The following is a 72,089-nucleotide window of genomic DNA, read 5'->3' as shown; positions in this document are numbered from 1 at the left end:
TCTCTGAGGTTGTCCTCATTTCTTTTAATTCTTTTTCCTCTCTGCTTCATTTGTTTCCACCTATCTTCCAACTCACTTATTCTATTCTCTGCCTCAGTTATTCTATTGTTTGTTCCCTCCAGAGTATTTTTTAACTCAGTTATTGCATTATTCATTATTGATTGTCTCTCTCTCTCTCTCTCTCTTTTTTTTTTTTAAATTTCTAAGTCCTTGTTAAGCATTTCTTGCCTCTTCTCAATCATTGTCTCTGGTATATTTGTCTGTAACTCCATTTTGTTTTCAAGATTTTGGATCATTTTTACTATCACTATTCTGAATTCTTTTTCAGGTAGACTCCCTATCTCTTCCTCTTTTGTTTGGTTTATTGGACATCATGTTCCTTTACCTGCTGAATATTTCTGTGCCTTTTTATTTTGTTTAGGTTGCTGTGTTTGGGGCGGTCTTTCTGTAGGCTGGAAGTTTGTAGTTTCTCTTTAATGTGGAGGTTGCTCCCTGTGGGTGTGTTTGGACCAGTGGCTTGTCAAGGTTACCTGGTTAGAGAAGCTTGTGTTGGTGTTCTGATGGGTGGAGCTCGATCTCCTCTCTGGAATGCAATGAAGTGTCCAGTAGTGAGTTTTGAGGTGTCTATGGGTTTGATGTGACTTTGGCCAGCCTGTATTTTAATGCTTAAGGCTATGTTCCTGTGTTGCTGGAGAATTAGCATGATACGTCTTGCTCTGGAACTTGTTGCTCTAGAATGGAGCTTGATTTGAGTGTGGGTATGGAGGCTTTTGGATGAGCTCTTGACAATTAATGTTCCCTGTAGTCAGGAGTTCTCTGATGTTCTTAGGTTTTGCATTTAAGCCACTTGCCTCTGGCTTTCAGTCTTGTTCTTATAGTAGGCTCAAGACCTGCATCCATGTAGCACAGATGATAAAACATCTAGGTTAATGGTGAAAAGATTCTCCACAGTGAGAGACACCCAGAGAGGTTCATAGAGTTACACGGAGAAGAGAAGAGGGAGGAGGGAGATAGAGGCGACCAGGAGGAAAAGAGGGGAAATCAAAAGGGAAGAGAGCAATCTAGCCAGTAATCAGTTCCCAATGTGCGCTCCACTGTCCGGAACACCCAGAGACGTTCATGGAGTTACATAGAAAAGAGATGAGGGAGAAAGAGATAGAGGTGACCATGAGGAGAAGAGAGACAGACAAAAGAGGATAGACCAATCTAGCCAGTAATCAGTTCCCTAAGTGTTCTCCACAGTCTGGAAAACCCAGAGAGATTCACAGACTTAAGTAGAAAAGAGAAGAGGGAGTGAGGAGATACAGGTAACCTGGGGGAGAAAAGAGAGAGTCAAAAAGGGAGAGAGCAATCAAGCCAGTAATCACACCCCTAAGTAAACATGGGTACTGAAGATTTGATTCTTAAAGGTACAAAATTGATAACAAATACCAAAAAGCAAAGATTAAAAATCTAGAGTAGATGTTAGACTCTCAAAAATACAATGTTAAAAATACAAAACAAAATCAATCACAAAATTATATATATATATATCTACATATATATATATATATATTTGCTTTAAAAATAGGGTCTTTTTTGCAATGTAATAATAGGTTATAAAATTGAAAATTATAAGTTTAATAAAGAACTTAAAAAACCACAAAATGATAATAGTAAAAATATATCTAAGAATTTATTTGGCGCTGTTGAGGGTAATGTGGGGTCAGTTCAGTTTCAGACAGTTCCTTGTTCCAGCTTATACTTTTTCTCAAGATCTATATGCTCCTTCCAATGCTTGCTAAGTCGCTTCAGTCATGTCCGACTCTGCGACCCCATAGATGGCAGCCTACCAGGCTCCCCCGTCCCTGGGATCCTCCAGGCAAGAATACTGGAGTGGGTTGCCATTTCCTTCTCCAATGCATGAAACTGAAAAGTGAAAGTGAAGTTGCTCAGTCGTGTCCGACTCCTAGTGACCTCATGGACTGCAGCCAACCAGACTCTTCCATCCATGGGATTTTCTAGGCAAGAGTACTGGAGTTGGCTGCCATTGCCTTCTCCACTTCCAATGCTTAGTCAGTGCAAACTACAAGGTTTTAATCTCCTGCATCTGCTACCTCCAGAGTGGTTCCCTGTTTGTTTATTTTGGCTTCCTCTGTTTGCAAGTCTCTTCATTGTCTAATTTCTACCCTGACACAAGGGAGCAAAGGTGGTCACTTATATAGGCTCACTTGTTCAGCTGTGCTGTGTGGAGGGAGGAACACTGCAAACAAATATTATAGGCATGTTTGGGGAGTGCTCGCAGTGTATGCACCACACTGAGTTTGCCCCAGCTCATAGCACATGTTGCCAGTCTACACTGCTCAGTCTCCAGGTAGCTCTGAAAGGCAACTGTCCAAAACAGGCCCTGTGTTGCATAGATTTTCCAGGTCTAAGCTGCTCAGGTTCAGGTTCTCGGGGACGCTCCAAAGGCACAGACTTGGATGGGCCTGTGCTTTCTGTCCTTCCCAGGTCCGAACAGCTCAGGCAACCAGGTGCTTGGTGAACACACTGTCTCAGGTATATTTAATCACCTCCCTAGTCCCAGCCGCTCGGTTTCCTGTGTGCACAGCAAGAGCACTCTCTCTGGTGTGCTGTGTGTCTACTCTGGGAGCTGTTTTCAGGCTGTGACCATCCGTGCAGATGTTAACTCTCCAGGATCCCAGGAAGACTTCATTAGCAACTGAAAGTCTGCTCAAAGTTTGGTGGAGGATGCTGTCTCTGGGGCCAAGATTGCCCTTTGCCTTTCAGCTCTGGCTGTTGCCTGCCTGCCTCTCTGCCTTCAGCGGGAGGATAGGGTGGTCTGCAGCCAGCTAGCTCTCCTTTGATGTACGCTCAATCCTATTCCTGGGAGACGGCCAGGATGTGCCTTCAGTTCAGTTCAGTTCCATTCAGTTCAGTCGCTCAGTCGTGTCCGACTCTTTGCAACCCCATGAATTGCAGCACGCCAGGCACCAACTCCTGTAGTTCACTCAGACTCGCGTCCATTGAGTCAGTGATGCCATCCAGCTATCTCATCCTCTGTCATCCCCTTCTCCTACTGCCCCCAATTCCTCCCAGCATCAAAGTCTTTTCCAATGAGTCAGCTCTTCACATGAGGTGGCCAAAGTACTGGAATTTCAGCTTCAGCATCAATCTTTCCAAAGAAATCCCAGGGTTGATCTCCTTCAGAATGTACTGGTTGGATCTCCTTGCAGTCCAAGGGAGTCTCAAGAGTCTTCTCCAACACCACAGTTCAAAAGCATCAATTCTTTGGTGCTCAGCTTTCTTCACAGTCCAACTCTCACATCCATACATGACTACTGGAAAAACCATAGCCTTGACTAGATGGACCTTAGTTGGCAAAGTAATGTCTCTGCTTTTGAATATGTTATCTAGGTTGGTCATAACTTTTCTTCCAAGGAGTAAGTGTGTTTTAATTTCATGGCTGCAGTCACAATCTGCAGTGATTTTGGAGCCCCTCAAAATAAAGTCTGACATGGTTTCCACTGTTTCTCCATATATTTCCCATGAAGTGATGGAACCGGGTGCCATGATCTTCGTTTTCTGAATGTTGAGGTTTAAGCCAACTTTTTCACTCTCCTCTTTCACTTTCATCAAGAGGCTTTTGAGTTCCTCTTCACTTTCTGCCATAAGGGTGGTGTCATCTGCATATCTGAGGTTATTGATATTTCTCGTGGCAATTTTGATTCCAGCTTGTGTTTCCTCCAGTCCAGCGTTTCTCATGATGTACTATGCATGGAAGTTAAAGAAGCAGGATGACAATATACAGCCTTGAAGTACTCTTTTTCCTATTTGGAATCAGTCTGTTGTTCCCTGACCAGTTCTATCTGTTGGTTCCTGGCCTGCACAGATTTCTCAAGAGGCAGGTCAGGTGGTCTGGTATTCCCATCTCTTTCAGAATTTTCCACAGTTTATTGTGATCCACACAGCCAAAGGCTTTGGCATAGTCAATAAAACAGAAATAGATGTTTTTCTGGACCTCTCTTGCTTTTTCCATGATCCAGCAGATGTTGACAATTTGAACTCTGGTTCCTGTGTCTTTTCTAAAAGCAGCTTGAACATCAGGAATTTCACGGTTAACATATTGCTGAAGCCTGGCTTGGAGAATTTTGAGCATTACTTTACTAGCGTTTGAAATGAGTGCAATTGTGCAGTAGTTTGAGCATTCCGTGGCATTGCCTTTCTTTGGGATTGGAATGAAAACTGACTTTTTCCAGTCTTGTGGCCAGTGCTGAGTTTTCCAAATTTGCTGGCCTATTGAGTGCAGCACTTTCACAGCATCTTCTTCCAGGATTTGAAACAGCTCAACTGGAATTCCATCACCTCCACTAGCTTTGTTCATAGTGATTCTTTCTAAGGCCCACTTGACTTCACATTCCAGGATGTCTGGCTCTAGATGAATGATCACACCATTGTGATTATTTGTGTTGTGAAGATCTTTTTGTACAGTTCTTCTGTGTATTCTTGCCATCTCTTCTTCTTAGATTAGAGCTTTTTGCAGGAAAGTTCTCTCTCTCTCTCTCTCTCTCTCTCTATCTATCTATCTTTTTTTTTTTTTTTGGTCTTCTCTCTCTAGTTATCCCACAGTTTGGGTTTCTATCTTACGTTAGCTCCTTCCAAATGTCCTCAGGGCATTCATGCCCAGTTCTTACCGTAAGAATGCAACCCTTGCCTCCCTGGTCAACCACTGCTCACTGCTGGCGGAAGCGAGGGTCTGGGGTATTTCTCCGCTGGGAGTTATGGTTAAGGCCAGTGTTCTGTGTGTGTGTGTGTGTGTGTGTGTGTGTGTGTGTGTGTGTGTGTGTGTGTTTTCCCCTCTTCTGGTTATGCTGCCCTCTGATATTCCAAAACTCCTAACAAACCCGCTGGTGAGAGGGTTTCCTGCTGTTTGGAAACTTCTCCTCTTTCAGGAATCCCTCCCCGGAATGGGTCTGAGGCCCTAACTCTTTCGTCTCTCTTTTTCTCTATTATATTTTTTCCTACCTCCTTTTGAAGAAAATGGGCTGCCTTTCTGGGTGCCTGGTGTCCTCTGCTAGCATTCAGAAATTGTTCTGTGGAAGTTGCTCATCATTCAAATGATCTTTTGATGAATTTGTGGGGAATAAAGTGGTCTCCCTGTCCCATTCCTCCACCATCTTCTGCATTTGACATTTTTAATCTGCTTTTGAAACCTGTCTCATGGAATATGTTTTATTTAATTCATTTCTCCTCTGTGATTTCAATAAACCATGAAGGTTCCTCATGATTAGATTTTTGAGCATTCTTCTTCCCTTTGATTTCAATCATTACCTACTACTGTTAGTACTTCTAACTACAGTTAGAACTGTACTTGGGACAACAGATGTGTTCTAAATCATAAAAGGAGTATGTCAAGGTTGTATATTGTCACCCTGCTTATTTAACTTCTATGCAGAGTACATCATGAGAAATGCTAGCGTGGATGAAAAGCACAATCTGGAATCAAGATTGCTGGGGTAAATATCAAACACCACAGATGACACTAGCCTTATGGCAGAAAGTGAAGAAGAACTAAAGAGCCTCTTGATGAAAGTGAAAGAGGAGAGTGAAAAAGTTGGCTTAATACTCAACATTCAGAAAACTAAGATCATGGCATATGGTTCCATCACTTCAAGGCAAATAGATGGGGAAACAGTGGAAACAGTGAAAAACTTTATTTTCTTGGGTTCCAAAATCACTGCAGATTGTGACTGCAGCCATGAAATTAAAAGATATTTGCTCCTTGGTAAAAAACCTATGGCTAACTTAGACAGCATATTAAAAAGGAGAAACATTGCTTTGCCAATAAAGATCTGCTTAGTCAAAGCTACGGTTTCCCCTGTAGTCATGTATGGATGTGAGACTTAGACTATAATGAAAACTGAGTACCAAAGAATTGATGCTTTTGAACTACGGTGTTGGAGAAGACTTTTGAGAGTCCCTTGGACTGCAGGAGACCCAAACAGTCCATCCTAAAGAAAATATGTCCTGAGCATTCATTGAAACGACTGATGCTGAAACTGAAACTCCAATACTTTGGCCACCTAATGCAAAGAACTGACTACTTGGAAAGGACTCTTATGCTGGTAAAGACTGAAGGTGGGAGGAGAAAGGGACGACAGAGGATGAGATGTTTGAATGGCATCACTAAGTCGATGGACATGAGTTTGAGTAAGCTCTAGGAGTTGGTGATGGATAGGGAGGCCTGATGCACTGCAGTCCATGGTGTTGCAAAGTGTCAGACAAGACTGTACAACTGAACTGATTACCTACTACTGATTATTTACAAATGTCCAGTTCTTGTTCAGATTGCCCTCCTGAATTCAGGGCAGAATTTCCACATACATTTGAGAATATTCTCTATTACACTGCATGGAAGCTTCCAAACTAACATGTCCAGAGTGAATTGGTTATTTTCCCAGGTAACTTACTTTTCTTTCCAATTCCCCTGTGATTGATTGTTATCATTTACTCAGGATCTATCAACCTAATAACCTCAGAAACATCAATGATTAGTTTTTTTGTTTTCATATTTTTATAAAAAATCAAGTCCTCTAGTCAGCAAGTGTTGTTGAATATTTTTAAGAATTCTTGATTCTCTACCACTCAACCTCCACTTCCTTTGTCGTAGATCTTTTTTATCTGAAATTTCATGTTTTCATTCCAAAATCTGTTTTCTTTCTGTTTTCAATTCTTCATCCTTTCCATTGGCATTAATTTCTGTTCAAAACATACATGATTTGAGTCCATGACAATCTTACATTCTCTGTATCTCTCTAGGATTCAAAAATTCTAGACTCTCCACTTGTCTCAAATTCTTACTATTAATAAGAAGCAGCAAGTCATGCTTCTAACTTTTATTCATAAGCTTTCTATTTATACCCTACATACCTTGTATAAACCCTTTTGCTTGACTGATATATTTTTTTATTGTTTTCTCCACTGTTAAACTCCCATATAGGCTGTTAAAGTTTAATTGAAATATGAGTTTTTGTCCTTTCTCAGGGATCACCCTATATAAACTTCACTGACCTAACATTAATAATAGTACTCCTCAATTATACATTTATAGGTCTGCTTCATTTATTAGATTGTAAACTACTCAAAGGCTGCACTGTTTCATTCATTTTTGTGTCCTTATATTTTTCTGACAGTTAAAAGAAGATGATGCATGATTTTACATAAAGGAATATTCATTTCAAAATACTTATGATTATTAGGGCACTAATATAGTCTGAAAAATAAATATTTAAGTAAAAAGTCCATTGTAATAAATGCTGCATTTTATTGTTATATTTAAAATCATTTATTTAACTATACATGTTTATCTGTATAAAGTACTGCATGATACACATTATACTTTCAACTTTTTTCCTGTCTTGTAGAAAAACTAAAATTTAAGACATATGTTTCATTGCTGAATTAAGATAAATACCAAGAAAAGTTCACTATTTCTCTAGAAAAAAAATATGTTTAAAAATTAATTTACTACATGAAATCATTTAACATACCAGATTTATTTTCCCCAATGTATTTTTTGAATGTCCAAAGACACATGAAGAACAATGATTCATGTTTTGTAAGCATAGCATACACTATTTGTCTTCACATTCAAATATAAACTATTTTAAAAGCTAGACTAATGTATTGCAAATATAATTTAATGGTAGACATAAAACTTTTAATGTAACAAAGTACCATTGCATGTCAATGAATATTAAAATATTTTTTTCTTAAAACAGCAATAACACACTATTAACACAAGTAAACAAAGTTAGCACTTTAAACTCTAAAGTTTAAACTTTAGATCATTTAATCAGATTTTTCCTCACGGCTTAAAATTATGCAACTAAATTTTTAGTAGTCAAATTAACGTATAATATAAAATTTCCAGAATAAATATAGTCTTTAAAATGTAATAAAATGGCTCATTAAAAATAATACTTTCAGTAAATCACCATTTCTAATCATTTAACTCCCATGATTTAGAGTACGTAAGATATATGTTCAGAATCTATTGAGAATTACTAACTTTTTGAAGGTTAATTTTAGTTGACTTAATTCAACCATGTTTGAATAGTGGAAAGTACACCTTACTTTAAGTGTGATTACATGAATCCACGATCAGGGCCTACCATTGACTAATGATTTCAGCTACTAAGAAATATTTAACTTCCTTACCATGACTCCTGTGAATCAAATATATATAGTCTTGTTGGGACTTCCCTGGTGTTTCAGACTGTAAAGAATCTGCCTGCAGTGTAGGAGACCCAGATTTGATCCCTGGGAAAGACAGATCCCCTGGATAAATGAATGCTATGCAATCCAGGGTTCTTGCCTGGAGAATTCTGTGAAAAGAGGAGCCTGTCAGGCTACAGTCCATGAGCTTGCAGAGTAAGACATGAACTGATCAATGCACACTTTCATTTCACTTCAATTCACAACTGTACTAACTATTTGAATATGCTATATGCAAAAGACATAAAATATGTGAAAATTAGCATTTTAAGTGATGATAATGAAGATGAAGAACTTCCTGAGTATCTATGGAAAGAGGTTTGTGACATTGTACAGGAGGCAGGAATCAAGACCATCCCCAAGGGAAAGAAATGCACAAAAGTCAAAATGGTTGTCTGAGTAAGCTTTACAAATAGTTGTGAAAAGACGAGAAGTGAAAGGCAAAGATGAAAAGGAAAGATAAAGCCATTTGAATGCAGAGTTCCAGAGAAGAATAAGGAGAGATAAGAAAGTCTTCCTCAGTGATCAATGCAAATGAATAGAGGAAAACAATAGAATGGGAAATACTAAGATCACTTCAAGAAAATTAGAAAAAACAAAGGGAACTTTCCATTCAAAGGTGAGCACAATAAAGGAAAGAAACGGTATGGGCCTAACAGAAGCAGCAGATATTATGAGAAGGTGGCAAGAATATACAGAATAACTGTACAAAAAAGATCTTCACGACCCAGGTAATCACGATGATGTGATCACTCACCTAGATCCAGATATCCTGGAATGCAAAGTCAAATGGACTTAGGAAGTATCCATTTGAACAAAGCTAATGGAGGTGATGGAATTCCAGTTGAGCTATCTCAAATCCTAAAAGATGATGCTGTGAAAATGTTGCACTCTATATGGAAACATCAGCAGTGGCCACGGGACTGGAAAAGTTCAGTTTTCATTGCAATCACAAAGAAAGTCAGTGCCAAAGAATGTTCAAACTACCACATAATTGCATTCATCTCACACACTAGCAAAATAGTGCACAAAATTCTCCAAGTCAGGCTTCAAGAGTACATTAACTGTGAAATTTCAGATGTTTAAGTTGGATTTAGGAAAGGCGGAGGAACCAGAGATCAAATTGCCAACATCTGTTGGATCATGGAAAAAGCAAGAAAGTTTTGGAAAAACATTTACTTCTGCTTTATTGGCTATGCCAAAGCCATTGACTGTGTGGATCACAACAAACTACGGAAAATTGTGAACGAGATGGGGATAACAGACCACCTCACCTGCCTCTTGAAAAATCTGTATGCAGGTCAGGAAGCAACTGTATTAGAACTGGATATGGAAAGAGAGACTGGTTCCAAATAGGGAAAGGAGTAGGTCAAGGCTGTATATTGTCACCCTGCTTATTTAACTTCTATGAAGAGTACTTCAGGAGAAATGCTGGGCTGGATGAACCACAAGCTGGGATCAAGATTGCTGGGAGAAAAATCAATTACCTCAGATATGCAGGTGACACCACGCTTATAAAAGAAAGCAAAGAAAAACCAAAGAGGCTCTTGATGAAAATGAAAGAGGAGAGTGCAAAAGCTCGCTTAGAACTCAACATTCAGAAAACTAACATCATGGCTTCTGGTCCCATCACTTCAAGTCAAATAGATGGGGAAAAGTGACAGACTTTATTTTAGGGGGGCTTCAAAATCGCTGCAGATGGTGACTGAAGCCATGAAATTAAAAAAAAAAAAAAACCCTTGCTCCTTGGTAGAAAAGTTATGACAACCTAGACAGCATATTAAAAAGCAGTGACATTACTTTGCCAACAAAGATCCATCTAATCAAGGCTATGGCTTTTCTGGTAGTCATTTATGGATGTGAGAGTTGGATTATAAAGAAAACTGAGTGCTGTAGAATTGATGCTTTTGAACTGCTGTGTCAGAGAAGACTTTTGAGAGTCCCTTGGACTGCAAGGAGATTCAACCAGTTCATCCTAAAGAAAATTAGTCCTAAATATTCATGGGAAGAACTGATGTTGAAGCTGAAACTCTAGTACTTTGGCCACCTGATGTGAAGAACTGACTCCTTGGAAAAAACCTTGATGCTGGAAAAGATTGAATGTGGGAGGAGATTGGGACGACAGAGGATGAAATCGTTGGATGGCATCACCAACTCAATGCATATGAGTTTGAGTAAACTCCAGAAGTTGGTGATGGACAGGGAAGCCTGCTGTGCTGCAGTCTGTGGGGTCACAAATAGTTGGACATGACTGAGTGACTGAACTGAACTGAATGAAGATAAAGATATATGAAAGCAAGGATAATATATAAGAATCATTTTGTTTGAAAACACATAATCAAAGCAACTGTATAGGAAAGTAAGTTGGATTGCAGGGAGTCCTTGTCACCTCCCACTCATCAAAAATATGCTAGCTAAATAAAAGGATAAATAAATAATTTAATTGACAACTGAATCAGTGGGTCTGATTGTACATTACCTTTTTCGAGCTGGAAATTTGAATTAAATTCTAGTGCTAAGCAGCTTTTTCAATCCTCAATCTAATGCAATGTTTGGGTAAGATTTTTTATCATTTCTGTGCCTTCATTTCTGTTAAAGAAAATACAATAGTGTAGGGATTTTCTTAGGAACTAATTAGGTGATATGCCAGGATATGATGATAACTCAAAAATTTTAGAGATGATATTTTTGTTAACATTATCATTAATATTTTTTCATTGTCTTCATTGTTATTATCATTAACATATACCAGTAAAGGAAAGGAAACTTTTAATGCATAATTCTTTCAAGAAGGATTCTGCTGTTTCATTTGAATATGTCATTTCACTTTTATTCTAACTGAATCTAATGAAAATGTTTAAAAACATTATAATTTTTTCACTGATGAGAAAGATCAATGAATTTCAGAAAAGGTAAATAAGCATATCTGAGATACCAGGTAGGTAGCAGATAACACCTATATTCAAATCCTTGACTGTTTTTAATTACTATGCTCTTTTTTTAGCACACCACCCTGTAATAATGTTAGAAGGAAATAGAGACTTTGGAAATTAATATTGCCGATAAGCATATAAAACTGAAAACTTATTGTTCTACTATCATTTATACAGTTTAATAAAACATGAATTGTTTTTTTTTTTGTTTTTCCTTATGTATTATATAACTTTAAATCATTTTGTTGTAGGCAATATTTTAAAATATTTAAAATAATAAATACCTCCACTGTACAACAACTGATTTTAACTGAAAGTTACTATTATTGAACTTAGGTCATCTTTTTAAATACAATTTTACAAGATGTGTACCCCATCACCCAGTGGAAAATCCTTCTTCTGTTCATCTTTCTGACTTGGCAGGTTTTGCTCTGCAACTAGCTGGTTTCATGGGAATTTTTCATGGATGTGTTTGTTTGTTTGTTTGTTTGTTTGTTTTAATAGAGTGTTAACTAAACCTCTCTGAATTATATCATGTCTTTTTAGAACTCTTGGTAAAGTTCTGACATGACCCACATCTTCAGGGCTACCAAGACTTACCCAGAAGCACAAGACTTACTCCAGGCCATTAATGCTGGTTTATATCAGTCTCGCTCTTTGTAAACTTACCGCTATGCCTAATGGTAATACACTCTTTTGTTCGCCCTTTGAAGGAATATCTTGTGAAAGTTCAAAAGAGGAACAATTATTTCCAAGAGAAAAGAATGTGATTTAAACTTGGAATCAAAATAGTTTGAAGTATTTTAGGCAAATTTTCATAAAATATTAATTTAGAGTCAAAATGGCTTGAAATAAGTTTAAGCTATTTTCATAAAATATTGTTTTAGAAAATATAAATAAATGGAAAAATCATCTGTCTAGGGAGAGGAAAATGCACAAATTATTTCAACAATGTAATCTCTGTCCTATATGATCTCTTTAGAGGATATATACTTTAATAACTATAGCTGTTTTCTCTTTCTATTTCATAGTGCTGTTAAGCACTAGTCAAATATGACATGGGGAATGACTTCTTTTAACCGATCTCATTCTTAAACCAATTTTCATTTTCAGACTATATTTTATGGAAATTCTTCTCATTGTTTTCTTCATCTTCATCAGTTCCAGAATGAGCTAACAGCTTACCTCACAATCCAAATGCATGCATATTCTTTTCTGTCATAGAAGATCATACCATAAAAGATTTTCTCTACTTTTTAATGAGGGTTGGAAAATATCTATTTTATATTCACGAACAAAATAAACAACATGAATAAAACCATTCATTTCTCAAATTTTTGTCCCTACTATACATATGTATAAATTTACCAAACAATTCATCAGAAGTCTTGGGTCAGGTGATATTTTCACATGTGCAAATTGCCCTTATAATTTAAGACCTAGAACTAAATGATTTTGCTGATTTCTTTTACCAATTTTAGATTAAAACTATTACTTCAATTTAGGTCCATACCATTTCTGTCCTTTATTGAACCCATCTTTGCACAAAATGTTCCCTTGGTATCCCTAATTTTCTTGAAGAGATCTCTAGTGTTTCCCATTCTGTTGTAGCCTTCATAGACAATCTAGGGACTCTGTTTCCCAGTTAATAACTCCTAGGCTGAGGAGTCTGAAACAAGGCTCAGATCCTTATTTCCTTTAGGGAGAAACATTGCAATAGTTATTTTACAGTATCTTCCTATATCTGGGTAATATACCTAAGAGTGTGGGTATTTACTATACTGCCTCTCCTATTACTTTTTTTCTATATTTATGTTATTGTAAGTAGTTGGAATTTTGGTGTGTCCATGGGAGAAGGTGTGTCCAGTATCTTCTTATTTTGCCATCTTGACCACATCTACCACAAGACATTGTTTTCATTTCCTTGAGAATCTTCTTTTGACCCATAGATTATTCATAATTGTTTTTTTTTTACAAGTGTTTGATGTTTTCCCTTTTATAGGTTTCTAATTTGATTCTATTGTGAACACAGAAAATATTTCTCACCGTTTCAATTATTTTCAATTTGTTCAGAATTGCTTTATCATTTGGGATTTAGTTTACTTAATATATGCTCTATGGACACTTGAAAATAATGTATTTGCTATTGTTGAGTAGAGTATTCTATAGATGCTGAAAAGATACTATTGCTTTTTGTTGTGTTTTATATTCTTTTTTTATTTTTCATCAAGTTCAGTTAATTGAATTATTTCTTTATCATTTTTTTTTCTTTACAGTCATTTATTCTGCCCTAGGTTTTTCCAGTGGTCATGTACAGATGTGAGAGCTGGACTGTGAAGAAAGCTAAGCACCAAAGAATTGATGCTTTGGGACTGTGGTGTTGAAGAAGACTCTTGAGAGTCCCTTGGATTGCAAGGAGATCCAACCAGTCCATCCTAAAGGAGATCAGTCCTGGGTGTTCATCGGAAGGACTGATGCTGAGGCTGAAACTCCAACACTTTGGCCACCTCATGTGAAGAGTTGACTCATTGGAAAAGACCCTAACGCTGGGAGGGATTGGGGGCAGGAGGAGAAGTGGACGACAGAGGATGAGATGGCTGGATGGCATCACTGACTCGATGGACATGAGTTTGAGTGAACTCTGGGAGTTGGTGATTGACAGGGAGGCCTGGCATGCTGCGATTCATGGGGTCTCAAAGAGTCAGACACGACTGAGTGAACTGAACAGAACTGAACTGAACTGAACTGTACTGATTCAGCCCTACACTTTTTCCTCTCCTTCAGAAGTAAATGGCATAAATTTTAGATCTTTTGGTAAACTCCTACAGGGCACTCAACTTTTTATTTTTGGAAAGTAGATTATTTTCTATTTTTCTCTTTTTCAATATTTTCCATTCTATCATTCAACACTTCCACTGAGTTTTTTCCTACACTAAAATAACCATTTAGAATCGTATTTTTTTAATCCCTTTGCCAAGACTTCTTGTTTCTTTGTGGAACTATTTTATTCTTGTAACTGTTTTAAGCATTTCTATAAATATTATTTAAAGCAGTTTTATGATGGATGATTGATTGCCATTTTTCATTCACTTTAAAACCTTTTTTCCCTCAGGATATTGTATGATTTTTATTGAAATTTGCATATTATATGTATTGTTTTACAATATTTTGAATCTTACATTAGTTGGCTTTGATTAGCTTCTTCCAAGGCTGTTTTGACAGAGAAAGGGATGGCACCATCTCCTCCATGAGGTAGAGGGCATATGTAAATGTTCTTCATTTGGCCTCTGTTGACAACTGGAAGAGATGTCGATGTATGACTTTTATGTGGAAGTTGGAGTTTCAGCTCTCTACTCAGCTTTCATTTGTACCTCCCTGTCTGGCATGCTTAGGAGACTCTTTTAATAATTCCCAGAGAGATGAGGTAGAAATGTTGACCCCCTTCTAGGCTTCTTTGAGATTTCCTTTCATTAATATTACTTGAGGATGGAAGTCCATGTTCCCTACATGATTTCCACTGGCAGTTTTTTGGGGTAAGGGTACATGCTATTGCCCAGTAGACATGGAAATCTGGGCTTCTTCCTTACCTTTTCTGACATAACCCAACTTATAGACTGAGGTACCTCATTACTCTTTGGTGAGTGTGTAGATTTATGTTTCTCAATTGGCCTTTGCTGACACAGATGTGTCTGAAATCACAGGTTTTCTGTGTTATTGGCTGGAGTAGAACCATGATTGTCTAAAGATGAATTGTCTTGTTAATCTACCTTTTCCCTGGTTTTTGGTCTAGAGACAGAAGGCTTTTGCTGGAGTTTTATTTGTCTACACCCATTAGAGTATATAATGTTAAGGTTTCTCCCATACCCAAAGAGGGATATATAAGAAGAAAACCCAGGAAACTCATCACCATGTCAATTTTCAGGTCACAAAGTCTCTAGCTATTCTATTATTTCTCTAACTTTCAGAGTATGTTTTATGTTGTTACAGTCTTCATCTGTATAATACCACAAAAATTTTCTGTATGTTTTCTTGAATAAATAGGAAGGTAGGTTCACTATGTCTTGACAGAAGCAGAATTTGTTTCATCTTGTAGTTTTCACTCCAATTTAGAACATTTCAGTTTTTGTATCAAGATGTATTTTAAATCTTGCTATCATGTTTTTAATGCCCAAGTATTATTTCTTCTTACTATGAACATGAAAAATTTATAATATACTAATTCTAAATTTTATAGATATAAGTTTTCTAGGCCAGAACACTGGAGTGGGTAGCTTTCCCTTCTCCAGCAGGTCTTCCAAGCCCAGGAATTAAACCACAGTCTTCTGCATTGCAGGCAGATTTGTTACCAACTGAACTATCAGAGAAAGCCAAAATAGAAATATGCTAATATTTATTATGCCAATTTTATATTTTATAGTAAATCTACTCTTGAACAACAAACTTTGAACCATGCAGGTACACATTTATGCAGATTTTTAAAGAATAAGTATACTGTTAGCCCACTATTTCTGTGTGTTCTGCTTCCACAATCAACCAACTGCATATTACAAATTTATTACACAATCTGTGGTTGATTCAATCTGAGGATATTGAACCAGTAGGTGTAGAATCTATGAAGACTACATTGGACTTGAGCCAGTCAACATTGAATCCTTGAACCAATTTCCTGAAGATAATGAAGGCTGACTATATCATTTTTTTTTTTTTAAATATCCCTGAGGACAACTTTATTTTAAATATCTTACCTATGACATATTTTCTACAAATTGGATTTTGGCTTTAATCTTTTAAGATAAAGACATGTTTTGGATATCTTGTGGTCCCAAACTTTCTCTTCATATTTAAGTTGAGATAATTAAATTAAACAGGAGTCCTTTGCCCACAGATAGAACTTATTTACAAAGAGATCTGTTTTCTAAAGTCTGAATACATATCTTTCTCACTTGAAATAATCAGATTTCAGAGAGGTAAACAATCTTAATATTCTGCTTATGGTATAAATTATTTCTTTGACTGCTATCATTCGGTGAAACAAGTTGTATACAAATCTCTTAATCTTGGAATGCTGCTGCTAAGTCACTTCAGTCATGTCCAACTCTGCGCGACCCCATAGATGGCAGCCTACCAGGCTCCCCCATCCCTGGGATTCTCCAGGCAAGAACACTGGAGTGGGTTGCCATTTCCTTCTCCAATGCATAAAAGTGAAAAGTGAAAGTGAAATCGCTCAGTCATGTCCGACTCTTCGCGACCCCATGGACTACAGCCTACCAGGCTCCTCTGCCCATGGGATTTTGCAGGCCTGAGTACTGGAGTGGGCTGCCATTGCCTTCTCCTATATTATGAAATATGTAAATGAGTGTATCTGTGTGTCTTTTTTCTTTTTTTTCCTAAGTCTCCTGTAAAATATTCACATTGAACTAAACCTAGAATTGTAACCAAACTGGAAGCTCTGATTTGATTTTCTTTTGCAGGGAGTAAAATCACATTTTGCTTTATCAATGTTTTACTCTAACAACAGAAGACTTGGACAGAAAATCAACACCCTTTGCTAGTAGTCCCTGAGCACACTAATTTCTTCCCATTCTAGAGTATCTATATTGAAAGCTGGCACACTTTTTTTTTAAATATAAATTTATTTATTTTAATTGGAGGTTAATTACTTTGCAATATTAGCTGGCACACTTTTTACTTTCCACATTTCCTGGTTTCAATTCAGCTTTCTAGGGCATGCTAGGGTAGCCAGCACCCATCTCTTCCCACATCCAATGTCCAAATATTGTACTTTAATTTCTTTTATCTTCATAATTTACCATGGGGTTGTTCCGTGTGAAATTATATACAATGGTATTGTGAGAATGGCATTTCAAAGTGAACTGGATGTTTAAACAAACAAACAAAAAAATTGCTCCTTCATTTCACTTTCTCATCTCAGTTGTTTAATTGTAGGATTATTGAGTATTTTGAAGAACTGTACATTAAAAAAAAATAGCAAGTGCATTGTTTTGTTTTTTATAAAATAACAAACATGTTAAGACCAGAAGTACAACTTTTGTCTCATTCAGCTTTTACTTGGCTTCTTCTGCTGTTTCTCTAAGACCATGAAATATCAGTATTCCTATATCGTCTCTTGCTTGAATTTCTTATTTTTGTATTTATCACTGAAATTTTTATCTCAACTGTCAGCAGATTGTTTTATTCCAACTCTGCCTTCTGATAGACACATAAATAGCAATTCCAAGCAATTCCAATCTTTTGGCTTTCTTAGAATTCATAATCAGAACTTATCAAGCTCCAGATACTAGGAGGTTCTGTGTTCAACATTCGTATGGAAGTCTCTGCTTTGAAATGTTTCAAGTATTGAAGCGAGTAGTGCTGATCTCTATTACTATTGCATCGTTTACATAAACTTTGTTTCAACCAAATGAAAGAATACACCTGTGTTGTATAAATAAAGAATACACCTGTGTTTGAGTAGTTTTGAAAATGGCTTTTTAAAAAGAAAAAGTGTACAGGCATCAAGATTTCTGTGTGTGATATAAATAATCCCCCTTGTCATAATTCCTTCTCCCCTAATGAGAACACACATGCAGTCATCTCTTTTTAGATAGAATTATATTGTATTAATATTCTCTAATTATTAGCTATCTCTCAAATCATCAAAGTTTGTATTTCTGGCTTGTTTTTTAATAGTTACATTTCGGTGTTTTTTTTTTTTTTTTTTTAATTTATAAGGGCCCCAGTATACTCAAAAGACCATAATATACATCGGGGAAAATCTGGAAAGCTACTTTATTTTACCATTCTGTATGTTATTCCATTCTTCAGTTTCTAATCCTTAATTGTGACCTAATAAACTTAAAGGAGTTTCATTCTCAACCAAAATACCAGTTTATTCATACCCTAAATCTTCTCCCACTTTTACTTTGCTTCTCTTCCTGACTAATAATATAGTATGTAATATTATCCAATTTATTAGACTTTTAACTTTTCCTTACGTGATAGGTTGTAGCTTTTAGTGTGCATCTTGCATTTTGCTAATTTTAGAAAAATCTTAGTATTTATTGTTTTGATATTCATAGGCTGAGTTGTTTTCTTTTGTTTTTCGCATGTTCACTGTAAATGAACTTTTATACAAGTTTCTATGCTTTCATTTATTTGTTTTACTTCTCATTATTATTTTATTTGATTGATAATAATAATCATTATTCCAAACAATCTCCTTGTTTTAGATTCATAAATAGAAATATTAGGTCATTAATTTTGGGATCCTTTTTCTGTTTTAATGCAGGCATTTACATGTATATCAAAACATTTCCCTCCAAGTATTATTCCGTCTCCATCCCACAAGTTTGTATATTTGTGATTTGTTTTTCATTCAATTTAAATCATTTTCTGCTTCCATTTGTTATTTTACTTGGACACATTTCTTACTTAGAAGTGTTTTGGCAGTTTGTACAATTTTTGTTTGTGCATAATCCACTTTATCCTTATTGATTATTAATCTCATTACATTATAGTTAAAGAACATATTCTTATATTCCCTTAAAGAACATAAATTCACTAAATTTATGAATTACTGTCTGGCTTGGAACACAATCTGACTTGAAGAATGTTTTAAGTGTTCTTGAAAACAATTTATATTCTGTTGGTGTGGAGTGTTTGATAAGGTATTTATTAGGCCTGTTTTTTTCAAGTTTTCTATTTTATATATATTTATGTGTGTGTGTGTCTGTGTGATAAAAAATTACCATTTACAAATTTTGTCCATTACTGAAGGTCAGGTATTGATGTCACTAATGATTTTTGTTGACTTATGTATTTCTTTATTCAGTTCTGTCATTTTTTTATCTTCATATATATTTAATACTCTGTTGTTAGCTTCATATGTGTTTATAGTTTAAGTTCACATTGCACTGATAATTTTACAATTATAGACATAAATATTATTACCTGTACTTAAAATTATTGTCTTAAAATTTAATTTATCTGATAGTTACTCCTGTTTTAAGTACCATTTATATTGCACATCTTTCCCAATTTGTATCAGACTTATTGTACCATTGAATCTAAACTGTGTCTCTAGCATATAATATACAACTTGTTTCCTTAATTACTCTTTCTATTTTCTCATTATTAGTATAGGAATGCAAAGGATTTCTGTGTCTTGATTTTACACCCTACCACTTTACTCTAGTCATTGATTAGCTCTAGTAATTTTCTGGTGGAGTCTTTAAGGTTTTCTATGTAGAGGATCATGTCATCTGCAAATAGTGAGAGTTTTACTTTTTCTTTTCCAAATAGGATTCCTTTTATTTCTTTTTCTGCTTTGATTGCTGTGGCCAAAACTTCCAAAATTATGTGGAATAGTAATGATGAAAGTGGGCACCCTTGTCTTGTGCCTGACTTTAGGGGAAATGCTTTCAATTTTTCACCATTGAGGATAATGTTTGCTGTGGGTTTGTCATATACAGCTTTTATTATGTTGAAGTATGTTCCTTCTATTCCTGCTATCTGGAGAGTTTTTCTCATAAATGGATGTTGAATTTTGTCTAATGCTTTTACTGCTTCTATTGATATAATTACATGGCTTTTATTTTTCAATTTGTTAATGTGGTGTATTATGTTGATTGATTTGCAGATATTGAAGAATCCTTGCTTCCCAGGGATAAAGCCCACTTGGTCATGGCGTATGATATTTTTAATGTGTTGTTGGGTTCTGATTGCTAGAATTTTGTTAAGGAATTTTGCATTTATGTTCATCAGTGATATTGGCCTGTAGTTTCCTTTTTTAGTGGCATCTTTGTTAGGTTTTGGTGTTAGGATGATGGTGGCCCCATAGAATGAGTTTGGAAGTTTACCTTCCTCTGTAATTTTCTGGAAAAGTTTGAGTAGAATAAGTGTTAGCTCTTCTCTAAATTTTTGGTAGAATTCAGCTGTGAAGCCGTCTGGACCTGGGCTTTTGTTTGCTGGAAGATTTTTGATTACAGTTTCAATTTCTGTGCTTGTGATGGGTCTGTTAAGATTTTTATTTCTTCCTGGTTCAGTTTTGGGAAGTTGTGCTTTTCTAACAATTTGTCCATTTCTTCCACGTTGTCCATTTTATTGGCATATAATTGCTGAGAGTAGTCTTTTATGATCCTTTGCACTTCTGCTTTGTCTGTTGTGATCTCTCCATTTTCATTTCTAATTTTATTGATTTGATTTTTCTCCTTTTGTTTCTTGATGAGTCTGGCTAATGGTTTGTCAATTTAATTTATCCTTTCAAAAAACCAGCTTTTGGCTTTGTTGATTTTTGCTATGGTCTCTTTTGTTTCTTTTGCATTCATTTCTGCCCTAATTTTTAGATTCCTTTCCTTCTACTAACACTAGGATTCTTCATTCCTTCCTTTCCTATTGCTTTAGATGTAGAGTTAGGTTATTTATTTGATTTTTTTCTTGTTTCTTGAGGTATGCCTGTATTGCTGTGAACTTTCCCCTCAGCACTGCTTTTACAGTGTCCCACAGGTTTTGGGTTGTTGTGTTTTCATTTTCATTTGTTTCTATGCATATTTTGATTTCTTTTTTTTTATTTCTTCTGTGATTTGTTGGTTATTCAGCACCATGATGTTCAGCCTCCATGCGTTGGAATTTTTAATAGTTTTTCTCCTGTAATTGAGATCTAATCTTATGGCATTGTGATCAGAAAAGATGCTTGGAGTCATTTCAATTTTTTTTTAAATTTACCAAGGACAGATTTATGGCCCAGGATGTCATCTACCCTGGAGAAGGTTTCATGTATGCTTGAGAAAAAGGTGAAATTCATTGCTTTGGTGTGAAATGTCCTATAGATATCAATTAGGTGTAACTGGTCTATTGTATCATTTAAAGTTTGTGTTTCCTTGTTAATTTTCTGTTAAGTTGATCTATCCATAAGGGAGAGTAGGGTATTAAAGTCTCCCACTATTATTATGTTATTGTTAATTTCCCCTTTCATACTTGTTAGCATTTGTCTTACATATTGTGGTGCTCCTATGTTGGTTGCATATATGTTTATAATTGCAATATCTTCTTCTGGGATTGATCCTTTGATCATTATGTAGTGTCCTTCTTTGTCCCTTTTTACAGCTTTTGTTTTAAAGTCTATTTTATCGGATATGAGTATTGCTACTCCTGCTTTCTTTTGGTCTCTATTTGCATGGAAAATCTTTTTCCAGCCCTTCACTTTCAGTCTGTATGTGTCCCCTGTTTCAAAGTAGGTCTCTTGAAGACAACATATATAGGGGTCTTGTTTTTGCGTCCATTCAGCCAGTCTTTGTCTTTTGATTGGGGCATTCAACCCATTTATGTTTAAGGTAATTATTGATAAGTATGATCCCATTGCCATTTATTTATTGTTTTGTGTTTGAGTTTATACATCCATTTTGTGTTTCCTGTCTAGAGAATATCCTTTAGCATTTGTTGAAGAGCTGGTTTGGTGGTGCTGAATTCTCTCAGCTTTTGCTTGTCTGTAAAACTTTTTATTTCTCCTTCATATTTGAATGAGATCTTTTCTGGGTACAATAATCTAGGCTGTAGGTTATTTTCTTTCATCACTTTAAGTATGTCTTGCCATTCCCTCCTAGCCTGAAGAGTTTCTATTGGAAGATCAGCTGTTATCCTTATGGTAATCCCGTTATGTGTTATTTGTTGCTTTCCCCTTCTACTTTTAATATTTGTTTTCTGTGTTTGATTTGTTAAGGAAATAATTCCATTCACCATTGCAATGAAAATAATAAAATACTTAGGAATATATCTTCCTAAAGAAACTAAAGACCTATATATAGAAATCTATAAAGCACTGGTGAAAGAAATCAAAGAGGACACTTATAGATGGAGAAATATACCATGTTCATGGATCAGAAGAATCCATATAGTGAAAATGAGTATACTACCCAAAGCAATTTGTAGATTCAATGCAATTGCTATCAAGCTACCAGTGGTATTTTTCACAGAGCTAGAAAAAATAATTTCACAGTTTGTATGGAAATACAAAAAAAAAAAAAAACAACCTCGAATAGCCAAAGCAATCTTGAGAAAGAAGAATTGAACTGGAGGAATCAACCTGCCTGACTTCAGGCTCTACTACAAAGCCACAGTCATCAAGACAGTATGGTACTGGCACAAAGACAGAAATATAGATCAATGGAACAAAATAGAAAGCCCGGAGATAAATCCACACATCTATAGACACCTAATCTTTGACAAAGGAGCCAAGAATATACAATGGATAAAAGACAATCTTTTTAACAAGTGGTGCTGGGAAAACTGGTCAACCACTTGTAAAAGAATGAAACTAGATCACTTTCTAACACCATACACAAAAATAAACTCAAAATGGATTAAAGCTCTAAACGTAAGACCAGAAACTATAAAACTAGAGGAGAACATAGGCGAAACACTCTCCGACATACATCACAGCAGGATCCTCTATGATCCACCTTCCAGAATATTGGAAATAATAGCAAAAATAAACAAATGGGACCTAACTAAACTTAAAAGCTTCTGAACAACAAAGGAAAATATAAACAAGGTGAAAAGACAGCCTTCAGAATGTGAGAAAGTAATAGCAAATGAAGCAACTGACAAACAACTAATCCCAAAAATATACAAGCAACTCCTGCAGCTCAATTCCAGAAAGATAAATGACCCAATCAAAAAATGGGTCTAAGAACTAAATAGATATTTCTCCAAAGAAGACATCCAGATGGCTAACAAACACATGAAAAGATGCTCAACATCACTCATTATCAGAGAAATGCAAATCAAGACCGCAATGAGGTACCATTTCATGCCAGTCAGAATGGCTGCGTTCCAAAACTCTACAAGCAACAAATGCTGAAGGGGGTGTGGAGAAAAGGGAACCTTCTTACACTGTTGGTGGGAACACAAACTAGTACAGCCACTGAAGGGTAAATAGGGTAGCAGAGGTGTGCCTGCAAACGGGTCTCTCTGCTCAGGCTGAGCGTCCTTGCATACGAGGCGTTCTGCCAAAGAGTCTGGATACAGCCTTGAGTTTAATGGTCCCTTGCAAACGAGGGAGCATTCCCTTCTTGAGATAAGAGGGAGATGAGGGCTTTGTGCAGACTCTGCAGTAGACAGAGATTTCACTCCCCTTTGCTGTACGATAACATGTATGCACCTGCACTGTACTGAAAAGGCTTATTCTTACAGTCTGGAATTCTGCCTAAGGAGGGCTTTATAATAATAAATGGCAATTAGTTTGCCCAGTTCTGTTCCTCTGGCCAGAGTGGTGTCCTGTCTGTCTCTTGTGTGTCTTGTATGTTCTGTGTCATTTCACTCGTAATAACCAACAGCCACTATGAAGAACAGTGTGGAGATTCCTTAAAAATAACTGGAAATAGAACTGCCTTATGACCCAGCAATCCCACTGCTGGGCTTACACACCGAGGAAATCAGAATTGAAAGAGACAGGTGTACCCTAATGTTCATGGCAACACTGTCTATAAGAGCCAGGACATGGAAGCAACCTAGATGTCCATCAGCAGTTGAATGGATAAGAAAGCTGTGGTACATATACACAATGAAATATTACTCAGCCATTAAAAAGAAATTTTTTGAATCAGTTCTAATGAGGTGGATTAAACTGGAGCCAATTATACAGAGTGAAGTAAGCCAGAAAGAAAAACACCAGTACAGTATACTCATGAATATATATGGAATTTAGAAAGATGGTAACGATAACCCTGTATGTCAGAAAGCAAAAGAAACACATAACTGTAGAACAGTCTTTTGGACTCTGTGGGAGATGGTGGGGGGGGATGATTTGGGAGAATGGCCTTGAAACATGTATAATATCATATATGAAATGAATCACCAGTCCAGGTTCAATGCATGATACTGATGTTTGGGGCTGGTGCACTGAGACGACCCAGAGGGATGGTACGGGGAGGGAAAAGGGAGGAGGGTTCAGGATGGGGAACACATGTATACCTCTGGTGGATCCATGTTAATGTATGACAAAACCAATGCAATATTGTAAAGTAATTAACCTTCAATTCAAATAAATTATATATATACAATTTGACTACTTTCAAGAAAAAAATTCTATGGTACCAATCTGTGTTTAATTGGAATGCTTACTCAGTTTAGAAGACATGCAAGTACACATAGGTTAAAGTTTACATCTCATCTTTAGCTATATGTTTCCTGTGTCTTATTTTTCTTATTTTTGTTTCTCTATTTTTTCATCTGTTTCCACTTTTTCTTAAATATATGTAACATATATGTAACATTGTTAAATATATGTATTTCTTAAATACAAATACAAATATATATATAACTTTCTTTTAAAAAATTTATTTTCTGTTATTTTCTTATTGGCTTCTGTTTTAGGTACAATGAAGAGATTAATTTAAAATAATATATTTGGATTCATATTACCTTAATTTGAAAACTTTTTCTCTCCTTTACACACTAATATCATAAAAATTAAGTGCACATTAAATATACATTTAGAAGAGGAGTGAAGAATACACAAAACTATGCAAAAAATACCTTAATGTACCAAATAACCACTCACCTAGAGCCAGACATCTTGGAGTGTGAAGCAAGTGAACCTTAGGAAGCATTATCATGTACTAAATTGGTGGAAATTATGGAATTCCAGCTGAGCTATTTCAAATTCTTAAAGATGATGCTGTGAAAGTGTGGCACTAAACATGCCAGCAAATTTGGAAAAGTCAGTATTGGCCACAGGACTGGAAAAAGGTCAGTTTTCATTCCAATCCCAAAGAAGGGCAATGTCAAATATTGTTCAAACTACTGCAAAATTGCATTCATTTCACATTCTAGCAAAAAAAAGTTCAAAACCCTCCAAGCTAGTCTTCAACATTATGTGAGCTGAGAACGTCTAGTTGTACAAGCTAGATTTAGAAAAAGCACAGGAACCAGAGTTCAAATTTCCAACATCCACTGGATCATAGAAAGAGCAAGGAAATTACAGAAAAATATCTACGTATACTTCATTGACTATGCTAAAGCCTTTGAATATGTGGATTAACAGAAAACTGTAGGAAATTCTTCAAGAGATGGGAATACCAGATCACTCAACCTGCCTCCTATGAAACCTGTATGAAGGTAAGAAGCAAAACTTAGAACTGGTCATGGAACAACAGACTGGTTCCAAAGCAGGAAAGGAGTATATCAAGGTTTAATATTGTCACCTTGTTATTTAACCTACATACAGAATGCTGCTACTGCTGCTAAGTTGCTTCTGTCATGTCCGACTCTATGCAATCCCATAGACGGCAGCCCACCAGGCTCCCCTGTCCCTGGGATTCTCCAGGCAAGAACACTGGAGTGGGTTGCCATTTCCTTCTCCAATGCATGAAAGTGAAAAGAGAAAAGTGAAAGTGAAGTCGCTCAGTCTTGTCTGACTCTTAGACACCCCATGGACTGAAGCCTACCAGGCTCCTCCGTCCATGGAATTTTCCAGGCAAGAGTACTGGAGTGGGGTGCCATTGCCTTCTCCACTCAGAACTCTTAGTGCGGTTTATTTATCTATCTATATTCTACCTAATTAGTTTACCTTCTATTATCGTAATGTGACCTTGAAAATGTCTAACACTTGGAACACAGTAGTTCCAGTAAGTATTTATCAGATAAATAAGAGGAACAGAAAGTATATTAGTTTTACCTTTTAAGTAAAACAATTTTTCCAGTGAGATTACTATAAGTAGTTCAGGTTCTAAAAAAGGAATACAAGAGCTAGAGAAAGAGTGCAAACACTCTTCACTCTTATAGGGGAATCAGAAAAGTTTAGAATTTTGATATACAGTATACTAATAGTTGAAAAAGTACATAATTCAAGTCTATAAAATCCATAGTTATGTTTAGAAAATGCACCTATTTGAGTAGGAAAGGGTAAAATTGCTATAAAAAAAAAAAAGACCAAACAAATATCCTAATACAAACATGTTAACTTACAGAGAAGATTTCTGAAGGAACTAAAGTATTTTCATAGATAGTTCTAAATTATCTTCAAAACTAGTTGCGATATACTAATTAAAGAGATAATAAAATTAAATAAAAGTTACTAGGGACAAAGAACAAAACTTTAATGCTTCATGATCATGTAAATTACTAGAAATAAAAATACTTTCTTGTCTTGGATCAATTATTTGTGAAATGCTAAGCCAACAACCTAAAATGAAGGAGAATCTTGCTCCTCTAGTTTATGGATAAACTAGTAGAGTAAGGTCACAGCTGTTTAATTTTTTTTTTTTAATTTTTTAGCTAGGTTGCAATAATCAATTTACAAAAATAGCTCTCATACTTTAAATTATATTAAGAATTCATAATACAGCTCTTTGTTTTATCAAAATAATTGTAATCTTTGAAGAAAATTGTGTAGATTATAAAAATGTACTTTTACACTTAAATAATTTACTTTTTGTTTGAGATGATAATTTTTTTTAATACCAACACTGAATGAGGCAATAATATTCTTAAAATAACTATGCCTCACTGAATGATACATGACTTATCTCCTAATACTTTCATATACTTGGGCTTTGATTACACTTTAATAAAACTGCAAAATTAAATTGGGCAAAGTATAAATAAACATCTATTATGATGGTTTAGGAAATATTTTAAGGTATTTAACAATATAAAGAGTAAATGTTATTCCTTAATGACTTAAAACCAATCCTGTACTCAATAAAGACTTCATATAATAAAGTGCAACACAGTGAAGACATTTCTCTCGCTGTGAATAGGGATAATAACATGCTTGAAATTCCATTTCAAGGAACTGTTAGAGCAGTAAAAGAGTCAAACAACACTTTGACCTACTGTCCACTGTGTCCATTGTGAGGACAAACACGTTTTCTTAGCAGCCCTGCCCTGTTCTGGGGTTGGCAGTGTAAGATCCAGCACTTTTAATCTTCATAAGAACATTACACAGGCCATATTCACCCCGTTTCACAGATGAAGAAAAGCAACTTTCCCACAGTACAATCAGCAATCAACTGAGTTGGATTTAGTCTTGTGTACAGTCCATCTGACTCCACGGCCCATGCTTCTGAGACCAAATTACAGCTGAAAAAAGAGATCTATTTAAATTTGTCTTCTATATGGAAATCTTTAAGTTTCTACCTATCTACCTATCATATTAATCTCCAGAAAGCAAGAATGAGTATTAGGCAGTTGACAATCTAGCAGCAAGAATCTTTATACACATTGGGAAGTAAAAGTTCTAAAATATGTACCCCCCCAGACATATTATAAATTCTAATGTATGGAATATTTTATTATAAAAGGAATAATGGGTTAAAAAATTAGATGACTGATGATTAGCTCAAAATTAATAAAGAGAAACATAACTGGCACACCTTTACCATCAACAAGATAGATTTATGTTATGTCAGCAATAAAGAAAACCAATACCAATTATCTCAACAGGAAAAACTTTCAAACCTGAAAACTATCATTCCTTTAAGTATTTATGTTACTAAATGGACTGAAAAATGAGCTGTGCGTGTATGAGTGTTAAGTCGCTTTAGTCATGTCTGGCTCTTTGCAACCCCATGGACTGTAGAAGGCCAGGCTCTGTCCATGGGATTCTCCAGGCAAGAATACTGGAGTGGGTTGCCATGGCCTTCTCCAGGGGATCTTCCCAACCCAGGGATCGAACCTGCAGAGACACCAGTGAAGCCCAAGAGATGAGCTGTAAGTGTCAGCAAATGGAAGAACAAAATGACTGACAGAGGAAGAGGTTTGTATTTAAACAGGGGATTGACACTGGCTGCTAATTTCACACTTTCCTCTATTGTCTCTTTATATAATACACATATTTGATGAACATGCATCTCTAACAATACTGAAAACATAGCAGATATTCACAAACTATATTAAGCTCATGATTCAGAGAATCAGTTAAGGCCATCTGGGTGGTGCCTGAGGGCTTACCTTTCTCTGCACATGGATATATCTCATGTTTTGTGGGTTTCATTCTAATTTAGTAATTAGTACGGCATAACTGAAAATGCTTGGGACATTGTTCAACAGTTAAATGATATCTTATTATTTAAGCCTTGTTCAGAAGCCATTTCCTCCCCATCTAATTGACCTTCCCAGAAACCTGTACACTGTTTATACCTATGGTAACTTAACAGCTTAAAACACTACATTCCTGAAAAGGAATACTTTTGCCTCAAAGAGACACTTGATAATAAATAGCCTTACAATAAATGTTAAGGAAACACTGAAATAACTACATAACTCATCTGCTTTTTAAGAACAGCAATATAACCACGTCAGAGGCAGAACAACTGAAAACCAAGCAGATTACAAGTTTATAAAATCAAAACACACACACACATACACACACAAACCAAAACACAATGTTCTTCTCTAACATCTTTATAAATTTGAATATAGAAACATTCTAAAAATAGTACCCTCCCTAGAATAAAATATCTAAATGTGGACTTAAGTCAAACTTTCTATTATGTATTAACTAAATGCAAGTACCATATAGCATCTCTTGTGACCCAGCCTGAACCAATTTGCCTTCCTTGTATCTCAGAACCTTCACATGCACTCCACTCTAAAGGTCACTGGTAAAGTGTTAGGGAAGTACTAGGCAGAAGGCTTACAAGTCTTAATAAACTCTTGCTGACTCAATGTACCCTATGAAAAATACAACAGGTACCCAGAAATTATTTTGCTGCTCATTTTAAGTTCTTAAGCTCACTAACACTTATTGATTATAGGACTAACTGCAACTTAAAGACGTATTTATGAGAAACATTCCTCCCCCTGAACTAAGTCTTGGAAGAATAACTATCTCCAAGTAGACCTGGGGATGCTTATTAATATCAATATCAATGGAATGTACAATTAATAAAATGTGAACACTTGCATTACTAACTCACCAAATATTCACTAAGCAAGTTCTATGTGCTGGACACCATTCCTAGGTTTGGGGGATACAGCCCAAAACAAAACAGACCCTCTAATGTAAACTTAAGGCTATAGGTTTCTTGAAGAGGTTACCTGAAAGAATTACATGTATTCACTCATATATATTTACACTTATCTGTGTATGCACAGACTACCCAGTAAATATAGTATGTATTTCACATTAATATGCATGGAAATTCTGAGAACAATGTTATGAGAAATTTCACCCCATTAGATCAATTTAGATCCAGAAAAACATGACTGCACTAAAACTTTTTGACAGTGTGGATTACAACAAACTAGAAAATTCTTAAAAGAAACAAGAATACCAGACTACCTGACTTGCTGTCTGATAAACCTGTATTCAGGTCAAGAAGCAACAGTTAGAACTGGACATGGAAAAACAGACTGGTTCAAAATTCGGAAAGGAGTATGTCCTGCTTACTTAACATATGCAGAGTACATCATGAAAAATTACATCATACTAAATGCTGAGCTGGAAGAGTCAGAAGCTGGAATCAAGATTACCAGGAAAAATATCAATAACCTAAGATATGCAGATGACAACACCCTCATGGCAGAAAGCAAAGAGGAACTAAAGAACCCCTTGATAAAAGTCAAAGAGGAGAGTGAAAACCTGGCTTAAACTCAACATTCAAAAAACTAAGATAATGGCATCTGGTCCCATCACTTCATGGGAAACAGATGGGGAAACAATGGAAACAGTGGCAGACTTTATCTTTTTTTGGGGGGTGGGGTGGGGAGGCTCCAAAGTCACTGCAGATGGTGACTGCATCCATGGAATTGAAAGACACTTGCTCCTTGGAAGGACAGTTATGACTAACCTAGACAGTGTATTAAAAAGCAGAGATATCACTTTGCTGACAAAGGTCTGTACCAGTTAAATCCATGATTTTTCCAGTAGTCTTTTATGGATGGACCATACAATCATCTCTTTTAAGAGTTGGACTATAAAGAAGGCTGAAAGCTGAAGAACTGATGCTTTTGAAATGTGATGTTGGGGAAGCCTCTTGAGAGACCCTTGGACTGCAAGAAGATCCAACCAGTCCATCCTGAAGGAAATCAGTCCTGAATGTTCATTGGAAGGACTGATGCTGAAGCTGAAACTCCAATACTTTGGCCACTTGATGGGAACAGGTGACTAATTAGAAATGGCCCTGATGCTGGGAAACATAGAAAGCTGGAGGAGAAGGGGGAAGGCAGAGGGTGAGATGGTTGAATGGCATCACCAACTCAATGGGCATGATTTTGAGCAAGCTCTAGGAGATTGTGAAGGGCAGTGTAGCCTGACATGTTGCACTCCATGGGGTGGCAAAGAGTCAAACATGACTGGACGACTGAATAGCGGAAAAATGTCCATTGGAATAGTTTTAAACTTTATGCTTCACAAAGTGTTAGCTTTGGAAAGGTATGCATAAAAAGAAGCTTCAGAATTATAGTGTCTGTTAAATCCACTCATTTAATTCTCTTTCTATACATATTGATTTTTTTTTTTTTTGCTTCCTCTGTGAATTCAAGGTTGTCTTTAGCCTAAAGAATCTCAGTATTTCTTGGAGGGCAAGTCTAATAGCAACATATTCCCATGTTTTTAAACTTGCAAATGTATTAAATCCGAAATATATTTTTGAAAATTAAGTTTTAGTGAATTCTATGGCTATATATATATATATATATATACACACATACATACGTATGTGTGTGCTCAATTCCTTCAGTAGTGTCCAACTCTGTGAACCTATGGACTAGAGTCTTCCAAGCTCCTCTATCCATGTGATTCTCCAGGCGAGAATACTGGAGTCGATTGTCATGCCCTCCTCCAGAGGATCTTGCTGATCCTGGGATCAAACCTGCATCTCTTATATCTCCTGCATTGGCAATGGGTATCTTTACATATATATATATATTCTATATATTCTAGGTCTTTTTTGATTTTCCCTATTTGGTGAGACATTATATTAATACTTTCTGTTCATTCATTATACATGATGAAATAAACACATCAAACCAAAAAACTTTACACTTATTTATAATAGTTGTTGAAAAATCTATTTAATAAATCAAATATCTCAGCTACTTCAGTGACAGTATTTATTGAGTTCTGTTTTTCCTATATATGAGCAACACTTTAATGTTCCTTTGCATGCATCATAATTTTTAATTAAAATAATTATTTTTACATATAATGTGAAAGCTTTGAAAATCTTATTTTCCTTTTCTCTCTGGGATTTTTGCTAGAGTTTACTTATTTCTGACATTGTTATTGTCTGCTTAGTTATTCTCCTGCAGTAATTCTGTTTACTCTATATTTTTAGTTGTATGTGGACACTGAGGTCTGTTTAGTTAACTTGGTGAACAGTAAACAATTGGAAAGAGATTTATTTGAGGGCTTGGGATCAATAAGTCTTCTAACCTTCATCAAGGGGTTGTGTATATATTTTGAAGCACATCTATAATTATATCATAGTAGGACTCTGATTTAAATTTAACTCCCTGCCTTCACAGAAACTCATGGTTACATGTGGTTGAAAGGACAAATCTTTTTCAGATCTTTCTCAGCAACACACACAACCCACATGTAAGTTACTTTTGAGATTACCAGGAATATATTAAAGTATTTTTAAAGCTCCCTGTAGGTTCCTCATACCTCATATTTTCCCTATAAGTTTTTTTTTTAAATTATTATTCTGTTACTTGTCCCAAATTCCATTACTATTTCAGCAGCTGTGATATTTAATAATTGAAACCAATTGTTTCCAATAAACATCCTGGAGATAAGGCAGTCACACTGGGTGAGCTCTGAGGTTGACCAATTAAAGGGAGGCTCTGAGAAATGTAGGTTGCTGCTGATCAAGTAAAATGGTGAAAATTGACTAAGCATGGAACTTTTTGGGTAGCTACAAACATGTTATATCTGCTGCAGTGGCTGCTAGCTGCCAGTATCATAAATTCCATAGCTATAAGAGTACTAGTTTTCAAGTACTGTAGAGATCAGAAAAGGTCGATAGTAAGATAACAAGTTAGATACACCAAAAATACATATATATTTTTTTACCAATGTCCCATTATTTTTCTTGAATAAGTGGATATTCAGTTTTTGCAAGACATTGCTAATTTGGTTGTTTCCACAGTTTTAATGGTGTTCTTATAGTTCTTACAAAACATTGAAAAATTGGGGAGTACTTATCCTGCAATTCCGGAAACTGACATCCCAACAAAAATCTTTTGTATATCATCATGTGTTTCCTAAAATTTATTTTAGAAAAAATATACTAAAAAGGACCTTGATCTTTTTTACCACACTTAAAATTTTGGATCTTGTCCCAGGCTCTCTTACTCTAGCACTGCTCCCAGAAGAGGCCATCATGCCATAGAAAAGTGGAGCTAGCTCAAAAATAAGGCTTTAGCCCTTCAGAGCCCAGTCTCACTCTTAACTAAAGTGGAAACTACTGTTGTCCTTGAAAGAAAGCTAGCTGATTTAGGGCTTTGCTCCAGGACTTTGATCCCCAAGCTTGCTATCAGGGCAGTCACTGCCATTGAGTCTGAGAGAAACCCAAGCTCACAATGAGCCTCTTTGACTCCAATCATATGCCCCTGAAAGGCAATTGCCACCAGAGCTCGCCAGCAGAGAAGGCAGTAGTGATCATTACATGTTCAGTTTTCCTAATAAAACCACTGGGTACATGCAGACTGTATAGAGATACTCCTACAGAAAAACACACTTTCATAACTGGGTTAACTTTTTAATTTCAATGAGACAAAAAGTTAAATTCAACAACATGAGAAGACAGAGGAATATGTTACAAATAAAAGACCTAGTTAAAATCCCAGAAAAGAAGAAGAAATTACAAAGCCAACCAGAGTAACAAGTAACAAAATGGCAATAAGTAGATAATTTTCGATGATCACTTTAAATGTAAATGGACTGTGTGTGTGTGCTCAGTCACTCAGTCATGCCTGATTCTTTGTAACCCCAAAGACTGTAGCCCTCCAACTTCCTTTGTCCATGGGATTCTATAGGCAAGAATACTAGAAGGTGTTGCCATTCTCTTCTCTAGAGGACCCAGGGATAGAACTCAGATCCATTGTATCTCCTGCATTGGCAGGTGGATTCTTTACCAGTTGTGCCACCTGGGAAGACGAGATGGACTAAAAACTTCAATTAAATAATTTAGAATGGAAAATCAGATTGAAAAAATAAAATAAGACCCAACAATACAGTGCCTATGAGATTCTCTTCAGCACTAAGTACACTGAAAGTTAAGGAATGAAAAAAGATATTCTACTGCATGTAAACAAAGGGAAATTTGGTATAGCAATAGTCATAACAGAGAAAACAAACTTAAAATCTCTAAGAAAAGGCAAAGAATGACTGTGTAAAAATTTGTAAATTTAGGAGCACCTAAATATAACCTAAATATTAAAAGACATAATAGGAGAATTAACAGCAATATAAAAACTAGTAAGAAACATTAACACGCCACTGGCATCAGTGGACACCTCGTCAGGTATAAAATCAATAAGGAAACAGCAGTTTCAAGTAACACATTGGATGAGAAGAACTTAACAGATATCTACAGAACATTGCATCCAAAATCAATCAAATACACTTTTTTTCAAGGGCACATGTAACATTCTCCAGAACAGATCACATACAAGGCATTACAAATTTCAATAAATTTAAGAAGATTGATATTATATCCAGCATCTTCTCTGACCACAATGATTTGAAACTAGAATTCAATTTCATGAAGAAAAATAAGAACAACACAAACATTTGGACACTATAGAATATACAACTAAAGAATCAAAAGATCAATAAAGAAATCAAAGTAGAAACCAGAAATGATTTCAAGATGAATAAAAATAGAAATACACCTTTCAAAATCTATAGTATACAGCAAAACCAATCCTAGGAGGAAATTTTATAGCAATACAGGCCTACTTCAAGAAACTTGAAATATCTCAAGCAAACAACACAAATATTTAAATAGAGAAATTTGAGAAGAGAGCAAATAAAGCCCAAAGGAAGGGGGGAAATAATAAAATCAAAGTAGAAATAAATAAAATAGAGACAGGAAAAAAGAAAATGAAAATTAAGTTAAGTTCTATTTTTTGAAAATATGAACAAGCTGTTAATTATTTAAGCAGACTCTTTAGGAAAAAAAGAAAGAGAGAACACCTAAATAAAATTAGGAATGAAACAGAAGTTACAACCAATACTAGACAGATAGCAAAAAAAAAAAAAAAAAAAAAATTGTAAGAGAGTTCTCTGAACAGTTTTATACCAATGAATGGACAACCTAGCAAAATGGATTGCTTTTTAGAAGGTTATAACCCTTCAAAATTGAATCAAGATGAAATAAATAATATGAACAGAACAATTACTAGTACTGACATTGAAACAGTAATCTAAGAACTTCCAAGAAACAAATGCCCAGAACCAGATGGCCTTCAGGGCAATTTTATCAAAATTTTCAAAAAATAAAAAAGGAAGGGACATGTAAACTCATTTTATTGCAATCACCCTTATAGCAAAACTAGACAAAACACACACACAAATAAATGAAAGTTACATCTCTTATGAACATAGATGCAGAAATTCTTAAAAAGTATTAGCAAAGTGAATTCAGCAATACATAAAAGGACCATACATCATAATTAAAGGGAGTTTATTCCAGAGATGAAAGAATGAATCCATATCCATAAATAAATCAAATATTACATACCACATTAAAAATGAAGAATAAAAGAATCACATAACCATCTCAATAGATGTTGAAAGAGCATTTGACAAGATTAAATATCCAATTATGATGGGGGGAAAAATACTCTCAAAATTCAGTATAGAGGGAACATATGTCAACATAGCAAAGTCAATTTATGACAAGCTCACATCCAACATTAGTCTCGAAGGTGAAAACCTGAAAACTTTTCCCCTAATGCAGGAACAAAAAAGGGTGCCCACTCTCACCACTTACTTTTTTACATAGTATTGACATTCCTAGTTACTGCAGTCAAACTTGGTAAACAAATACAGGACATTAAATTGGAAAGAAGAAATAAAACAATCAGCATTTGCAAATGATATATAGTATACATAAAAAACTTAAAGAATCTACCAAAAAAACGTTATTATTAATAAATTCAATGTTACAGGATACAAAAATAATATGCAGAATATGTTGCTTTTTATACATTAACTAAAGGAGAAATCAAGAAAATAATCCCATTTATAATTACATCAAACAGAACAAAATACTTAGGAACAAATTTATATAAGTATGTGAAAGACCTACACTCTGAAAACTAATGCCATGCAAGATAAATATAGAAAATAATACAAATAAATGGAAAAAAAAACTCATATTCATGGACTAGAATAATTTATATGATTAAACTACCCATAATGTTCCAAGTAATCTACAGATTTTCTACAATCCCTACAAAATACCCAGGACATTTTTTACAGAACTAGAATAAGTAAAATTTGTATGGAACCAAAAAAGACCCCAGATATACAAAACAATCTTGAAAAAGAAGAAGAAGAAAGAAGAAGAAGAAGAAGAAGAAGAAGAAGAAGAAGAAGAAGAAGAAGAAGAAGAAGAAGAAGAAGAAGAAGAAGAAGAGAAAGAACCAAACTAGAGATACTTATTTTCCCTGATCTCAAACTGCAATACAAATCTATGGTAATCAAACCAATATGGTACTGGCACAACAACAGTTGCGTAGGTCAAGGAAACAGAATAGAGAATGCAGAAATAAATTGATATACATATGTTCAACTAACCTATGATGAAGGAAGTAAGAATTTCCAAAAGGAAAAAGGCAATCTTTTTCTTAAGTAGTGTTGGGAAAACTGGGCAACCACATGTGAAAGAGTAAAACTACATTATTTTATTAATACATATATAAAAATAAATTCAATATGAATTAAAGACTTAAATTGAAAACCTAATATCATAAAAACCCGGTTAGAAAGTACATAGAGTACACCCTTTTACATCAATTTTAGCAATATTTTTTTTATCTCTCTTTAGGCAAGTGAAACAAAAGCAAATATAAACAATTTTTAATAACAATAAACAAAGGAAGAAAAGTAAACAAAATAAAGTAAAAATATATAAATATAATCTTAATCTTAAAAGTTTTTTCATACAGTGGGGAACTATCAACAAAAGAAATGCAAACTACTGAATAAGAAAATATATTTGCAAAAAATATGTTCAATAAATGCTTAATATTCAAAATATATAAAGATCTCACTCAATATTAAAAATTGAACTCCATTAAAAAATAGACAGAGGACTTGAATATATATGTTTCCAAAGAAAGACATACAGATGGCCAACAGGCACATGAAAAGCTTCTCAACATCAATAGTCAACAGGGAAATGCAAATCAAAACCTCAAGGAGTTATCACCTCACACCTGTCAGCATGCATGCTGTGTGCTAATTCACTTCAGTCATGTTGGACTCATTGCAACCCCATGGACTATAGTTTGCCAGACTCCTCTGTCCAGGGATTCTCCAGGCAAGAATACTGGAATGGGTTGCTGTGTCCTCCTCCAGGGGATCTTCCCAATCTAGGGATCATACCCACATCTCTTTCATCTCCCACATTAACAGGCATGTTCTTTACCACTAGCACTTCCTAGAATGGCTACTGTCAATAGTACAAGAAATAACAAGTGTTAGTAAGGATTTGGAGAAAAGTGATCCCTGATGTAATTTAGTCAGAATGTAAATTACCACAGCCATTGGGGAAAAAAAGTATGGAGGTTACTGAAAAAAAAAAAAAAAAGTGGTAATAGATATCCAGCATCACAACCATACAGATCAGCAATTCATCTCTTGAGGATTCATCTTAACATAGTATAAACTCTAATTTGAAAAATGTATGCACTCCATTTTTTACAGCAACATTTTTAAAATAGCCAAGGCAGGAAAGCAACCTAAGTGCCCCAGGAGTATACAAAAGGATAAAGAAAATGTAAGAAAAAAATATAATGGAATACTACACATGTATAGTGGTGGTGGTGGTTTAGTTGCTAAGTTGTGTCTGATTCTTGCAACTCCATGAACTGTAGCCCTCCAGGTTCCTCTATCCATGGGATTCTCCAGGCAAGAACACTGCAGTGGGTTGCCATTTCCTTCTCCAGGATATCTTCCCAACCCAGGAATCGAACCTGGGTCTCCTGCATTACAGGCAGATTCTTTACCAACTGAGCTACAAGGGAAGCCACTTAACCATAGGAAGAATGAAATATCACCATTTGTGAAAAATGCATGGATGTGAAGGGTATTAAGAAATAAGTCAGGTAGAGAAAAATAAATAATGGACATTTTCACTTATATTGTGGAATTAACACATAAAACAATAAATAGAACAGAAACAGACTCACAGATATATAGAATAATTATTGGTTACCAGAGGAAAATTGGCAAAATGGGTGAAGGGAGTTAAGAGGTAAATTCTATTAGGTATACAATAAGTTAGTTATAAGGATGCAATTTATGACATGGGGAATATGATCAATATTTTTTAATACCACTGTGTGAAGCACAGTCTATAAAATATTGAATCCCTATAATATGTAATTGAAATAAATATTATATTACACCATCTTAAGTCTGCTATGCTGCAATAAAAAAAAAAAAATAAAAAAAAAATTGGCTTCTAACAATTAAGTACCAGGCTATTGAGACCAACTCTGATTTTGAAGGGAAAAAAAAAAAAAAAGTAAAGCAATAATTCACCAAATAATGAAATCAGAACAATTTGGATAACTAAGTGATAGACCACATATAAACAGTGCATAAGAGAGACTGGGAAAACCATTACAATGCGTTATGATTTTATTCTGTTGTTTGACCTAATTATCTGTCATTTCATAAAGTGTGGGCCTCTGAAGAGCTGAATATATAGATTTTGCCTTAGTCTTAGGATCCATTCTTTCCAAAATGAGAATTTAGAGTCTGATTCAGGATGCTATCTACACTTCAGGAGTATTAATAAAGCTGAAAGAGAAAAAATACCCTCATAAAATCAGCTTTAAAAATGTAAATTTATTGTTAGTATCAAGATTTTCCATTGCTAGTCATCATAACTATGATACAAAACAAAATCATCTATCCAAGAAGATATGGTGATGCTGTGATCATCACAGTCTCAAATATTTTACAAATATTTGTTGTAAAAATCCTGTATTAAAAAAGCATCATCAAAAGTCATAAAATAATAATTCAAAAGTAAAAATAAAATTGACAAAAATAACATTACTAAAGATCCCCAAAAGTAGTTTTCAGACATGGGATTTTTAAATTTCTATGCTTAATATTGTAAGGAAATTTTAAACACTGAGATTTTCTGCAGAAAAAAATGGAAATATGAAAAGAAACAACAAGATATGTAAAAATTTTTTTAAGTGTCATACTGAAATCCAGAGCACCAAAACTAGTCTAACTACAGATTAGATGAAGTTTAAAAGAGATAACTAGAAGATAAGCCAGAACAAAGTGTCTAGATTAAAATTAAAGAATATAAGTAGACTGCAAAAAGCATTAACATGTCATTAGAACTGAAGTAAAAAAAAAGCTAGTGGTATGGAAGCAGTAGTTTGCTGGTAAAACTCAGGGAAACATATGAAAACGTCCTGATTTTCCAGTACTTGCTAAGTTCATCATTTTAGTGTTCCCACCATGGTTAATAAAACACTATCAGGTCACAAAATTCCCAAATTTGTACAGATGCTTGGAGGCTATTATTAACCGGCTTCACAACAGCATTGAACAGAAGCAATATGTAGTAGCTAATAGTATTCCAACATTGATGCAAGATAGTAAGCCACAGATTCAAAGCACCATGAAGTCTCATCAGGACAAATTCTAGGAAAATCAAACTGATATTTGCATTACAGATATATAGATATAGGTATAGATATAATCATATCTGGTTAAAAAAAAAGAAAACAGTATTTAATACAACTGAAGACACTTAAGGATAACATATTTTAATCCAAAGATAAACATAAGAATTGGAGAAGGCAATGGCAACCCACTCCAGTACTCTTGCCTGGAAAATCCCATGGATGGAGGAGCCTGGTGGGCTGCAATCCATGGGGTCGCTAAGAGTCGGACATGACTGAGCAACTTCACTTTCACTTTTCACTTTTATGCATTGGAGAAGAAAATGGCAACCCACTCAAATATTCTTGCTTGAAGAATCTCAGGGACGGGGGAGTCTGGCGGGCTGCCGTCTATGGGGTTGCACAGAGTTGGACACTACTGAAGCGACTTAGCAGAAGTAGCAGCAAACATAAGAACAGCAGGCTATTTCTAAAATTAACTAAATTAAGTAAAAAAAATAAATAAATATATCTGAGTCCTGAAAGAAATCATCTGGTCTACATAAAATTCCTCAGAGAAAAATAATTCTTAATAATCCAGTTTTTTTTTTTTAACATTTTGAAATGAGAAAATTTGTCAACAACAAATCTCCACTAAGGAAATATTGATAAAATTTTATTCAGTCAAAAGAATTTTACCTAGCACATTTCAAAGAAAGCACAAAAAATAAGCATTAGAAAAAGCATAAATATATGAAAAATATAAATCATATTGGTCTCATAAAATAACACTGAGAAATACAACATAAAACAAATAACAATAATACAACCTAAATTTGGTAATAAGTAACTGAGGAAAAAAACATCCAAATGCCCTGAGTTTATCAATAGTTCTTTAAAATATGAGGTAATTAAGATTTGTTGTATTGGTTTCAAGAAAAATAAATTATAAAATAGGTTAGAGACCAGAAAGAGTATTGTATATTAGGTCAATTAAAAAAATTCATAATGGCAATGCAAATTACCTATGTCATACACCTCACACTATGAGGTAAACTCAATTTAATGTGCAGTTTAGATGTCTACAGGATACATAAATCAGTACCTTTCTAGAATGTATAAACTTGTAACTTCAGATTCGAGATTAAAAACAGGTTATTTAGCATTATTTATTATTTACACCAAAAGAGTTTACCATAAAGTAAAATGAAGACTGATACAATGATATTGAACACATTTATTTAAAAAATTTAGGATTAATTTTCAAAGACAAACCAAAAGCAAAGTATCTATTATATATATATATATACTATATATATATAATGTTTATGTATCTAAGCATTATATGATGGACTACTAGTATAAGAATTTCATCTTGAACAAAAGGGAAAATTCTAATGGCCAATATCTTGATGAAAAGTTGGCAAAACTTATTAGTGAGTAAAAAAACAAAACAAACAAACAAAAAAAAACACCACAATTTAAAAAAAAAACTGTGTTTCTAGAAGCCACATTCTTTAGAGCTTAAATTTGTCTGACAATATCAAGTAATGGTTAGGATATCGGCAGTGGGAACGCTTACATATTGGAACTGGAAGTGTATATTCGTATGTATAATTCACTTTAGCATAATGTTTAATAGGAGCTACTAATTTAAGGATATTTGCATCTACTTGGGCTTACTAAAGATGAATATACACGTACCTGACAGCATGGAAAATAAATATATATGCCATATGTATATGTGTATCAATCAGAAATTCATGTTGCACAGCTACTAAAAGACATCTACAAGTATACTCACAGCAACATTCAGTTCAGTTCAGTCGCTCAGTCGTCTCTGATTCTTTGTGACCCCATGAACCACAGCATGTCAGGCCTCCCTGTGCATCACCAACTTTTGGAGTCCACTCAAACTCATGTCCATTGAGTTGGTGATGCCATCCAACCATCTCATCCTCTGTCATCATCCCCCTCTCCTCTTGCCCTCAATCTTTCCCAGCATCAGGGTCTTTTCAAATGAGTCAGCTCTCTGCATCAGGTGGCCAAAGTATTGGAGTTTCAGCTTTAGCATCAGTCCCTCCAATGAAAACCCAGGACTGATTTCCGTTAGGATGGACGGGTTGGATTTCCTTGCAGTCCAAGGGACACACCACACCACAGTTCTTCAACACCACAGTTCAAAAACATTAATTCTTCAGTACTCAGTTTTCTTTATAGTCCGACTATCACATTCATACATGACTGCTGGAAAAACCAGAGCCTTGACTAAACGGACCTTTGTTGGCAAAGTAATGTTTCTGCTTTTTAATATGCTGTCTAGGTTTGTCATAACTTTCCTTCCAAGGAGTAAGTGTCTTTTAATTTCATGGCTGCAGTCACCATTCACAGTGACTTTGGAGCCTAGAAAAAGTGATGGGACCAGATGCCATGATCTTAGTTTTCTGAATGTTGAGAAATTGTATCTAATGTTTAAAATAGACCAAATAGCTTTCAAGAGTCACAGAATTATATCATACACTGAATAAAATATGACGATGAAATGGAATTCATTATTGCTTCATGAATATGATAGTTTGATATTATTTTAGATAAACATTGCAAACATAACGCTGCAGTTAGGAAGGTAGACACTGAAATAATCATACTGTTTTTATAAAGTGTAAAACAGCTTAATCTATGATGTAAAAAGTAGTGGTAACTTTTCAAACAACAATGAAAAATTAAGTGTATGAGAAGAAACACATGGGATATCGTTATATTGTTAGTAATGTTGACCTGGGTGGTTATTCACATAAACACTGTTATTCTGTATAACTTATTGAGTTACCCATTTATGATTTATAAATATGCTTGTGTATTTTACTTAGAGAAAAATAAAAAAAAAAACCACTCCTAAAATCATTATAATGAATAGCATTGTTTTAATGTTATGTAACAGAAGAACCAGTTGTGTGAGATTGTGTGACTGTAATTAAGAAAACAAATTTTGTCTAGTTTTATACTTAATCTTTTTCTATCAAGACTATTTTTATATTTTTTGCATTTCTTCATCTTTTTTTAAAATTTACTAATTGGGGATATTACGAGTTAACTACAGGCTATTCTATCGAACTTGAAATTTTGATTAAACTATTAATCATTTTTAATATAGGTACACCCAACATATCACATGTGAACTACTAATCCTTTAAAAGTATTTACTAGGCGGTCCTAAGATGGTGGAGAAATAGGACGAGAAGACCACTTTCTCTCCCAAAAATTCATTGAAAGATCATTTAAACACTGAGCAGATACCACAAAACAACTTCTGAACACTGGCAGAAGATGCCAGGAATCCAGAAAGGCAGCCCATTGTCTTAAAAAAGAGGTAGGACAAAATATAAAAGATAAAAAGAGAGGCAAAAGATTTAGGGATGGAGACCCATCCTGTGGAGGGAATTGTAAAAGAGGAGAAGTTTCCAAGAACCAAGAAACCCTCTCACTGGTGGGTATATGAGGAGTTTTGGAATCTCAGAGGACAACATAACCAGGGGAAAAATTAAAACAAAACAAAACAAAACACCGATTAGGCACCTAACAGCAACTCCCAGCGGAAAAGTAGCCCAGAGTTTCGCATCCGCCACTAGCAAGCAGGGGCTGAACAGGGAGGTGTGGGGTGCATTTCTCAGGGTAAGGACTGGGCCTGAATGCCCTGAGGGCAATCTGGGAGAGCTAGCATGAGATAGCAACCCAAACTGTGGGATAGCCAGAGAGAGAGAAAAGAGACAGAGGGAGAGATAATTTTCCCACAAAAAGCTCTAACCTAAGGCACTGCCAGGCCTGCTCGCAGAACAAAGGACTGAGTGAATACCAGAGGAGAGCTGGCAGGCACCAGACTGGCCCATCCCCTGCCAGATGCAGGAGACAGGCAGGTGCCAACCAGAGCCAGAAGGGGGCAATCTCAGCCTCAGAGATGGCATCCCCTACCAAACTACAAACAGGCTTCCAGTTGCTAACCAAGACTTCCTCGGATGCTGGACAGTTGACATCCGCCAGGAGGGTGGCAGCCAGAGATCAGCTCTCCAGAAGAGTCACACAGAACACTTGAGACAGTGCTACTGCTGTGCTTGGGGGAAAATGAGCAGCTGGGGCCAGGGAGGTGATAAGACATACCACCCCACCTGGGAAGAGTGCACTCTCCAAGCACCTGGTCACCTGAGCTGCTTGGATCTTTTGGAAAGAGTACAAACCACAGGTCAAACAGAGTCTGTGCCTTTTTGGTGTACCTGAGAACCTGAACCTGAGTGGGAAATGCATGAAACCCAGGGCCTATTTTAGACAGTTACCCTGCAGAGCAACCTAGAGCCTGAGCAGTGCAGATGGGGAAAGCACACACACCGTGAACAGGGGCAAATTCAGTGTGGCCCAGATACTGCAAGCACTCCTCACACATGCCAGTGATATTTGTTTGCAGTGTTCCTCCCTCCCCACAGCATGACTAAACAAATGAGCTTAAATAAGTGACCACCTTCTCCCCCTTGTGTCAGGGTGGAAATTAGATACTGAAGAGACTTGCAAACAGAGGAAGCCAAAGTAAACAAAGAAGAGGGAACTGCTTTGAAAGTGACAGGTGCAACAGATTAAACCCAGTAGTTCACATTGGCTACATTGGAAGGGACCTATAGACCTTGAGAAGAAGTATAAGCTGGAACAAGGAACTATCTGAAAATGACCTGACCCCACATTGCCCTCAACAACTCCAGAGAAATTCCTAGATATATTTTACTATTATCACTTTTTAAATTTATTTTCTATTGTTAAGTTCTTTATTAGTCATTTAATTTTCATTTTTTAAAACCTACTATCACCTTGCAAAAAAAGATCCTATTTTTAAAGCAAATTTCATACATATTTTTGATATATTTTTTTTAATATTGTATTTTTGAAAGTCTAACCTCTATTCTAGATTTTTAATCTTTGCTTTTTGGTATTTGTTATCAGTTCTGTGCTATTAAGAATTCAATTGTCAGTACCAATTTTTACTTAGGAGTGTGATTACTGGCTTGATTGCTCTCTTCCCTATTGACTCTCCTTTATATCCCCCAGGTCAACTCTATCTCCTCCCTACCCCTTCTCTTCTCTACTTAAATCTGTGAATCTCTTTGGGTGTTTTGGGCTGTGGAGAACACTAAGGGGACTGATCACAGGCTAGATTGGTCTCTCTCCTTTTGACTCCCCCTCCTCTTCTCCTGCTCTATCTCCTTCCTGCTTCTTCTCTTCTCTATGGAACTCCGTGAACCTCTCTGAATGTTCCAGACTTTGGAGAGCAAATAGGGAATTTATTACTGGGTAGATTTTTCTCTACCCATTTGATTCTCCATCTTTTCCTCCTGGTCACCTCTACTTTCCTCCCCTTCTTCTCTTCTCCATGTAACTCTATGAAAATCTCTAGGTGTCACCCACTGTGGAGAATCTTTTCAACATTAAACTAGATGTTGTATTATCAGTGCTGTATGGATGGATAAGTCTTGAGGCTACTGTAAGAATAAGACTGAAAGCCAGAGGCAGGAGGCTTGAATCCAAAACTTGAGAACACCAGAAAACTCCTGATTCCAGAGAACATTTCTTGACAAGAGCTCATCCAAAAGCCTCCATACCTACACTGAAACCAAGCTCCACCCAAAAGCCAACAAGTTTCAGAGCAAGACATTCCAAGCTAATACACAGGAACATAACACTGAGCACAAAAATACAGGCAACTAAAAGTCACACCAAATCCACAGACAACTCAAAACTAAATACTGGACACTTCATTGCACTCCAGAAAGAAGAGATCCAGCTTCACGAACCAGAACACCAATGCAAGCTTCCTTAACCAGGAAACCTTAACAAGCCACTCATCCAATACCACCCACAGGGAGGAACCTCCACAATAAAGAGGAACAACAAACTCCCAGCAAAAAGAAAGGCCACCCCAAACACAGAATTCTAAACAAGATGAAAAGGCAGAGAAATATTCAGTAGGTAAAAGAACATAATAAAAGTCCACCAAACCAAACAAAAGAGGAGGAGATAGGGAGTGTACCTGAAAAAGAATTCAAAATAATGATAGTAAAAATGATCCAAAATATTGAAAACAAAATGGAGTTACAGATAACTAGTCTGGAGACAAGGACTGAGAAGATGCAAGAAAAGTTTAGCAAAGACCTAGAAGAAATTTAAAAAGAGTCAAGCAATAATGAATAATGCAATAACTGAAATCAAAAGTCCTTTGGAGGGAACCAACACTAGAATAACTGAGGCAGAAGATATGATAAATGAGGTGGAATATAGAATGGCGGAAACAAATGAAGCAGAGAGGAAAAAAAGAAAAAAATAATAATTACAAGAAATGAGGACAACCTCAGAGACCTCTGGGACAATGTCAAAGGCCCCAACATTCAAATCATAGGAGTCCCAGAAGAAGAATACACAAAGAAAGGCCATGGGAAAATACTTGAGGAGACAATACTTGAAAACTTCCCTGAAATGGGGAAGGAAATAGTCACCCAATCCAAGAAATCCAGAGAGTCACAAAGAGGATACCCAAGGTAAAACACCCCAATACAGATATTAATCAAATTAATGAAGATCAAACACAATGAACAAATATTAAAAGCAGCAAGGGAAAAACAACAAATAACTTGCAAAGAAATCCCCATAAGGATAACAGCTGATTTTTCAATAAAAACTCTTCAGGACAGAAGGGAATGACAAGACATACTTAAAGTGATGAAAGAGAAAAATCTACAACCCTGATTAAAATACCCAGCAAGGATCTCATTCAAATATGCAGGACAAATCAAAAGCTTTCAGTTCAGTTCAGTCTCTCAGTCATGCCTGACTCTTTGAGAGCCCATGAATCACAGCATGCCAGGCCTTCCTGTACATCACCAACTCCCGGAGTTCACTCAGACCTATGTCCATCGAGTCAGTGATGCCATTCAGCCATCTCATCCTCTGTCGTCCCCTTCTTCTCCTGCCCCCAATCCCTCCCAGCATCAGGGTCTTTTCCAATGAGTCAACTCTTCGCATGAGGTGGCCAAATTACTGGAGTTTCAGCTTTAGCATCATTCCTTCCAAAGACATCCCAGAGCTGATCTCCTTCAGAATGGATTGGTTGGATCTCCTCACAGTCCAAGGGACTCTCAAGAGTCTTTTCCAACACCGCCATTCAAAAGCACCAATTCTTCAGTGCTCAGCCTTCTTCACAGTCCAACTCTGACATCTATACATGACCGCAGGAAAAATTATAGACTTGACTAGACGGGCGTTAGTCGGCAAAGTAATGTCTCTGCTTTTGAATATGCTATCTAGGTTGAGCATTACTTTACTAGCATGTGCTGCTGCTGCTAAGTCACTTCAGTCATTTCCGACTCTGTGTGACTCCATAGACGGCAGCCCACCAGGCTCCCCCGTCCCTGAGATTCTCCAGGCAAGAACACTGGAGTGGGTTGCCATTTCCTTCTCCAAAGCATGAAAGTGAAAAGTGAAGGTGAAGTCACTCAGTCGTGCCCAACTCTTAGCAACCCCATGGACTGCAGCCTTCCAGGCTCCTCCATCCATGGGATTTTCCAGGCAGGAGTACTGGAGTGGAGTGCCATTGCCTTCTCCATTACTAGCTTGTGAGATGAGTGCAATCGTGTGGTAGTTTGGGCATTCTTTGGCATTGCCTTTCTTTGAGATTGGAATGAAAACGGACTTTTCCAGTCCTGTGGCCACTGCTGAGTTTTCCAAATTTGCTGGCATATTGACTGCAGCACTTTCACAGCATCATCATTCAGGATTTGAATTAGTTCAACTGGAATTCCATCTCCTCCACTAGCTTTGTTCACTGAATTGTCTAGCGGTTTCCCCTACTTTCTTCAATTTAAGTCTGAATTTGGTAATAAGGAGTTCATGATCTGAGCCACAGTCAGCTCCTGGTCTTGTTTTTGTTGACTGTATAGCGCTTCTCCATCCTTGGCAGCACTGTTTATAATAGCCAGGACATGGAAGCACCCTAGATGTTCCATTAGCAGATGAATGTATAAGAAAGTTGTGGTATATATACACAATGGAATATTACTCCGCTATTAAAAAGAATGCATTTGAATCAGTTCTAATGAGGTGGATGAAACTGGAGCCTATTATACAGAGTGATGTAAGTCAGAAAGAAAAACACCAATACAGTATATTAATACATACATACGGAATTTTGAAAGATGGTAACGATGACCTTCTACATGAGACAGCAAAAGAAACACAGATGTAAACAACAGAATTTTGGACTCTGTGGAGAAGGCGAGAGTGGGAAGATTTGAAAATAAGATTGAAACATATATTATCATATGTGAAATAGATTGCCAGTACAGGCTCGATGCATGAGACAGTATGCTCAGGGCTGGTGCACTGGGATGACCCTGAGGGATGGGACGGGAGGGTCAGGATGGGGAACACATATACACCCATGGCTGATTCATGTGAATGTATGGCAAAAACCACCACAATACTGTACAGTAATTAGCCTCCAAGTAAAATAAATTTTAAAAAATTAAGTGTTTATCTAAATTCCAAATAGGTATCTTACTTATTTTTCTAAATTGGCCAACCCAAGCTGAAGTAGTTAAACCTGAAACAAAATGAAGATTGCAACAAAAATTATTCTGTGGAGCAAAATGCTCAATATTTAATAGATTTGCAGAGATATCTGACAAATATTTCTAATTTCTTAGCAACATGCTAATGGATTGATTACAGTTTTGGTATATGAGAGTAAAATTAGGACCTCTACCTCATTAAGTATTTTCCAAAGTCCTCTGAAAGCTAAATTTAATGGTATAATATTTCTAATACCAAAACAAATATAAAATAACTGTTTCATAATGCCAGGGATGTTAGCAAATAATGATCCTGTAACACACATTTAATCAGACAACTTTGTTTTAAAAAATAAATAATTCATTGATTTCACTTTTCAGTTGTTATGTTTTAAAGTTGTATTCTACAATTAGCTCCTTTATACTGACAATAATTTTGAGTAAACAGTGTCTGTTGGTATTGATCAATATACAATTAAAGAAAAATAGCAAGTGAGGCTGCTCATCTGATTTATTGAGCCAGTGATATTCTAAATGGGGAGTAGTATAGAAAATTGTTTGTGTCTATTCTAGTAAGGTTATAAACATGTTAATATTTATAAAGGTCCATAAAATCAATGTTTATATGGATGGAGAGTTAAAGGCAAAATAAAAATAAGCATGAAGGGTAAAATGGGCAAGTTTATGAAACGCTGAGGTCTGAGTCTATGCCAGATAATTGCAATGTGAGATGAGAAAAAGATTAAAGACCAAGTGGGAAATAGAGGATAAAGCACTGCATTCTGGGAAATGAAGAGTGGAGAACTTGATGTTCTCATCCTAAGAAGAGGTTTCTGAGCTGTCATTCAAATCTTATGTTTATAAGAGTAACATGACAAGACAGAAGTTGCAGTATAAACAAATTCAACTTAGAATATATTTAGTGAGTTTCTTGACAAAGCATATGGCTAGTGTTATGGTGTTGTGGAAATAAAAAAGTAAAAAAGATCTGCTTTCATCAATAGGGTTTTGTCTACCATGAGGGACATAGTTTGTGGAAAATAATGATAAATAAAACTTCAAGTAATATAATCAGATGATATAGGGCGTTCTATAGCCCAACAATCAGATAACTCATATTACCAGTTCAATTTTTATGTTATGTATAAATAGGAAAAATAATCCTTTTATTTAATCTAATATTTCTCAGAAAAGAGTAAGAATTTTTTCCACTATCATGCCACAATTATAAAGCATAATAAAGTGATTATAACATAATAAGCAAAATACTGTCATAGAGAGTCTGGAGCTCCTTTTAACAAATACATTAATATTCTGAATTAAAAAGCACAAATATTCACCATAAATGGGATAAATAAAAAACATTAAGTCATTTCACGTCATATTTATTCCCAAATGAGTTTTGGAAACTAGTTATGGAAAAAAAAAAAAAAGTCAGTTTTCAGTGCTTATTTTGTATAAGCACTTGTGGACATATTTATCTTAATGACAGACACCATGCTACATTTTCGCTTTTGGGGAAACTTGTCCTGCATTAAACAGATAAAATTATTTTGAAGAAATCTGAGGTGCAGGTTTAGAATGGGGGTTCAAGCTCACACAGCACATATGAAACAGGGATTCAGATATCAAAGTAATATACAGATGAATTTGCAACCCCTATTAAGTGCCAATGTTGTTTTTTTTTTTCATCGAACTATACAGAATAACCCTAAAGTATTATGTAACCATAAATGACCTTAGATAGCCAAAATAATATTCAGAAAGAATAAAGTTGGAAGTATCACACTCCCTGATTTCAAACTACAAATCTTTAGTGATCAAAACATTATGGATCAAAAACAAACTCATAGGTTACAGGAACAGAATAGAGAGGCCAGAAATATATCCAATGCTTGTGATAGCTGGGAGGGATTGGGGGCAGGAGGAGAATGGGACGACAGAGGATAAGATGGCTGGATGGCATCACCAGCTCGTTGCTCATGAGTTTGGGTGAACCGCAGGAGTTGGTGATGGACAGGGAGTCCTGGCATGCTGCGATTCATGGGGTCGCAAAGAGTCAGACACGACTGAGTGACTGAAATGAACTGAACTGTACAATTATTAATCTGTGACAAAGGAGGCAAGAGTATATGATGGAAAATACACAGTCTTTTTTATATATGATATTGGAGAAAATGGCACCTACATGCAAGAGGACCAGTTTGTATTCCTTTCTCACATCACATACAAAGATAAACACAAAGTCCGTTAAAAACATAAAGGTAAGACCTGAAAACATAAAACTCCTAAGAGAAAACATAGATAGCACATCCCTTGACTTCAGTCTTAGACATATACTTTTGGATCTATCTCCTTGAGTTAGGGCAGTAAAAACATAAATGAACAAACAGGAGTAGGTCAGTCTTAAAACGTTTTGGCACAGCAGAGGAACCTATCTACAAAATGAAAAGGCAAGTTATCCAATGGGAGAATATATTTCCAAGCCATACGTCCAAAAATGTGTTAGTGTCAAGAATATACGAAGAACACCTACACCTGAATAAAAACAAAAGACAATATATAATCCAAGAACCTGAGTAAACATTTTCCAGAGAAGATATACAGAAGATTAACGGGCACATGAAAAGATGTTCAACATCAGTATTATCAGAGAAAGTGAAAATGAGAGTTGTTCAGTTGTGTCCAATACTTTGAGACCCCATGGGAGCTTGCCAGGCTCCTTTGTCCTTGGAGTTCTTCAGGCAAGAATACTGGAGTGGGTAGCCATTCCCTCCTCCAGGGGATCTTCCTAACCCAGGGATCAAACCGAGGTCTCCCACATTGCAAGTGTATTTTTACTGTCTGAGCCACCAAAAGAATAATGAGATATCACTTCAGAAGTGTCAGAATGACTATCCTCAAAAAGGCAAGAAAATAACTAGTGTTCATGAGAATGTGGAGAAAAGGGATCCTGGTATAGTTTTGGCAGGAATGTAAATCGGTGCAACCACTGTGGAAAATAGTGTGGTGTTATCTGAAAACAAACAAACAAACAAACAGGACAGAACTACTCTATATTCCAGCAGTTCCACTTCTAGGTATTTACCTGAAGAAAACATAAACAATGACTTGAGAATGTGCATGCACCCCTATTTCATTAAATAATTATTTGCAATAGCCAAAACATGGAAGCAGCCTAAGTGTGCATCAAACAGATGAATGGATCAGGAAGTTGGGATAAATGTATATTACTAAGCCATTACTCAGCCTTTGACTGTGTGGATCACAACAAACTGTGGAATTTTCTGAAAGAGATGGGAATACCAGAACACCTGACCTACCTCCTATGAAATCTATATACAGGTCAAGAAGCAACAGTTAGAACTGGACATGGAACAACAGACTGGTCCCAAATAGCAAAAGGAGCGCGACAAGGCAGTATATTGTCACTCTGCCTATTTAACTTATATGCAGAGTACATCATGCAAAATGTCGGGCTGGGTGAAGCAAAGCTGGAATGAAGATTGCCGGAAGAAATATCAATAACTTCAGATAATTGAGGACGTCCCTGCTGGCTCAGATGGTAAAGTATCTGCCTACAATATGGGAGACCCGGGTTCAATCCCTGGGTCGGGAAGATCTTCTGGAGAAGGAAATGGCAACCCACTCCAGTACTCTTGCCTGGAAGAACCCATGGAGGGAGGAGCCTAGGAGGCTACAGTTGATGGGGTCGCAAAGAGTTGGATACAACTGAGCAACTAAGCTTCAGATACATGGATGACACCACTCTTATGGCAGAAAATGAAGAAGAACTAAAGAGTTTCTTGATGAAAATCAAAGAGGAGAGTGAAAATGTTGACTTAAAACTCAACATCAGAAGATCATGGCATTTGAATCAGTTCTGATGAGATGGATGAAACTGGAGCCGATTATACAGAGTGACTTATACTTATCAATTGTATTCACTTTCTCAGATGCCAGCCATGTGAATTAAAAAAAAGATATCTGGTCCTCGGAAGAAAAGCTATGACCAACCTAGACAACATACTAAAAAGCAGAAACATTACTTTGCCTAGTAATTGTCTGTCTAATAAAAGCTATATTTTTTTTCCTAGTAGTCATGTATGGGTGTGAGAATTGGACTATAACAAAGGCTGAGCAGATTGAAGAATTGATGGTTTTGAACTGTGGTGTTGGGAAAGACTCTTGAGCGTCCCGTGGACTGCAAGGAGATCAAACCAGTCACTCCTAAAGGAAATCAGTGCGAATATTCATTGGAAGGACTAATGCTAAAGCTGAAACTCCAGTTTTTGGCCACCTGATGTGAAGAACTGATTCACTTGAAAAGGCCCTCATACTGGGAAAGATTGAAGGCAGGAGGAGAAGGGGAAAACAGAGGATGAGATGTTAGGATGACATCACCGACTCAGTGCAAATAAGTTTGAGCAAGCTCTTGGGGTTGGTATTGGACAGGAAAGCCTGGTGTTCTGTATTCCACAGGGTCGTAAATAGTCAGACACTAGTGAGTGACATAACTGAACTGAACTGAAGCCATTAAAAAAAAAAAAGAAGAAGAAGAAGAAGGAAAGAAATCTCGCCATTTTTGACAGTGTGGTTGGATCTGGAAAGTTTTATGATAAGTGAAACAAATCAGGAAGAGAAAGACAAATACTGTATTTTTTTCAATTCTATGTGGAAATTGAAAATAAAAAACAAACAAACAAAAAAAGGAAGATCATAGAATCACAAATCTGAAGAATAAATACATTGTTTCCATAGAAGAGAATTGTGGGGGAGGCAAAATAGGTGAATGAGATCAACAAACACAAATCTTCAGTGTTAAAAAGCCACAGAGATATAATATACAGCATAAGGGATATAGTCAATAATACTGTAATAAGTTTGTATGAAGACAGATGGTTACTAGGCTTATCATGGTGATCACTTTATAATGTATGCAAATATCAAATCACTATGTAGTACACATGGAACTAACTTAATAAGTCAATTATACTTCAAAGAAGAATTTGTTACATATGCTGTCCATTGTTACTACTTACCACAGTCTTTTTAAAAATTTCCTCTTAAAGAATATGTTAATTAGATATATACATTTGGCAGAGATTCTTTAACTTTCTCTGAAACACAACCCCATATAAAAAGGATATTATTGAAATATATTTAGACAAAGAGAACTAAGACATAGATAATTTTAAAAATTAATAGATTATTATTCTAAAATTTCAGTTCAAATATATTGGCTCAGGTTGAGATCTGCTTGTCATTTTTATGTTCTTCTTCTATTCACATTTATCCATAGAACCACATGCATTGTTTATCAGATAATTGACTAGACCTGTTTGGTTCTATAATGTTAATACCTAAAATTCTTATCTGAATCACTGGTAACAAATACCTACATGTGTGCATATTTTTTCTACCTTATGTCCAAGATTAAGGCTTTCTTGAGAAAGGAACCTTTTCAGTCATCCATAAGCCAGATTTACCCAGTCATGTTCCAAAGATATTGGTACCCTCCACATTCATAAGCAAGTTCAGCTCAGTCGCTCAATCGTGTTTGTCTCTTTGCGACCCCATCAATCACAGCATGCCAGGCCTCCCTGTCCATCACCAGCTCCCAGATTTCACTCAGACTCACGTCCATCGAGTAAGTGATGCCATCCAGCCATCTCATCCTCTGTCGTCCCCTTCTCCTCCTGCCCCCAATCCCTCCCAGCATCAGGGTCTTTTTCAATGAGTCAACTCTTTGCATGAGGTGGCCAAAGTACTGGAGTTTTAGCTTTAGCATCATTCCTTCCAAAGAAATCCCAGGGCTGATCTCCTTCAGAATGGATTGGTTGGATCTCCTTGCAGTCCAAGGGACTCACAGGAGTCTTCTCCAACACCACAGTTCAAAAGCATCAATTCTTTGGCGCTCAGCCTTCTTCACAGTCCAACTCTGACATCCATACATGACCACAGGAAAAATCATAGCCTTGACTAGACGTACCTTAGACGGCAAAGTAATGTCTCTACTTTTGAATATGCTATCCAGGTTGGTCATAACTTTTCTTCCAAGGAGTAAGCGTCTTTTAATTTCATGGATGCAATCGCCATCTGCAGTGATTTTGCAGCCCCAAAAAATGAAGTCTGACATTGTTTCCACTATTTCCCCATCTATTTCCCATGAAGTGATGTGAATCGGATGCCTTGATCTTCGTTTTCTGAATGTTGAGCTTTAAGCCAACTTTTTCACTCTCCACTTTCACTTATATCAAGAGGCTTTTTAGTTCCTCTTCACTTTCTGCCATAAGGGTGGTGTCATCTGCATATCTGAGGTTATTGATATTTCTAATGGCAATCTTGATTCTAGCTTGTGATTCTTCCAGTCCAGCATTTTTCATGATGTACCTTGCATAGAAGTTAAACAAGCAGGGTGACAATATACAGCCTTGACATACTCCTTTTCCTGTTTGAAACCAGCCTGTTGTTCCATGTCCAGTTCCAACTTTTGTTTCCTGACCTGCATACAGATTTCTCAAGAGGCAAGTCAGGTGGTCTGGTATTCCCATCTCTTTCAGAATTTTCCACAGTTTATTGTGACCCACACAGTCAAAGGCTTTGGCATAGTCAATAAAGCAGAAATAGATGATTTTCTGGAATTCTCTTGCCTTTTCCATGATCCAGCAAATGTTGGAAACTTGATATCTGGTTCCTCTGCCTTTTCTAAAACCAGCTTGAACATCAGGAAGTTCATGGTAACGTATTGCTGAAGCCTGGCTTGGAGCATTACTTTACTAGCATATGAGATGAGTGTAATTGTGTGGTAGTTTGAGCATTCTTTGGCATTGCTTTTCTTTGGGAATGGAATGAAAACTGACCTTTTCCAGTCCTGTGGCCACTGCTGAGTTTTCCAAATGTGCTGGCCTGTTGAATGCAGCACTTTCATAGCATCATCTTTCAGGATTTGAAATAGCTCCACTGGAATTCCATCACCTCCACTAGCTTTGTTTGTAATCATGCTTTCTAAGGCCAACTTGACTTCACATTCCAGAATATCTAACTCTAGATGAGTGATCACACCATCATGATTATCTGGGTCATGAAGATCTTTTTTGCTTTTTTGCATTTCTTTTCCATGGGGATGGTCTTGATCCCTGTCTCCTGTACAATGTCACTAACCTCAGTCCATAGTTCATCAGGCACTCTATCTATCAGATCTAGGCCCTTAAATCTATTTCTCACTTCCACTGTATAATCATAAGGGATTTAACTTAGGTCATACCTAAATGGTCTAGTGGTTTTCCCTACTTTCTTCAATTTGAGTCTGAATTTGGTAATAAGGAGTTCATGATCTGGGCCACAGTCAGCTCCTGATCTTGATTTTATTGACTGTATAGAGCTTCTCCATCTTTGGCTGCAAAGAATATTATCAATTTGATTTCAGTGTTGACCATCTGGTGATGTCCATGTGTAGAGTCTTCTTTTGTGTTGTTGGAAGAGTTGCTGTTGCTATGACCAGTGCATTTTCTTGGCAAAACTCTTAGTCTTTGCCCCGCTTCATTCTGCATCCAAGCCAAATTTTCCTATTACTCCAGGTGTTTCTTGACTTCCTACCTATGCATTCCAGTCCCCTATAATGAAAAGGACATCTGTTTTGGGTGTTAGTTCTCAATGGTCTTGTAGGTCTTCATAGAACCGTTCAACTTCAGCTTCTTCTGCATTACTGGTTGGCACATAGACTTGGATTATTGTGATATTGAATGTTTCGCTTTGGAATTAAACAGAGATCATTCTGTCGTTTTTGAGATTGCATCCAAGTACTGCATTTGGGACTCTTTTGTTGACCATGATGGCTACTCCATTTCTTTTGAGGGATTCCTGACTGCAATAGTAGATATAATGATCATCTGAGTTAAATTCACCCATTCCAGTCCATTTAGTCCATTGATTCCTAGAATGTTGATGTTCACTCTTGCCATCTCTCATTTGACCACTTCCAATTTGCCTTGATTCATGGACCTGACATTCCAGGTTCCTATGCAATATTGCTCTTTACAGCATCGGACTTTGCTTCTATCACCAGTCACATCCACAACTGGGTATTGTTTTTGCTTTGGCCCTATCTCTTCATTCTTTCTGAAGTTATTTCTCCACTGATCTCCAGTAGCGTGTTGGGCACCTACTGACCTGGGGAGTTCCTCTTTCAGTACCCTAGCATTTTGCCTTTTCATGCTGTTCATGGGGTTCTCAAGGCAATAATACTGAAGTGGTTGCCATTCCCTTCTCCAGTAGACCACATTGTGTCAGACCTCTCCACCATGACCCACCTGTCTTAGGTGGACCCGCAGGCATGGCTTAGTTTCACTGAGTTAGACAAGGCTATGATCCTAGTGTGATTAGATTGACTAGTTTTCTGTGAGTATGGTTTCAGTGTGTCTGCCCTCTGATGCCCTCTTGCAGCACCTACCATCTTACTTGGGTTCCTCTTACCTTGGGCGTGGGGTATCTCTTCACAGATTTTCCAGCAAAGTACAGCCGCTGCTCCTTACCTTAGATGAAGGGTATCTCCTCATTGCAGCCCTTCCTGATCTTGAACGTGGGATAGCTTCTCTAGGCCCTCCTGAGCCCATGCAGCCACTGCTCCTTGGACGTGGAGTTGCTTCTCTGGACTGCTGCCCCTGGCCTCGGGTGTGGGTTTGCTCCTCCCAGCCATTCCTGCGCCGTAGCAGCCTGGCACTCTTGCCACTGACCCTGACCTCGGACGTGGGGTAACTCCTCCTGGCTGCCACCTTTCAGGCATGGCATCCTCCCTGCTTCTGCCCCTGACCTCGGACGTGGGGCAGCTCCTCTCGGCCTTGCTTAGTGCGCCGGTCACAGCCGCCCACGAAGCCATCCACAAAAAATGAGGGTGGAAGAAAATACTATGTAATGCCTGCATGCTCATCCATGTTAGATATTTTGTGGAAGAAAACATATTAGAATACTAAAGCAAATTGTTACTGATACATTTCACGTGTTGCCTTAAAATTTCTGTTCACCTCTTATCAAATGTTGTTGCCTTGTTGCTTGATATTCTAAGCTGATCTTGGCAAAATTTCTGGATGATCCATGTCAAATTCCAGAAATACATATTTCATCTTTTCTAATTGCCTTTTCTCAGACACCTATGTATGTGTTCTAATTCAGTGCAAATGTCTGACAGTAAAATCAGAACGTATGCATATCTATATTTATCAGTTGTCTATCTGAAATATTTCAGGAATACAAGCTGGAGATATGTTGGAGAAAGACTGACACTAACGATAAGGAAATAGTTCCTGTATGAAATTAGTTCTTTTGCACCCAACATTCACTTATTTAACCAATGAATAATTTGATATTACCCAGGCACTATTCTAAGCCTTGAAGATGTGAACTCTATGGCAAATAAAAATATTTTTAAGTATTTAACTTTGTGGCTTCCATATCATGATCATAAAGATTGAATGTCATCAAATTAGTGAACTGTTTGACATATTCTTTTTTCTTGACTTGGTACTTTCATTGCTCTGAGTTTCCTAAAATAATGATTGGTAATTTAAGTCAATATTGGGTTATTAATAGAATGCTAAAATCTTTATGTTTCTGGAGAAGCCCTTTTTAGTAGAAACAAACAAGCAATAACAACAAAAAAAGACCAATATTCTCAGTTTGGAGAGGAATAAATTTATTATTTAAAGAATTATTATTATTATTATTATTTTGGGAATATACTTGCTATATTTGCACTTCGGGAAACTTTAATTTTCTCTTGGTAACTTTAAAATTGATTGATTTTTCATTACTTATGGCACGGAAACAATTTCAAATTAAGAACTGTATTTTATTCAACCAAATCCATTTATCTAATGCTAGACTTTGCTTCTTTCTTCTTCTGACATGTATAAAAAGTTGATCCATCTCCCCAAATATGTATAAAATACCAAATGCCACTGTTTCCCTCCAACATCAAGATGACAGGTTAGCCTTAGCTGCAAACTCAAAAACTTATTAAAAGCAATAAAATGTAAAGCTACTTTGAAAATAATTATTAGTAAATATAATCATTTTAAAAATAAAGATGAAGGTAAAGATAATGGTACCTTGGATTTACCTCAAAAGTGTCTACTTGGCTAGAGACTGGACACATAAGTTTTAAAAAATTTAGAAACCAAACATAGATGAAGATTTTAAGATAAATAGCTTGCTATATAATTTTTAAGGGGTGGTGTAGAGTGATCATCTAGATTGGTGTTTTATAAATTATGCAAAGTAAACATTCTTAAAAGTAGAACATAATGAATATGTTTTTCTAAACCACAATAATTTGAGGGAAAGACTGAGGTCTCATTTTTTTAAAATTTCTTTTTAATTTTTTTTTTAAATTTTAAAATCTTTAATTCTTACATGCCTTCCCAAACATGAACCCCCCCTCCCACCTCCCTCCCCATAACATCTCTCTGGGTCATCCCCATGCACCAGCCCCAAGCATGCTGTATCCTGCGTTAGACATAGACTGGCGATTCGATTCTTACTTGATAGTATACATGTTAGAATGCCATTCTCCCAAATCTTCCCACCCTCTCCCTCTCCCTCTGAGTCCAAAAGTCCGTTATACACATCTGTGTCTTTTTGCTGTCTTGGATACAGGGTCGTCATTGCCATCTTTCTAAATTCCATATATATGTGTTAGTATACTGTATTGGTGTTTTTCTTTCTGGCTTACTTCACTCTGTATAATCGGCTCCAGTTTCATCCATCTCATCAGAACTGATTCAAATGAATTCTTTTTAATGGCTGAGTAATACTCCATTGTGTATATGTACCACAGCTTGCTTATCCATTCATCTGCTGATGGACATCTAGGTTGTTTCCATGTCCTGGCTATTATAAACAGTGCTGCGATGAACATTGGGGTACATGTGTCTCTTTCAATTCTGGTTTTCTCGGTGTGTATGCCCAGCGGTGGGATTGCTGGGTCATAAGGTAGTTCTATTTGCAATTTTTTAAAGGAATCTCCACACTGTTCTCCATAGTGGCTGTACTAGTTTGCATTCCCACCAACAGTGTAGGAGGGTTCCCTTTCTCCACACCCTCTCCAGCATTTATTGCTTGCAGATTTTTGGATCGCAGCCATTCTGACTGGTGTGAAGTGGTACCTCATTGTGGTTTTGATTTGCATTTCTCTAATAATGAGTGATGTTGAGCATCTTTTCATGTGTTTGTTAGCCATCCGTATGTCTTCTTTGGAGAAATGTCTATTTAGTTTTTAAATCAAAATCTTTTTAGTTTCCTGATATTGAAAGCAAATATTGTGCTAGTTTTTATTTTCTGTGACTCAGTATATTTTTCTAAATTTGAATAATCCTGACATTTTTGCAACTCTTCTCTGTCCGTGGAATTCTGCAGACAAGAATATTGGAATGGGTAGTCATTTCCTTATGCAGAGATTCTTGACCCAGGGACTGAACCCAGGTATCCTGCATTACAGGCAATTCTGTCACCATCTTAGGCACCAGGGAAGCCCTATCAACACACAGGGCTTTATTGATATGTCAAACTAATTTTTTCCAGATCCTTATGAACTGGCCAGTTGGGAAACAATACAATAATCTATTTGCATTATCTTCAATATGAAAATAATATCACATATTAAAATATCTGAAATAAATTACATTGAAATGTGATGTAGTTCACATGCCAATTTCTACAACATACCATAGGGCAGAACTTCTCAAAGGTTAATTCACCAGGGATCTTCTCAAATTCAGACTGATTCGATTGGTCTGTGGAGGGACCTGAGATTCTACATTTCTAGAATCCTCCTAGGAGATAAAATTGGTGATGGAATGATGGCCTAGAAAAGATTTACCTTGAACAGTTTTGTAGTTAAAACAAATAGTTTTGTTTTTTCCTTTTTCTCAAAAATATTTTTAATTGAGGTGTAATTAATGTAAAAACATTAAACATTGTAAAGTGACCAATTTAGTAAAATTTAACACCTCTAATTCCAAAATATTTTCATCACTCCCAAAATAAACCAAACGTGTCTTATTTTTGTCTATCCACAGTCCCCAGCAGAGACCAATCTACATTTTTGTCTATGGATTTACTAATTTTGTATATTTCATATGCATAGATTTATACAATAGGTGGCATTTTAGGTCTAAATTCTTTCATTCAGTATAACAATTTTTTTTTTGAGATCCTTCCATATTGCAGTATTAATACTTCACTACTTTTTGATTGAATAAAAAGTATCCCATTTTATGTACATGGATACACACTATAATTGGTTTACCCAATAATTCATTGATGGATTTACTTATATTCAGTCACTCACTTGTGTACAACTCTTTGAGACACCATGTATTGCAGCACAGCAGGCTTCCTTGTCCTTCACCATCTCCTGGAGCATGCTCAAACTCATGTTCATTGAGTTGCTGATGCCATCCAAGATCTCATCCTTTGTGGTCTCCTCCTCCTGCCTTCAACCTTTCCCAGCATCAGGATCTTTTCCAATGAGTCAGTACTTTGCATCAGTTGCCCAAAGTATTGGCGCTTCAGCTTCAGCATCAGTCCTTCTAATGAATATTCAGGATTGATTTACTTTAGGATTGACTGGTTGGATTTCCCTGCAGTCCAAAGGACTCTCAAGAATCTTCTCCAACACCACAGTTCAAAGCCATCATTTCTTTGGTGCTTAGCTTTCTTTATGGTCCAACTCTCACATCCATACATGACCACAGGAAAAACCATAGCCTTGACTAGACAGACGTTTTCGGCAAAACAGTGTCTCTGATTGTAAGTATGCTGTCTAGGTTGACATAGCTTTTCTTCCAAGGAACAAGCGTCTTTTAATTTCATGGCTACAGTTACCACCTGCAGTGATTTTGGAGTCCAAGAAAATAAAGTCTCACACGGTTTCTACTGTTTCCCCATCGATTTGCCATGAAGTGATAGGACCGGACACCACGACTTTTGTTTTCTGAATGTTGAGTTTTAAGCCAGCTTCTTCGCTATCCTCTTTCACTTTCACCAAGAGGCTCTTTAGTTCCTCTTTGCTTTTGGCCATAAGGGTGGTGTCATCTACATATCTTATGTTATTGATACTTTTCTTATCAAACTTGATTCTAGCTTGTGCTTCATCCAGCCTGGCATTTCTCATGATATACTCTGCATATAAATTAAACAAGCAGGTTGACAATACATAGTCTTGATACACTCCTTTCCCAATTAGGAACCAATCCATTGTTCTATGTCCAGTTCAAACTGTTGCTTCTTGACTTACATACAGCTTTTTCAGGAGGCAGGTAAGGTAGCATGGATTTATCATCTCTTTAAGATTATTCCATTGCTTGTTTTTATCCACACAGTCAAAATTTTTAGGGTAGTCAGTAACACAAATGTAGTTGTTTGTTTGTTTTTTTTTTCTGGAATTCCCTTGATTTTTCTGTTATTCAATGGATGTTAGCAATTTGATCTCTATTCGTGTGTCTTTTCTTTTTTTGATGATGATTTTTGCTTTTTTTAATTTTTTTTTGTATTTCCCTTTTTAATATATATTTATTTATTTTAATTAGAGGTTAATTATTTTACAATATTGTATTGGTTTTGCCATACATCAACATGAATCCTCCACAGTTTGCACATCTGGAAGGTCTGGGTTCAGGTACTCTTGAAGCCTAGCTTGGAGGATTTTGAGCTTTACTTTCATGCATATTAAATAAGTACAACTGTGTGGTAATTTGAACATTATTTGGCATTTTCCTTATTTGGGAGTGGAATGAACTGACATTTCCAGTCATGCAGTCACTGCTGTTTTTCCAATTTTCTGGCATATTGAGGGCAGCACTTTAACAGCATCATCTCTTAGGATTTGAAATAGCTCAACTAAGATTCTATCACCTCCACTAGCTTTGTTTGTAGTGATGGTCCTTAAGGCCTACTTGCCTCCACACTCCAAGATGTCTGTAGGTGAGTTATCACACCATTGTGGTTATCCAGTTCATTAAGATATTTTAGTAGATTTCTTCCGAGTATTCTTGCCACCTCTTCTTAATATCTTCTGTTTCTGTTAAGTCCATACTATTTCTGCCCTTTATTTTGCCCATCTTTGCGTGAAACGTTCCCTTGCTAACTATAATTTTCTTGAAGAGATCTCTAGTCTTTCCCATTCTATTGGGCCCCTTTATTTCTTTGTATTGATCACTTAGGAATGCTTTCTTGTCTCTCCTTGCTATTCTTTGAAACTCTGCATTCAGATGGGTGTATTTTTATTTTTTAGTTTCTCTTTTTTTCAGCTATTTAAGGCCTCCTCAGAAAGTCATTTTTCCTTTTTGCATTTCTTTCTCTTGGGTACAGTTTTAATCACTGCCTTCTGTACAATGTTAAATACCTCCATTCATAGTTCTTCAGGCACTCTATCAGGTCTAATCCCTTGAACTCTTTGTCACTTCCACTACATAATAGTAAGAGATTTTATTTAGGTAATATCTAAATGGCCTAGTGGTTTTCCCTACTTTCTTCAATATCTCTGAATGTTTTTAATAAGGAGTTCATGATCTGATGGGTATATAAGGAATAATCTTTGACTGTTGTAAATTGTGCTTGTATGAACATATATATTTATTTGAGTACTTGTTTTTAGTTATTGTTTGTGTACATGGAATTGAAATTGCTGGATTACAGGCTGCTCCATAGCCATTCTAGTGTATGTAAAGTAGTACCTAACTGTGAACAAAATTAATATAAACCAATTTAATTCATATACATTGAAAATCCCACTGAGATTTGAGATTCAGCAGGTCCATACAGGCTGTTATAGTAACTAAAACTAAAGAGAAAAAGCAAAATGAAAAGGAAAATTAATAAGGTACACTAAAAAGAAGACTATCTCCAAATATATTTTTCCTCCAGCTATTAAAAAATATGGCAAGTGATTGATATTATACAGCAGATTGTCAATATCTCTTTATTTAATGAGTTTTTTTTTAAAATGAAATAAATGGAACTTAATGAAATTTACTGATCACTTGCCAGTACATGATTTTTAATGATATTTGTGCTGAAATTCAATACATAATTCTAGTAGAAAAATTAAACACTCTCTAAAGAGTTCACCATAAGGGCAGTGGAAGAAAAGAGTAAAATTAGTATGACTCAGACTGATTTTAATATTTAGTCTTTATGATGCACTCAATTTTAACAGAAGTCTCAGTTACTAATGGAAAGGGAATAAAGGTTAGTAAATAGGAATTTCCCTCACTTTATTTGGCAATACAAATTCATATTTTTCAGGTCATTATATTTTTGTCAGAATTCTACCTTATTTTGGTTTAATCATATTAAAATTTGTGATAGCTCTGGATATTTATTTCCGAAACAGGTCTTTATTTTACCTATTCAAATAACAAATGAAAATACCTATAGCAGAGTCATATCTAAGTATGCAATTGACTTCAGGCCATGCTATTCTATACAAAGAATAAAATAACTCATTAATTTTTACCTCAATTAAAATGTTTATTTTTTCAAATTACTAATTATTATTATTACTGTTTATTATAAGATTGAAAAGTAATGCATTTTGCTTTATCTTATATTAGCTTCAGTGATTTTACTTTTCCGGCACTAACTAGGTTTGCATAAGTGTCTGACATGCAGTTTACTTATAGGAGCACTGTTTTAATTAAATGATACTGTGTACTTATTTTTGGAATAAAAGTAAAGTTGTTTTGCCATCTTTAAATAGGTTCATCTGCCATTAACTTTTCTTTAATGGAGACTTTACATAATCTTAACGAACTTCAATTACCATGATGCCTTCAGGAAATATTGAAGTGTGGGGTTCATTTTCCTGACACTAAATGACCCCAGGTGGAATTAAAAATTGCTTTTCCCTTTAATGTCTAGCTGCTTGAAGCCAATTTCTTTCACTATCTCTCTGTGACTTTTAAACTAAAGGAACTTAAAAATTTCTGGGGAAATCTGATAAATAAACAGGTCAATTCTGCAGACTTAGACTTAAAGTTACAATAATTCTGAGTAATAAACTCTAACCTTCAGGTAACTGAGTGATAGTTTTATGGTTTTCCTACATAGGGTTTGTGATGTCTGTTTTTTTCCCTCCTTTAGAGATATTTTCTTTTACAATTCTTCATTACTACTATTTATATACTTTTTCAGATAATATATATTGCATGAAATCTGATGAGTAAGCAGTTAAGACATTATCTCATGAAAATCAGTGGATTTTACAAATATTAGTAAATATACATTCTTAAAACAGCATACTACACAAGAGCTGAAGAATACCTAGCATTTAGTTTTTATATTATAATATAGGTACTTTGTGCTAGTTCTTTATTAATATTTTTATTTGAAAATGACACATGTGAATCACATTGTAAAAAAAAAAAAAACAAACTTTGATTAAGTAGTCATTATTTTTAGCATATACGTATTTGTTCACATATTTTACCTGTATATAATCCTCACTGAGAAAGTGGAAGAATGTGAAAAAGAAGTTTGACTCATTTAAAATTTAACATAAAGAAAACTGCTTACATTGATCAGGAGTCTTCTCATTGATCATTACATTTTCGGGGTTTGATTTCAATGGTGATCTTCATAGGTCAGCATTTAGTCCTGATAATACGTTAAGTCTGTATTAGCTCAGAGTAACCTCTGAAAGTTGTGCTTTGAAGGTAAACTTACAGATAAATCATTAACTCACTTATCGCCTTTTTCTTTCTCAGCCTTTCTGCAATAAATTACCTGGTAACTGTTTTACAACTCACAAACTTTAATAGCCAAATATAAATGGGCTATTTTTGCAATGTTTTCCTTGTCATATAAATCTAAGAAGCAATGTGTGTGTGTGTGTGTGTTTTTATGACACTTTCGTGTTAATTATGAGAAAATGCATTTAATTCACTTGTTAAGAAAAATCAAGGTAAGATTAATTCCACTTGCAAATTAAACAATACTTTATGTGACACATGTTTAAATAAGAAAATAATTTATATAAATTATAAGAAATATATCTAAAATGAAATAAAATTAGTATTATACTATCGTGATTTTTTAAAAGCTCAATACTTAAATAAAGACTTTCTATTAGATGCTGGGAAGCAAAACTATCTCTTACTTTGATCATATTTTAGTGCTTGTGCTTCATAAATATCTAGAGTAAATCAACTTCAGAATTTTTAAAATATATAGACTTATTTTAATCTTGTTTACATTTGCTGATTTTTTTTATTGTCCAAAATGTGACATATGTATATGTCTGGACATGTATTTTTTACTTATTTGCTTTATCTATGTATCTCATCTATCTTATTTTGTTGACTTTTGGTTAGTAGGATATTTTAGTTAATAGAAATTTCAGAATTTGAGATACCCGAAAAGAGGTCATAATGACAGTGGAAACATACTCTAAGTTGGTTTATTTCAGGAGATGATATTCACGGCAAAGAGCAATTAAGTTGAATAGAAATGCTTCTGATTGTCACATCTATTGAAGTTTACCTAAATTTCAGTTTCTATGCAACTTCACTTCATTTCAATTCATGCAACTTAATATTCCCATATAATTCAATCCACATTCATATACTGCTACTACATCTTTATTTGCTGACACTTCTATTGGCTTGAAAATTTTTAAAATTATATTTTCCTATAATTGACAAATTAAAAGTATTTGATAAATATTAAATGAGTTGCAAACCCTGATGGCTCAATGGTAAAGAATCCCCCTGCCAAAGCAGTAGAGGCAGCTTCAGTCTCTGAGTTAGGAAGATTCTCCTGGAGAAGAATATAGCAACCCACTCCAGTCTTCTTGCCTGGAAAATCCCATGGGAAGAGAGTCCTGGTGGGCTATAGTCCATGGTGTCACAAAAAATTGTACACAGCTTAGTGGCTGACCATGCACATATCAAACATTAGCCAAGGAACAGGCATTGTGTTGATGCATTATCCTTACTTTATTCCAGCTTTATTGAGATATTCCAGTCATGTAATTACCATTTCAGGTGAGAACATTTAATATCTACTGTCTCAGCACATTTTAAGTATACAATATAGTAGTCTATTATTATAATCACCATTCTGTATGTATATTAGATCCACAAAACATATCAATCTTTAAAGTTGGAATTTATAACCTTTGACCAACATTTTCCCATTTGATTTGCTATTCTTTGGGTTCATTTGTATGAGTGTAGTCATTTAAATTCAGAAATCAAATTTCAATGTCAACTTTACATTTAATGTCTGCATCAATAGAAGTAGTACCTGTATGGAGACCTATATAGAAACTTTGAGCTTTTGTCTTTTATATTCTATGATGATAGGGCTAAACATTTGAAGGCATCAGGAATTCCAGGTAGTAGTTTGTAGTTATAACTGAAATTAATACCTTCTTTGCATTAGTTCTAAGGTATTTTTTTGACTCAAAATATTGAAGAAGCAATGCTATTTGCCATTGGAAGCTATATACACCATCAAATAAGAGTAGAAAAGCACGTTTATCCCTTCTCCATCATATTGTTTCTACTACATCTGGAGTCTTGGGTTCTATAATGTTTATATATAAATAAACTAGAAAGCAATATGCATCAGATGAAAAATTTGGATGGGGTAGAATTTGAGAGCAACATTTTTCAAAGATAGCCTTCAGAAATTATTTGCACTTTCCTAGAAGCAGAAATAACTTTTTAGAACTAACTTAAGAAACATGTTATAGTAGGTATATAAATCATATTGGAATTAACTATCAGCAAATGTTAAGGAAAATCAACAGTAATTCAAAATTCTGAAAAAAGAAATGCAATTTTGAAGTCATTTCAGAGCTAAGGTTCTCTTTGCCATGTACTTTGACATATTCTCTGGGGTGTGGTATTTATGTTTCCTTTTTAAATAGTATTTTTACCAATGACACCATATAGACAACATACCCTATCCACACTACTTAAAAAGGGCAATAAAAAGTTGCCCTTCTGAAAATAACTACAGTACACTGTGTATGTTTTACTCAAGTGTTGTCTGTTTTTGATATTAGAAAGTTCTAAGAGGAAAATGGGAATAGAGAAAAGGGCTAAAATATTGATGTCAAATATCCAAGGTAATGCCAATAGGAAGAAAGTGTTGCCATAGGCAAAAGATAATCAAGAACTCCTTAATTTGAGAAGTAAGTTGTCATTATCATTTTCTGTTATTTTTAAACACAAAGTCCAATAAAACATACTTAAGATGAATCAGAGTAACTGAAGAAGTATGGAAGGATGTTCATGACATTGTATAGGATGCAGTAATCAAGAGTCCCAAAGAATAGCAAGAAGAGATAAGAAAGTCTTCCTCAGTAATCAATGCAGAGAAATAGAGGAAAACAATAGAATGGGAAAGGCTAGAGAACTCTTCAAGAAAATTACAGATACCAAGGGAATATTTCATGCAAACATGGGCACCATGAAGGGCAGAAATGTTTTGGACCTAAGAGAAGCAGAAGATATTAAGAAGAAGTGGCAAGAATATACAGAAGAACTATACAAAAAGATCTTCATGACCGAGATAACCATGGTGGTATGATCACTCACCTAGAGCCAGACATCCTGGAATGCAAAGTTAATTGGGTCTTAGAATGCATCACTATGAATAAGGTTAGTGGAGGTGATGAAATACCAGTTGAGTTATTTCAAATCCTAAAAGATGATGCTATTAAAGTACTGCTCTCAATATGCCAACAAACTTGGAAAACTCAGGAATAGCCACAGGACTGGAAAAGGTCAGTTTTCATTCCAATCCCAAAGAAGGACAATGACAAATAATGTTCAAACTTCTGCACAATTACACTCATTTCACACACTAGAAAAGCAATGCTCAAAATTCTCCAAGCCTGGCTTCAACAGTACATAAACTATGAACTTCCACATGCTCAAGTTTCATTTAGAAAAGGCAGAGGAACCAGAGATCAAATTTCCAATATCTATTGGATCACAGAAAAAGTGAGAATTCCTGGAAAAAAAAAAAAACAAAACTTCTACATATGCTTTATTGATTACACCAACACCTTTGACTGTGTAGATTTAAAAAAAAAATTGTAGAAAATTCTGAAAGAGATGGGAATACCAGACCACCTGACCTGCCTCCTGTTGTCAAGGAGCAACAGTTAGAATTGGACATGTAACAACAGACTGGTTTAAATCAGGAAAGGAGTCCATCAAGACTGTATATCATCACCCTGCTTATTTAACTTATCTGCAGAGTACATCATGCAAAATGACAGGCTGGATGAAGCACAAGCTGGAATCAAGATTGTCAGGAGAAATATCAATAATCTCAGATATGCAGCTGACACCACCCTATGGCAGAAAGTGAAGAGGAACTAAAGAACCTCTTGATCAAAGTGAAAGAGAAGAGTGAAAAAGCTGGCCCAAACTTCAACACTCAAAAAATTAAAATCAAGGCATCCAGTCCCATCACTCCATGAAAAATAGATAGAGAAACATTGGAAACAGTGACAGAATTTATTTTATTGTGCTCCAAAATCATTGCAGATGGTGACTATGGCCATGAAATTAAAAGATGATTGCATCTTGGAAGTAAAGCTACAACCAACTTAGACAGAATATTACAAAGCAGAGACATTAGTTTGCTGACTAAGGTCTGTCTAGTAAGAGCTATGTTATTTCCAGTAGTCATGTATGGATGTGAAATTTGGACTATAAGAAAAACTTGAATGCTGAAAAATTGATGCTTTTGAACTGTGGTATCAAAGAAGACTCTTGAGAGCTCCTTGAACTGCAAGGATATCCAACCAGTCAGTCCTAAAAGAAATCAATCCTGAATATTCATTGGAAGGTCAGATGCTGAAGCTCAAAGTCTAATACTTTGGCCACCTAATGGGAAGAACTGATATTTTTCATTAGAAAAATTCCTGTTGGTGGGAAAGATTGAAGGGAGGAGGAGAAGGGAACGACAGAGGATCAGATGATTGGATAGCATCACAGTCTCAAAGGACATCACTTTTTGTAGTCCCGAGGAGTTGGTGATGGACAGGGAAGTCTGGGGTGCTGCGGTCCACAGTGTTGCAAATAGTTGGACATGACTGAATGAATGAACTGAAGTGTTAGGCACTTAGTCATGTTTGACTCTTTGTGATCCCATGGGCTGTATGTAGACCACTGAGCACCCCTGACCATAGAATTCTGCGGGCAAGAATACTGGAATGGGTTGCCCTGAAAGTCAAATCAATACTTGAATAAATATGTTTGTGGTTTTACCACTATAGAATAGTGTGGATTATTACTGACACCGAGTTCCTATGTAGATAAATTGGTAGATATATATTTGGAATTAATATATGTGTGTACATATTTTATATATATATAACCACAGAAAAATGTAAATGTAATAAGGAAGACAAATGGAAGAGGGGGGGAAAATGCTGAACTAACTTCTACTATTTGTTAACATCCCTGACCAAGGTCCTCATTTTGGTTATTCTTTATTTTGAAAAACTCTCAGTTTTTAAGAATAGTTAACTAATATAAAGCCATGCCCCTCCTCCCAGATCAATATCTATTTATTCACTTTTTGAACCAATGTTTGAAATTATTAACTTCATTGCTATCTGCTTTGAAATGAAAAATTGACTGAAATGGATTTGATAATTCCTACTTCCTAAAACAGATGTTAAGAAAAGATTTCCCAATTATCCTTGCATTATAGCTTAAAATTTAATATTAATGACTTTCTTTGACAGCCTTCTAGAGATAAGAAAGAAAGTCTCACTGTTTAACATAGCTCTTTGCTCACTGTGTGTGTGTATTTTCCTGAACCTGAAAACAAGCCCATAAGAATAATAAGAGCAAAGAATTCATACACTGCTTATATCTATGTGCAAAAATGACTTTTATTTATATAAACTTTAAATTATCTTCTTATATGTAATTCATATAAGGCCATATACAAAAACTTGAAATATAGTATAAGGAACATGCACAGTGTATGGTTTATGACATTCTTAGGAGTCTCATACAGATTAGTGATTAACTCTATCTTGGGCTGGGACTTCAGTTCAGTCCAGTTCAGTCGCTCAGTCGTGTCCGACTCTTTGCGACCCCATGAATCGCAGCACGCCAGGCCTCCCTGTTCACCACCATCTCCCAGAGTTCACTCAGACTCACGTCCATCGTGTCCGTGATGGCATCCAGCCATCTCACCCTTGGTCGTCTCCTTCTCCTCCTGCCCCCAATTCCTCCCAGCATCAGAATTTTTTTCCAATGAGTCAACTCTTCTCATGAGGTGGCCAAAGTACTGGAGTTCCAACTTTAGCACCATTCCTTCCAAAGATATCCCAGGGTTGATCTCCTTCAGAATGGACTGGTTGGATCTCCTTGCAGTCCAAGGGACTCTCAAGAGTCTTCTCCAACACCGCAGCTCAAAAGCATCAATTCTTCAGCGCTCAGCCTTCTTCACAGTCCAACACTCACATCCATACATGACCACTGGAAAGACCATAGCTTGACTACACAGACCTTAGTCGGCAAAGTAATATCTCTGCTTTTGAATATGCTATCTAGGTTGGTCATAACGCCTCTTTTAATTTAATGGCTGCAGTCACCATCTGCAGTGATTCTGGAGCCCAAAAAAATAAAGTCTGACACCGTTTCCACTGTTTCCCCATCTATTTCCCATGGAGTGATGGGACCAGATGTTATTATCTTCGTTTTCTTAATGTTGAGCTTTAGGCCAACTTTTAGCTCTCCCCTTTCACTTTCATCAAGAAGCTTTTAGTTCCTCTTCACTTTCTGCCATAAGGGTGGTGTCATCTGCATATCTGAGGTTATTGATATTTCTCCCAGAAATCTTGATTCCAGCTTGTGTTTCTTCCAGTCCAGCGTTTCTCACAATGTACTCTGTATATAAGTTAAAAAAGCAGGGTGACAATATACAGCCTTGACATACTCCTTTTCCTATTTGGAATCAATCTGTTGTTCTATGTCCAGTTTTAACTGTTGCTTCCTGACCTGCATACAGGCTTCTCAAGAGGCAGGTTAGGTGGTATGGTATTCCCATCTCTTTCAGAATTTTCCACAGTTTATTGTGATCCACAGAGTCAAAGGCTTTGGCATAGCCAATAAAGAAGAAATAGATGTTTTTTTCTGGAACTCTCTTGCTTTTTTGATGATCCAGCAGATGTTGGTAATTTGATCTCTGGTTCTTCTGCCTTTTCTAAAACCAGCTTGAACTTCAGGAAGTTCATTGTTCACGTATTGCTGAAGCCTGGCTTGGTGAATTTTGAGCATTACTTTACTATCATGTGAGATGAGTGGAATTGTGCAGTAGTTTGAACATTCTTTGGCATTGCCTTTCTTTGGAATTGGAATGAAAACTTACCTTTTCCAGTTCTGTGGTCACTGCTGAGTTTTCCAAATTTGCTGCCATTCTGAGTGCAGGACTTTCACAGCATCATCTTTCAGGATTTGAAACAGCTCAATTGGAATTCCATCACCTCCACTAGCTTTGTTCGTAGTGATGCTTTCTAAGGCCCACTTGACTTCTCATTCTAAGATGTCTGGTTCTAGATTAGTGATCACATCATCATGACTATCTGGGTCATGAAGATCTTTTTTTTTTTACAGTTCTTCCGTGTATTCTTGCCACTTCTTCTGGCAAGCCACTTCAGTATTCTTGACTTGAGAACCGCATGAATAGCATAGAAAGGCAAAATGATAACATACCAAAAGAGGAACTCCCCGGGTCATTAGGTGCCCAATATGCTACTGGAGATCGGAGGAGAAATAAATACAGAAAGAATAAAGGGATGGAGCCAAAGCAAAAACAATACCCAGATGTGGATGTGACTGGTGATAGAAGCAAGATCTGATGCTGTAAAGAGCAATATTGCATAGGTAGCTGTAATGTCAGGTCCATGAATCAAGGCAAATTGGAAGTGGTCAAACGAGAGATGGCAAGGGTGAACGTCGACATTTTAGGAATCAGCGAACTAAAATTGACTGGAATGGGCTGGGACTTAAGAGGGTAGAATTGAGTGCTTTGGGTGCACATAAATCACTTAAAGGGGAATGTGGCACTTCAGCATGTTCACACTGCATTACAGGATGCCTCTGTAATAGGCAGAGGCAGGGTGGCATTGAAGCATGGAGAGAACACCCAGAACATGTACACGGGACTGAAGAAAAGCCAGGAAGAAAGCATTTCTTGAGTTAATGAAAAGTAAACCCTGAATATATGAAAGGAAATGAGCCTTCAATGTTTCTTTTAAACACTTGACTTAATTTGAGTCAATTTTACCACATTATAATGTTTTATTTTACAATATATAAAGGAAAAATGTTGGCTAAGTGTGTCCGTTAAACATTAACGTAAAAAAAGTCATCATAAGATAAAATTTTGCCATAAAGTGATGGGATCAGATGCCATGATCTTGGTTTCTAAATGTTGACCTTTAAGT

At 36.0% G+C, this 72,089-nt stretch overlaps 1 non-coding gene across 1 annotated transcript; it reads right to left on the bottom strand.

Moving 5' to 3' along the window:
* Nucleotides 1-37,322: 37,322 nt before the first annotated feature.
* On the bottom strand, nucleotides 37,323-37,394 carry TRNAY-GUA (transfer RNA tyrosine (anticodon GUA)). Its single transcript has one exon. It is a non-coding gene; the product is annotated as a tRNA-Tyr (tRNA).
* Nucleotides 37,395-72,089: the final 34,695 nt, after the last annotated feature.

Source organism: Ovis aries, chromosome 9 (assembly GCF_016772045.2).
Source record: "Ovis aries strain OAR_USU_Benz2616 breed Rambouillet chromosome 9, ARS-UI_Ramb_v3.0, whole genome shotgun sequence".
Taxonomy (NCBI): Eukaryota; Metazoa; Chordata; class Mammalia; order Artiodactyla; family Bovidae; genus Ovis; species Ovis aries.
The sequence above is the reverse complement of the archived record's forward strand: the minus strand, read 5'-3'. Positions and strand labels throughout refer to the sequence as shown.